General features: G+C 38.1%; 2 protein-coding genes and 2 long non-coding RNA genes across 5 annotated transcripts in view; 2 read left to right on the top strand and 2 right to left on the bottom strand.

The window, feature by feature from the left end:
* Positions 1–17,134: 17,134 nt before the first annotated feature.
* On the bottom strand, positions 17,135–19,383 carry LOC137029413 (E3 SUMO-protein ligase ZBED1-like). Its single transcript, XM_067399013.1, has 2 exons — positions 18,266–19,383; positions 17,135–17,942 (listed from the first exon to the last, which is right to left on the bottom strand). The coding sequence occupies exons 1-2, from the start codon at positions 19,333–19,335 to the stop codon at positions 17,270–17,272; spliced, it is 1,743 nt and encodes a 580-aa protein (XP_067255114.1). The 5' UTR covers positions 19,336–19,383; the 3' UTR covers positions 17,135–17,269.
* A 4,026-nt stretch (positions 19,384–23,409) lies between these two features.
* LOC137029412 (peptidyl-prolyl cis-trans isomerase-like) lies at positions 23,410–39,506 on the top strand. Its single transcript, XM_067399011.1, has 5 exons — positions 23,410–23,491; positions 38,595–38,625; positions 38,742–38,830; positions 38,905–39,077; positions 39,173–39,506. Exons 1-5 carry the CDS (start codon positions 23,423–23,425, stop codon positions 39,303–39,305), a joined length of 495 nt encoding a protein of 164 aa, XP_067255112.1. The 5' UTR covers positions 23,410–23,422; the 3' UTR covers positions 39,306–39,506.
* Positions 39,507–53,592: 14,086 nt separating this feature from the next.
* Positions 53,593–55,055, bottom strand: LOC137027532 (uncharacterized). Its single transcript, XR_010896048.1, has 4 exons — positions 54,893–55,055; positions 54,046–54,087; positions 53,888–53,970; positions 53,593–53,758 (listed from the first exon to the last, which is right to left on the bottom strand). It is a non-coding gene; the product is annotated as an uncharacterized lncRNA (long non-coding RNA).
* A 4,515-nt stretch (positions 55,056–59,570) lies between these two features.
* The window catches only part of LOC137029410 (uncharacterized), a 2,093-nt gene continuing 715 nt past the window's right edge, over positions 59,571–60,948 (top strand). For both annotated transcript variants that reach the window (XR_010896290.1, XR_010896289.1), the window contains exons 1-2: positions 59,571–60,149; positions 60,641–60,791. This is a non-coding gene — a long non-coding RNA (uncharacterized lncRNA). The remainder of the gene's footprint in view (positions 60,150–60,640; positions 60,792–60,948) is intronic.

Raw genomic sequence — 60,948 nt, 5'->3', positions numbered from 1 at the left:
AAGTCAGCCGCCGATCGGTCTGCGCAGAGCTGCATGAAGTCGAACAAGCCTAGATTCTATTGAATTTTAGCGGCTGCTGAGATGACGCAATGACTTTACCAATCAGCCATTGGCTCTTCTATTTAGAAGGCGCGAGCGCGATATCTACTTGCCATTGCGTTGCACAGTGCACTCTTTCTTCCATGCGTGAAATGAGCGAAAATCTCGGTTAATTGTCCATCTTTGTCGAGTTTTTCTCTACGGATGAACCAATTCAGAAAATAATTGAAGCTGGAATACAGATTACCGGAGAAGAGGCAAGGAAATTCAGCGGTAAGTAACCGAATCTTGATTTTTTTTTTTTTTCTGTTCATGCAATGCTACTGTTAGCTATTGATAACGATTACAAACATAACTTAAGCTATCATTAACTACACTAAGCACGTTATGGTTTGTTTCTGGTTGGGTTACGCACATATTTATTTTAGAGTTATTTTGTTCATTTAGTCAATTAAGCTGTGTAAAATGCTTCCACTTGCCATCGCCATTTAGCCCCTGCAGACTTGGGCAGTGCAAACCGTTTTTCCCGCTTCGCGCCGTCTGCTGTGGAATATCGAAATCTGCTCAAATTAAACGACATTTTTCAATTCAGCAACAAAATCTTACATGACCTGTCCGATAAATGTTCTTTCTTAATTAAAAATATTTTTTCAGGCTAGACTATCACGTCTTGCGTCTTTTGAAGCGTCTTGCATTTTTATGCTGACTTCACGTGGTAATTATGGTAAATATTGGTAACGTTAACTAGTTAAATTTTATTGGTCATGAACACAATCTTAAATTAAAAATTGAGTGCGATGAGCTGTTCTGCAACTAATTTTATTACTAGCACACCTGGCACATGTCTCTAAAGTGGAAATTTAACCCAGAACATGCACCACTTGTCAGTGACAGTGAAGTCAAAGCTGAAGAAGTTCGGCCATACAAAGCAGTCCAGATACACCAGTGCATCTTAAAGTTTGTCAAAAGCCAGCTAGTGTAGAATATGTTAGCCCACTGTTATATGCATAATTTATTTTTCAACTTTTAATCACTTTTGCGTTTCAAGTAGTGCAGAACAATGTAAGCAGATAATACAGACATTTTTTGCATACACTTTACGCTTTCACTGACTGAACGTTAGGTCTCATTGTTCATGCAGTTCAGTGTATTTTTTCATTTTTTTTTATCTAAAACGCCTTGTTCAATGAGTGTGCAGACTTTTCACATATCTCTGTCATTATCTGTCACAGTATAAGCATTATCTGTTTCTGTTGTTTTGACAAAGGAAACTGTATTGGGGAGGATTCAATGTCTGTTGAGGTCCATGTGAACATTCTACAAAGTGAGTATCGGAAGACTCATCCAGACATCTCGACTGTCAAAGACCGCCTGGCACGAACATTCTCCTGGAGACGTCAAGAAATCATGGAGGGAATTGTCTGTGGAGGATGTAGTCAGAAAGTACCCATACTTAAGAACGCCTGATGGAGTGAATATTGAAAACACCTGAATGTTACAAGGAAGCAATCTATTATGATTTTGGAAATTGTGAAATTGAAGACATGTCGATTGCTGTCACAGAAAATAAACATTTCTGAAAATATATCTGTAAAGGTTACAGTATAGAAACCTAACAGCATTTTATTAAATAAAATTGCTTTCAGTGATGCACTGAATGTTAATCATGTCTTCACATTCTATGGGTTTTTTTCTTTTTTTTTTTTTTTTTGACCGAATCATTTCAGAGAGAGCTTCACTAGACTTCTGCCAAATGTGCTGAAACTTGCCAAGGCAAAATCCCCCCTAGCAAAACAGTACACTGAAACAAGACCGGTTGCTCTGGCTGAAGATCTGCCAGGTAGAGATAGTCACTTTGTTAGTGAAACACAATATATGTCATTTGATTTACCACATTGCAAAATATGTGATTGCGAAAGTAGGATGTTTTTCTCAATTGCAGGAATTGACTTGAGGGCTGGGTGTATCCTCTTGCCATCCATCTTCAGAGAGGAGCTTGAACACTACATTACTATGAGAGCCCAGCCCTTAAGTCAATTCCTGAATGAAAAAAATATTCTACTTTCACAATCACATATTTTCAGTGTATGCAAATTACATATATTGTGAGTTTCACTAACAATCTTGCTTCCAAGATTAAACAACATATCTGACAAATCTGTATAGAAGACTTGCATTAAACAGACAGTTCACCCAAAAACTTAAAATTCTGTAATTTACTCGCCCTCATGTAGTTCCTAACCTATATGAATAAGATCTTGCTTCCATTGTCCTTTGATTCACATTTTCATGCATATCGTGTAAGAGTAGACGGTGACTGGATTTTACTCAAACCTGGAGATGAGTTGGATCACACATCGCTTGACACATACAGTTGATAATCTGTATGTTGGATTGAGACATTTTGTATAAATGCTTGCTGATCTTTGGCAAGGTCATATGAACAGGATGTTTAGTGTACAAGTATTAATAGAGAGAATTGTTGCCAAAAATTAAACTTGTCATTTACTCACCCCTAAAGAAAGACAAAAGTGTAAAAAAAAAAAAAAAAAGTCTAGAGGATATGTGTTAAAATGCTTGAGAGTTTAGTATTTAAAACTGATTAATGAACTGCTCATTGGGCACGATGCTCTCAGTTTTGTATTTACACTCTGAAGGAATTGTAACGCATTGAACATGTTCATTTGAAATATTTTTTTAACAGGTTTAATACAGAATATCCAGTATATGAATTACAATTGAGTTGCTAATGTTCTGTATTTTATACTCTTACAAGAATTGTTACATTATGTTTAAACGCTTGTAAAACATGCACTACCCATGTGTTCAGCACTTAACTGATTAATTAACTGTTCATTGACCATGATATTTCCCGTTGTGAAGGAATTTAAAAATTCTACATGTTAATTGAATATTGTTAATGTTGGGTACAGAATATCCAGTATGAGAGCTATAAAACTGAATTGAGAATGTTCTGTACTTTCTACTTAGAATTGTTACTTTTGTGATTAAAAATAAATTGTAAAAAAAAAAAAAATGCACCGCCTCTGTTTTGTATTTTAAACTGGTAACAAAATGCTCACAAAGCCTAATGCTTATGAAGGAATTGTCTCTTCAGTGTTTTTTTTTAATCTTTTTTTATATATACCTGAAGTACAGTATTGTTATTATTTTTGGATGAATCGGTTCAGCTGGATATTAGTGAAAGGCTCTGGTAGAATACCAGTATGTAGGCTACTTTTAAACCATAAACTTAAAGGATTAGTTCACTTTTAAATACACTTTTCCTGATAAATTTACTCACCCCCATGTCATCCAAGATGTTCATGTCTTTCTTTCATCAGTCGAAAAGAAATGAAGGATTCCAGGATTTTTCTCCTTATAGTGGACTTCATTGGGTACCAAACAGTTGAAGTCAAAATTAGTTTCATTGCAGCTTCAGATTGTTCTACACGATCCTAGATGAGAAATAAGGGTCTTATCTAGCGAATCGATCGGTCATTTTCGAAAAAAAATACAACCGTTTATGCTTTATAAACAAAATATCGCCTTGAACGTACTTTCCCGCTTCCGCATTCTTCATAACGCTTACGCTGAATGTTCTACGCCTTCCCTATTCCACTTACGGAACGAACGCGGCGCCAGTTTCGTTTTTTTCCGTAAGTAGAATAGGGAAGGTGTAGAACATTCAGCGTAAGCGTTATGAAGAATGCGGAAGCGGAAAGTACGTTCAAGGCGATATTTTGTTTATAAAGCATAAACGGTTGTATTTTTTCAGAAAATGACCGATCGATTCGCTAGATAAGACCCTTATTTCTCATCTGGGATCGTGTAGAACAATTTGAAGCTGCAATGAAACTGCATGTGAAATGTGAAATATGTACAAATATAGTATTATTATTGTCGCAGATGTGAACTTTCTCTTAACCCCATGATATATGAAAAAAGAACATTTGAAACACTATGACAAGAGCCTGGGGCGCTGTAAAGGGGGGGTAAACGATGACGATTCTCGGGGCCCATGACTAAGAGGGGGCCCAGAGAAGCCCCCAATAAAATTGTGGTGCTAAAAAAAATATTTGATAGTAAAAATTATTAACTTTAAATTATTCTATTTGCTGTTTCCTGGTGTCAAAAAATGTATTTGTTTAGGAAACACAAACGTCCGTGGGCCCCTCTCCCCCTCTCGATTATCATAAAATGGTTCAGTCCGCCCAAATTGTATCCAGTAACCAAGGCAACACAAACAGCTTGACTTCACTTATAGCGCCGGCCCGGCAGATTCAACTTGACAGAGGATGTGAAAATGCCTCAAAAATCTGGAAGTCAAGAGAAGTGAAAGAGGCAAAGGGTCGACAGTATGTTACCCAATATTTCACAAGAAAAGGTGGGTTTGTAAGTAGGCCTAAATTGTTAGTGGACCGCCGTGACAATGATCGTAGCCTACGGCACTTTTCTGTGCGTACGCACGCTTTGTACATGAGGCCCTAGGTCTCTACGGTAGCATTTTTCGATAAGTTAGCACGTTTCGATAGAGCAGGGTGCAGCGGGTGCACGGCTTTGCCTCACATGCAGCCGGTGTCGGCATCTTTGTACGAGGCGGCGCCCACTTTCAGCACCCTGCTGCGGTCCACGCTGTTGCACCTGTCTTGCAACAGCCCATGCTGTACAACAGAGTGAATTGAGTGCTTGAAAACAAAAGTCCACTAGATAGTGCGCAGCGCACACGCCGAACGCGTCTTTCTGCAGCTAAATACTTTCAAAGGCTCGCACGCGCGTCTGTGCGCGCGACAGAACCCGTGTACATGTTCAGAAAAATGAAGTATAATAGAAATAATGTTGTCAATAACTTTGTATAGTCTATCTATGTTAAATATACTGAAAATCGTTAAGAATCTTAATAAATGGACCATAAAATGGTCAATGCCATGTCTTAGCAATGATCTACTGTATTTGACCATTCGCTTTCTGAAAACTTATGCATGCAGTAATGTAAGAATTTTAAATGAGCCATATTAGTTTTCTGAAAAAACGACTACGTCTGCACATTTTAAGATACTGCACAAGATGTGAATAAATGTAACTCGTACACTCGTTGGTGTGGATACTCTTTATTCAGCGAAATAAAATGCACATAAAACGTGATGGAAAAATATTTAAAGAAGAAACTTGTAGTAAATTTATTAGGAATAAAACGTGCATTAAAAAAGACAGAATAATTAATTCATAACTGGAATAATCTTCGGACCGACTCATTGCATCTGAAATGATGCTATCATTCTGAAATTCCAAAGCAAGAGTCGAATCGGTCGAATTCAAACGTAGACTGTGTTGAAAAGCCGTTTTTATCATTCCTATAAATGTTTTTACCATTTCTGTCTGCATGTTAGTGATAATATCTTATTTATATTAAAGTCCTGGGACTCTTTCACATAAGACCCCCCCCCCCCCCCCCTTTAAAAAAAATTTGCAAAAATTTGCATATGGGCCCGGGGCTGACTTGCTACGCCACTGACAAGAGCTCATGTCAGACATGCGCTTCATTCCCCCGGTTCCCTTTCGAAAGGGAACTTCAACTCTGCGTTCAATCACGCTTTGGGGAACGTCACGACCCAGGTGTCTGAAAGCAACTATCCAATAACTCCAATCCTTATTGACCGGCGACAGCCTATGACGTCATATGGCGCGACCCGGAAGTATAAAAGGAGCGCCTGGCGAAACAGAAAACATCTAAACGTCCTTCGGTCCTGTTCTGTCTGATTACGACTATACCAACTCTGTAGGGTTTTTTTATATGCCTTACAAACGTTCAAGAGAGTGTGTTTATCCGTGTCCCCGGGTTTGACACTTATATTCACATTTTCTGGGCGTTTTTCTGTCTGGAGAGGAGCGCGCATACACAGTGCTTGAGGGCGCTGTCTGTGTTTGTCTGTTGTTTACTGTGAGCGTCTCCCTTTTCGGGACGCTCCGTTCTCGTTTGACACTCTTCCCGAGGGAAGAGGTGTCTGTATCTGTGCCTGATTATTCTGGCCCCGTTTGTGCTGAGGCAATACGGTGGCTGCGATCATAGGGCTCGCAGATGAGCTCGTTGGGAAGTTTGAGAAAGTTGTCTCTCTCTCGGCTTCCCTGCGGCTGACGGGGATGACTGGATGACGATGACGTTTCTGTTTGACGTCATCGCGTCCGGCGCGAGCGCTCCTCTGGCTGTTGTGTGTGTGCGGAGCTGCTGTGTGTTTGGGACGCGCTTTGAGATCGGGAGGGCACGGAAAAACCCCTAGCCGTCCAGATTTGTATCTGAACCCAGACAGACGGGAGGAGGAAGAAGCGAGAGTGAGGTGGGTGATCGATTGTAAACACTGTTGCGTTTGTAATCGATTCCCCAGCTACATAGGGCGATTTATATCTACCCTCTCCTCTTCTTCCACCTCCTGTGTGTGTGAGATTTTTTATATATATATATATATATATATATATATATATAAACATAATTCATGCTCAGATACTTTTTATGGTCAGACTGATGGCTGGGCCCATAGTGATTATTTATGTCAGCCCGCTGTTTCTGTTTGATAGTAAGAGGATCTTTTAGGCTTAAAAGATCCTTAGATTCCATCCATTTTATGTAAAATAGGAGCATTAGGAGTCTTCGGTCTTTGAGTTGAGGGGGGTCTATATTTTATGTGTTTAAAATAAGACCTTATTTTCCTGTATAGTTTTCTGGGCATGCAGTCAGAAAAAGTAAGGGGTTTTTGGGCAAACTGAAGTTGATAGGCTGGCTAGTGTGCAGGCCACAAAATGGCCGCCTCTTAGCCACCTGTTGTTTTAGAGTAGCTTCTCATCTGCTGTGTTCTAGGGTAGTTTGAGTTAGCACTCGTCACTTCAGTTATTATGCATGTTTAGGTCGGCCTTAATCGGCCGCCTGACATTGTTTGCTTGTGAGCTTCACTTTCTTTCTCTCTTTCATGAGATTTGAAGGTGAAGCCTTTGTAGGTGCAATTGTTGAGTTTAACAGCTAGGTTATAGATTGTTTTTAGACTTCCTGATGCTGTTATCTCAGGTGGTAGGCTCTTATCTTTGCGTAGATAAGTCATGCTGTGTGTGCAAGGCCCCACTTTCTAGAACTTTTATGCTAGGGAAAATGTGTTTTTTTTTTTTTTTTCCTCTGAGCCACTTGTTTCTTTAATCAAGTTTGAGTTGACGTTGCTGGGGTTTAGCATTCGTCCTCTATGGCTCAGTACAGATTTGAGAATCTGTATGGAGAGAATTATTTTCCTCTTTGAAAACAGCATATACATCAAAGCGCTGCATTTGCTTTGAAGTTCTAGACTTTTGCCCTACATTGTATGTGAGCTTACTTATGCTGCCACAGGTTAGCACCTGTTCCCGTAATAGCAGGCTTTTTCATGTAGCTGCTATTGGAGACACTGGTGACCTATATTCCCCATTAGTAGGTTTCAATGCTTCCCACAGGTTTGAAATATACTTGCGGTGGTAGCCGGGCGAAAAATCCTCCTATTACCCACGGCACAAAAATGGTCTACTACATGTGACAAACAAATAATGTGTGATTTTTAACAGTATTTTTATTTATTGAAATTAATTTTAATTGCATAGCATATTACATTTAATTACATACTAATATTATGCATTATTATGCATAATTACAGCATTTAAATGGTTCACCTTTTCCTATGTTCTCCTTGCTGTCATATAGTGTCTCTCTCAGTGAATGGGACACAGAGTTTACTAGTAAAATTTATAAAATTAATAATATATGTCAAATAATGTTCTCAAGTCTTTTCTTCCTGTGGGGAAGACTACAATAATTTACCATGAATTAAATGGAAATCAAATTAAATACAATTTATTGTGTAACCAAAATATCAATAATCCCAAAAGAAAAAAAAAAACTTAGCGTGTGACTTTTAATTATAAACAAGCCCGAAATACACCGGGACTCTTATTTTGAAATGTCTGTACTATTGCAGGCTGATCCTTTAGATTCTTACAATCGTCTAAAACATTTTATATAAAGGCCATGAAGTAAACTTGGTAATAATTCATCAACTTGAGTTCATTAGCAATCGCTTGGCATAAATCTGCGCTTTTCATTGATTGAGAATCACTTTGAAGCAGTCTGAAGCACTGTTGCGCGAGCCTGTAGAAAGCGCAACAGCGCCCCCTTGTGACTTTGCAAAATGCAGCGCCCGTGGGAATGTTAGAGAGTAAACTGTTCTGACGCACACATAACGAGCAGGTACGAAACGACTAGTTTATCGATCACGGATGGTTTTATCTTGCGGATATAAAAGTTTAAGAGGATAAAAATAATAAAAGCAAAAATGTGTCTCAAAATATACTTGGGCAGTCGTTATTATACGTGGGCGGCCCGCCCAAGTAAAGTCTATGTGTGGGAAGCACTGGGTTTATTGGTGTTACTGAGTGCATCACCTGTTGGATTGCATACTCAGGGTAGTATAGAACCACTTTTTGAGAAAAGCTGGTTTCTATTAACTCCCTTTTTTGGTGATCTTGTTAACAGCTATATTGCATATATCTTTGATTGTAGGCTCTTATGGTTAATTAGCCTCCTTCTAGTTAGCAATTGTTTTTCTAACAAGTGCTGTTAGCTGATCATAGTTTGCTCACATAGTTTACAGCATTTCACGAGCTGAAGCCACGTGTCATTAGAATGGTAGGCCCCAACAGGCCTCCTTTCTAGTTCACATGCTGGCACAGTTTGTGTTTTGTTCTGCAAACAAGGCTGAACGCCACTTGTCGCTGAGATTGTAGGCCCCACTAGGCCTCCTTTTTAGTTGATTTGTTGGCAGGATGCTTTGGAAAAACCTGACCACCTTAAAAAGGCCACTCCCCACCTCGACGGATAGGCCCTAATCAGGTCTGTTCACGTTGGGTGGCAGCGTTCTATGTATTTCTTCTGAGGAAGTTTCAATACTAAATACATGGCTTTTGGGTGGACTGGTTATGGCAGCTTAGCTTTTACTAAGGCAGGCCTCTTCTCGGCCTCCGGTGTAGCATTTGGAGTTCAGCTACGTATTCTTCTTGCTGTGAGAATTTATGGTGCTTTTCCGAGTACTTTGAGTGGCTAGCCCCTCAGGGTGTATGCTGTGGTTAAACCTTACTGAGGTTTGGTTTGAATTGCATCCGTCTCCCTGAGCCTGATCTTACGCTAGTTGAGCTAATAGCCACCTAGACGTCTAAGGTGGATCTATTCAAAGCTCCTAGAGATGGCCACTGGACTTATGCCATATGTCTAAAGGTTGCTAGGCCCTATGGGCCGCCTTTTTCAACATAGTGGTATATGTTGACGTGTATTTCTCTCTGAGAACCTGTATATACACTTCCGGTTGGCCAAGTGCCCAGATGATATTTAACCTCCTTGGTGTCGGTTATTTATCGTTCTTCGGTGCCTAAGAACACTGCCATGAGCTGATGCCCACGTGTCTGTTGAGGTGATAGGCCCTCACAGGCCTTCCTCGACTATGTGTTGGCGTATGTTGTACTCCTCTTGCTTGAAAGAGTAAAAAGGTGCTTTTACTGAGTGCACTGCTCGTTGGTTTGTGTTGGGTAGATTATCATGCGGGCGCTTTGCAGTCTCCTATGCTGCCGTTGAAGTTACCTGTCTGCTGCAGCAAGACAGGTGTTCAGGGTGGCCACTTCAGGCCACTTTCTGAATATACTTCTGTTTCACTTATAGCTACTATCATGCTGTAGGCTCCTCTTTGGCCTCCATGAGTATGTGCCCATTGCATGGTCTACCTGTTAGGTGAGCTTTGTACTTCCCTTCTGGGGTTATGTTGTAATAGTGCTTAGCTCCCTAAGCTGATCATGGTGGTAGGCCTTAATCAGGCCTCCTCCTAAGATTCAGCCCCAGGCTGGTTTGTGCTCCCCTGTATCAGGGTTCTCTAGCGCACAGCCTCCTCAGTGCGTTAATTAAGCACTGAGTAGATCCTAGGATGAGTGGATCTCCCCTCAATAGGAGGGTTCATAGCACTCAGCTGAGTTCTGCTCTCCAGGATGCCCGTCTCTACGTGTGGGTCTGAGTTGCTCCTGCCTTTCTGCAGTGACTCTTACCTGCTCTCTTCTATGAAGAATGCGTTATGGAGATTCTGTACTCAGACAGGGTTGGCCAAGACTAAGTTTGTCCTATGACAGACCAGGTCGGCCTCCCTGGTGGCGTTGGGGGTGACTTCGTTCCCCTCTAGTGACTGGACGGGGTTCCCTTCGGTTCCCTGGCCTCATTCCCTTAAAGAAACCACTTTGTCTGCGGAAAAGTTGGTCTCAGATGCCTCTAGCGGCCTTATTAGGCCTTTTCTCTCTCTGGAAGGCCTTCTGTAGGCTCAGCTTGGGCTGTTGGCCATAGGGAATGCTGTCACTGACAGCCTGGTGTGACCCGAGGGTGAGTTGCTAAGCGTTTCCTTCGAAACTGCTTGACGTTTGTCAGCCATATTATTTGGCATGCACTCTCCTCAAGCATGGCGGCGTGGGTACATCGTTCCCCAAAGCGTGATTGAACGCAGAGTTGAAGTTCCCTTTCGAAAGGGAACGTCTCAGGTTATGTATGTAACCATAGTTCCCTGAGAACCAGGGAACGAGACTCTGCGTTTCCTTGCCATGCTTCGGGCTGCCTACCTGCAGAACAGTCCCTCAAGACGATGGATGTCTTCTGTTTCTCCAGGCGCTCCTTTTATACTTCCGGGTCGCGCCATATGACGTCATAGGCTGTCGCCGGCCAATAAGGATTGGAGTTATTGGATAGTTGCTTTCAGACACCTGGGTCACGTGACGTTCCCCAAAGCGTGATTGAACGCAGAGTCTCGTTCCCTGGTTCTCAGGGAACTATGGTTACATACGTAACCTGAGATGTTTTCCATTCTGCGCTCGCTTTCTCGGCAGAGAAACGGTGGAGGGGAGATGAGTCTGCTGTTGATTCCTGTCTTGTCTGATTTTATTACTTATCATCGCTCTTTGGGCACCATTAGCGAAGTGCAGTTTGTATATTAACAATACAGGGAGCATCATGAGTAGACGGATGTGCTTTTGTTCTTTTTTTCGTTTGTTTGAAGTCATTTGTGTATCATACTGCGAGGATGATAATTGTTGTTTGATATCAATACCCTGTGTATTTTTCGGGTGAGACTGTGTCGGTAGGATTATTGAAAGTCTGTGAAGTCAACTCGTGTTCAAGGTGGAAGCTTCTAAATAGGGCTCTGCAATTTCGATAACAGTAGACTGGCCTTGCTGAATTATTAAGCAAATAAATAATATAGTAATATTTAAAATTAAAACCAAGAGAAAATTGAAATTGTTTGTGGAAAGTCCAGAAAGCATAAATTTAAATTGTGCACATTTTTAGGATTTATTGCATATAAAAAAATATAACATTGTGTTTAGCCACAAAGTGAGTATTTTGAGTGTTTTATATAATATATGAAGTTATATTGACCTGTTCTTTTGTGTATTGAAGTCCTTGCAAAGCACTAAAACCTAAAATGCTAAATAACTTTTTAAATTTCCTACATAACTCGATCTTGTCAGAGTGGGTGTCAAAGCAGAGCAGCACATCAGCAATTATTTTTGTATGTGGATGTCCGTCTTATAATGGAGATTGGATTGGATTGTAAAAAGGCTTACAAATTCAACTAATGGCTATTTGCCATATTTCCTCCAAGTCACTTTGATGAGGTGAAGTTAGTTTTGAACCAAATTCCTGTTCTGCTCTGTTCTGTCTCAGCTGTGTTAGATTGAGTGTGCTGCTATCTTCAAAGTATTGTTTTCCAAATTTTAGTGATACAATATGTACAACTGTATTTAGATAATTCTGCTGAGTAGTTTTTGTTTTGTTATTATTTTATGCATTGTCTCAGATAGGGTAAAGGGTAAAGAAAAATACTATATACATGAAAAAAATATAGTTTTTTTTTATATCCTGTTATTTGTCATCTGAAGATGTCTGAAATATGTATTCATAATCCCTGGTGGACAGCTTGAAATTTTATCTATTGTAGAGAATTTTAGTATGTGTTAATGGAAATAACTTTTGCATTGTGTTGAATGAGAACAAGATTGAGTGACTAAGTTAAAATTAAATTGATTTGAGTAAAGAAATAACATTTTTACCTTTGTTTTGTTCGATTTTGATGTATTTGTGAGGATTATTTATAATGTGTTCAGATAATTTAGAATAGTTTGCTCTTTTCTGCATTTTGCAAAGAAGAACTTGCTTGCTTTATTAAAATAAAAAACAGAACTGCTGTTGTCAATTGGATGAGACTCTTAAAATAAGTAAAAGCAGAGCATATTGCTCATGTTCGATTGTGATGACAATTTATGTGGGGTCAATTTGATTTATGCCATTCTCTGAGTGTACAATTTCCAGAACAAGCTGTCCCAACACAAACAAGAGCCAACCTCATGCTCCACCCGGTCCTCATTACAGACTGAGAGACCCAAGGTTCTGGATGAAGAAAGACACTAAAACTGCCAAACAGGCTCAACTGACTAACTGACCATACGAGTGGGGGGACATCCATCTCTTCCTCGTGCGTGGATGCAGGTACTGCCTATACTGTGATCGCTGCAGAAAATGCCTCAAAATTAGACTTGTCATCACAACTTACAAATTGGTAATAGTCTCATAGCAGTTCTTTCTTTTGTTAACCTACTGCATTTTTCTGTTAATAAGCACCAGTCCAACCCTTTATGAAATGGAAGTTAAGTTTCTGCTTGACTCACGTTCAGTTAAAACTGGGTTTAGACTTAGAGAATGTTGTGCAATGAAGAGAGTTTAGACACAGCTCTCAGGACAGACGTGTGTTACAGAGTTCTCTAAATAGAATATGGATGGTAGACATGATAATAGTCACTCCATCTTGGTTATTTATTAAAAGAAAAAAAAATCCCAAACTGTAAAATGATTATATCACAAATGCTGGCATCAGAGATTATGATTATGGTTAATCATGGATCCAAAATTATGAGATCTCCAGTTTTTTTTTTAATACAGCTCATGAGCAACTAAAAAAAAAAAAGGATACTTTTTTATTACATAGATGAATGATAAAATATATTTAAGAATGTTTTCCTCTTAACTGTGGCATGCCTAGGCTGAATCATTCCAAAAAAAAAAAAAAAAACCTGGACAGTGTTGAGCGGGGAATTCCACAGTGCCTGTTTCATAATTTCCAACATCGTCGAAAGAGTTTTATTCGATTTGACTTGGTGGTATTCTACCCTTAACAGTATATATGTTCCCCATTCAATTCACTGTTTGCAGATGCAGTGACCAAAAAAAAAAAAAAAAAAAAAAAAAAAAATTATACTCTGGCCAGAGACACAAAAGTGTGAAAGTGTGTGAGTGTGTGTGTGTGAGTAATGGTGCAGCAAAGAAAAATGCCATAAACGGCTGTATTAAAATTTTCTAAAATGGGCACATTATATGAATTATGCCTAATGAAATAATGGTCATGGATGAATTGTGGCTAATAATCCTGACCTGGTTATTGTGGCAGGATGAAACAATGCCATACCTGCACAGGAAATTTCTTGGGAAGGCAGAACAAGCAAACTCGTCCTGTTTACCACACACAACTTTTCTTTTCTTTCCAGCATGTCATGACGAGTTCCACTGAGTGGAACTGATTCTGTTCTAAATGTAATGTTTTGTGTTTGTTAACATGTTGAAGGTGGGATGAGTGTTTATATTATTGTGTAAAAATAAGAAATTATTTACTTATTTAATCAACAAAGAAAATAACATAACAATAAAATTAAATTATGTATGATATTGCCAAATGAGGGAATATCATGGGTTCAAGCCCTGAACAGCCCTGGATAACCCTCACACCAAATGAATTTTCACAGGTTTTGTCACCCCAAAGAGGACTGGACGGGGTGGTGTGTAAATATATGTTGTCTCTAACAAAACCATTTCAGGGTCTTCATTCACAGGTCAAAGCCGTGCTGTTGATTGCTGAAATTCATCCTACCACTCCGAGTGCTAATGTATTGTTAACCGTATGAAAAACGACAATATGAATTCTCTTCATTTGAACACAAAAGATATTTTGAAGAATGTTGGTAACCAGACATTTGATGGTAGCCACCGACTTCCATATTAGAAGGAAAAAAAAAAAATACAATGCAAGTCAATGGCTACCATCAACTGTCTGGTTACCAACATTCTTCAAAATATCTTTTGTGTTCAAATGAAGAAAGAATTCACGTAGGTTTGGAACAACATGAGGGTGAGTAAATGACAAGTTTAATTTTTGGCAACAATTCTCTCTATTAATACTTGTACACTAAACATCCTTTTCATATGACCTTGCCAAAGATCAGCAAGCATTTATACAAAATGTCTCAATCCAACATACAGGTTATCAAATGTGTCAAGTGATGTGTGATCCAACTCATCTCCAGGTTTGAGTAAAATCCAGTCACTGTCTACTCTTACACGATATGCATGAAAATGTGAATCAAAGGACAATGGAAGCAAGATCTTATTCATATAGGTTAGGAACTACATGAGGGCGAGTAAATTACAGAATTTTAAGTTTTTGGGTGAACTGTCTGTTTAATGCAAGTCTTCTATACAGATTTGTCAGATATGTTGTTTAATCTTGGAAGCAAGATTGTTAGTGAAACTCACAATATTTGTAATTTGCATACACTGAAAATATGTGATTGTGAAAGTAGAACATTTTTTTTCATTCAGGAATTGACTTAAGGGCTGGGTGTATCCTCTGTGACTATCTCTACCTGGCAGATCTTCAGCCAGAGCAACCTGTCTTGTTTCAGTGTATGTAAAAAATGTAAAAAACCCGTAGAATGTGAAGACATAATTAACATTCAGTGCATCACTGAAAGCAATTTTATTTAAGAAAATGCTGTTAGGTTTCTATACTGTAGCCTATATATATATATGCCCCCCATAATTGCCCCCCCGGGTACCGCTCCGTCGCTCTGTCTCGCGCACAGTTGAGCGCGGGCCTTATCGCCCGTGAGCGCGGAAAGACAGTCACAAAAAACGCGGCCACTATTCAGAGAGTGTGGATTTGGATAAAACAGTTTAACGCTTTGATGCCGTGCCTGAACACCGTTTATCCGTTCACAGTGGCATAGCCTATTTCGGACGGGGCACGCAGGGTTATTAAATTCTTCTTATTATTATGCTACTTTTATTATTAAAATAATATTGTAATTCATTTGCTCCGCAGTATCATAGCGCATATCACTGACTGTGAGTGAGGATAATAAAAGATTAGTTGGATACTCCTCATTTAAAAAACAATTAGTTTAACACGAAATATTTTCGTTTTTTTTTTCCTCACTATGGACCACAAGAGAAATATCAAGAAAATAAATTAACAGAATATATGCCGTTAACGCAGCGACAGATGGCAAAAGCTCAGTCAGTTTTTACTTTCAGTTTCTGTTGCAGCTGCGGCTCTGTATGGGCAGGTGGTAGACCCTCACCAAAATATTCATCCTAAAATATAGGCCTACCGCTATGTACACTGAATTAATAATAAATTATAAATGTGTTCAGCATTTTGCAACAAATATTTTTCAGATTTGAGTCGTAAAGTGAGCAGGATATATTAATGTAGCACATGGATTCGACAGGCATGTATTCATATTACTAAGGGGGGCAGCCGGTCTCAGGGCCCATCCCAGCTCTACAGCGCCACACAACTTTCCTATGTAAATCTGTGGTGTAAAATGGAACTGCAGCACCCTCTCATAGAGAGCCATTGTGGCAGATTTCTGGCTGCCCCGCTTATTTCCACGTTAAACATACCTCGCTCCAGACCAAGACGATATCAGTCACGCTTCAGATATGTGTCTGCATCAGGTCAGTAACTGTTTGGCATGTCTGTTCTTCCTATGTCGAGTAGCGTACCTTTAATTTAAACGTGCTCATGTTAATAGCTTTTATAGTAGTAGTTCTGTTGTTTATGTTTGTCTGAAAATATACATGACTTTTTCCTCACTCTAATTCCTACATAACTATTCTAAAACAAAATTCGGAAGCAGAAATACTACAATTCTATGATTCTGTGTGTTGTGTGTACTAAAGTCTGTCAATCATCATTAGAGCGCCACCCTCAGGCTGAATAACGCAAAGGCATTCGAATTCTACCAAAAGTGTGTCTGATGTGTTCAGCGATTAGAATATAAAGCTTTCAAAATGGTTATCATAAACTAGCGCTAAGACCTAGAATCTGCCCTACATATATTTATGGCAAGGACTTCACCTGCATAACTCTCACGCAAAGTTTGCACATTGTTTGTGTGATATCAACTGGCTTGCCTTCTTGGTTTAAAATGGTAATATTTTTTAAATTGCGACGTGACATTTTTCTTTGTTACCAGTTGCTCGCAAAATGACGGACACTGATTCAGATATCGTCCGCGTTATTTCCCGTGATAATAAAATTTAGTGAATTATTAAATAAATGAGTAGATAAATGAGTAGTATTAGTAAATAAAAGAACAAGCAACTTAAACTTCTGCGAATAATTTGCTGATGCAGGTACAAAAAAAGACGTTTACCTGCAAAACAAAAAAACAAAACAAAAAAATATTGCCCCCCCTAACTCGAGAGTCAAATGTCGCCCATGTGTGTGTGTGTGTGTATATATATATATATATATATATACATATATATATATTAGTGCTGTCAATCGATTAAAAAAAATTAACTAATTAATCGCACAATTTTTTTAAATTAATCGCGATTAATCGCAATTAAAAGACTGAAACTTTTTGGATATGTAAATGTAAAATGTAAATAATTAATGTAAACTCAAGACAAAGAAACTATTTAAATTCAAAATATGATTGTTTATTGGAATTTTTGTTTAACTTGTAACACAGATTTTCTCATGTAAACAACATACCTGCAATAAACCATCAATATCCTCCAAATTAACTGTTGGCTTGAAGGCCATATTTATTACAGAAATAAAAACACAGGCATGTAAGTGCCATTTGAATTTCAAAACAATCAATGCCAATAAAAAACAAAAATGATTTCCATGTTGAATTCTAAGTGGACTGCAAAAAAATTCCAAAGTATAGTCATTGCAAATATGGAAATTGGAAAATAATAATAATAAAGGAATGAATACAAACAATTGTACTCATTGTAACGTTGTATTGCTGAGAGTTGAGAACATTAATTATAAAGTAGAAACTATTTTGCTTAGTCCTCCTTTACATTCAGCCAGTTGCTGAGACAGACCAGTCTGTTGACATTATCAGGGGACAATGTGGCCCTTTTCTTTTGAATGATGTGACCTGAGAGTGAGAACAGTCTCTCACAAGGCACCGTTGTAGCAGGGGTTGACAGATACTTGCATGCTATTGGTGCCAGCCTTGCATGTGTTGCTTCTCTCTTTTTCCACCACTGTAGTGGACAACCCTCCATGTGCAATTTGGGCTCTGCTTTGTAGCGGTTAAGACACTGTTCTATGGACTCTTCCTCTTCATCTGACTCTGAATCAGAAGAAACCAGCAAGACGGAGATCCTTCTCTTCTTTGGTGGCTGTTGGTCTGTTGTCTCTTTAGACTCTTGTTTTCCAGGACTCTGTGCCATTAACAGCTTGCTTAGTGAAGCCCACACCTCATTCCTTTCATCTTTGGGAAGACACTTTAGGTCTTTAAACCTTGGGTCAATTGCAGTAGCGATCTTCAGCCATGTGAGATTAGTGCTGTCCTTCCTTTTAGATAGGTCTGAAGTAAAATCATTTTTGAATTTAACTACATAGGCTGGATCATCCTCTGTGGACTCCATAATTTTGAACAAGTGGCACAAGGCTGGCAATACCACTGAGCAGGAGATGTACTGCTCTCCTCCCAGCAGTTCAGTTACATATCTGCAATGGAAAGCACAAGATGTTGCTATTAAATGCAAAGAAACAAATTTTGTGCCAGTATGTAACATGTACACTTACACTCTCACACTCACTCATTCTCTCTCTCTCTCTCTCTCTCTCTCTCTCTCACACACACAAACACACACACACACACACAAACACACACACACACACACACACACACACACAATTGTATTTTATTTACATTACATTGTTCAACACCATATTTATTTCTTCTTCACCTTTTTAATAATGTAATAATGTCACACAGATTGGGGGATAGTGAAAACAGACAAGAGACGGAGAAAATAATATTAATCTACCTGCAAGGTTCAAGTAGTTCCTCCAGCTTTTGCAGTTTGGCGAGCTCCTGTGTAGTCAACATGGCAACATTGCTCTTTTGCTGAGCCAGGGTAGTGGTCAGTGGAGATTTGTTTCGCTGAATTCGCTTGACCATCTCTAGGGTAGAATTCCATCTAGTCGTAACGTCCTGAACGAGAGATTCTTGTTTCTGTCCACATGCAACTTGCTGTTCCATTAGTTCGTGAGCGTTGGATGGACTATGCTTAAAGTGCCCAACAATCTTGCGACATTTAGCTAGGACACTTTCAAATCCACTGCCGTGAATGGAAACTGTGACAGTTCGTTGCAAAATGTGGGCCGTGCAGGGCAGGTGTTCAAATGGAAGTAGTCTCGCGGCAGCAACCATATTACGAGCACTGTCAGTGCCAAGTGTGCTTAACTTGTCCTCGATTTCCCATTCTCTTGCCACATCGAGAAAATGATCCGCACATGCCTCAGCGTACTGTCGTTCCTCAGTTTTAGACACGGTTAGTGCGAATGAATGCAATTTCCATTCTTTATCAACGAAGTGCGCTGTGATGCCTAAGTAGTTGTCATTGCTCACAGAAGTCCAGTGGTCCCCTGTCAGTGCGATGTGTGTCGCTTGCTGTAACGTGTTCATCCTCCGTGCCTTCTCATCGTCATACAAAGTGTGTATTTTTGACATGATGGTTCCTCTTGAGGGCATATTGTATGAGGCGTCTCCGGATGCAGTTCTAATGATGTCCCGCAGTCCATCGTCATCTACTATGTTAATGGGTCGGCAGTTTTTAGCTATCCAAATAACCAAAGCATTCATTACCTTATCACTTACAGATCTTGTCATTTTACCACGAACGCACTCCTGCAATTTACATTGGCGAGGCCCCGTAGAGATGGTTTCGGTGGGGTGTTTTGCTTTTAAGTGATATGCCAAAGACGAATTACTTCTGTGGTAATTAAATTCGGCTTTGCAAAATGCACAGATTACTTTTGTTTTATCCACAGAACCATCCGGCAGAGTTTTATACTGAAACTTTCCGTCTAAAAGTCCTTCCTTGGTCTTATCCATATTTCTTTGCACGTTGAACACACATGGGCCACAACCGGAAATAAAAAAAACTGCAACCACGTTAATTGCGTTAATTTTTTTTAACGCGTTAAATATTTCAAATTAATCGCATGCGTTAACGCGCTAATTTTGACAGCACTAATATATATATATATATATATATATATATATATATATATATATATATATATATATATATATATATACATATACATGAGATGCAAAACAGATTGCAGATTTCCCGCCTACAAAAGTGCGTTTCAAAATAAAAGCCCTGTAGCGTTGTTCTAAAGCAGTGGTCGCCAACCCGTCGATCGCGATCGACCGGTCGATCTTTATCACTGTTCCAGTAGCTCGCGAAAACAACAGAAATATATTTCTCCAGTCTTTGTAATGTATTTTTTTTTTTTTTTTTTTTTTTGTTATTTTCGGGAGCTATTGGGACAGTAATAAAGGTAAATAGCCCACATCATGCCCGAGTCTGTAAACGGCCGTAAACAAGAGGCCAGAGACGCTGAAGACGGACGCAAAGAGGAGACAATTCTGTAGCAGGCAGAGCAGCTCACTGTTCACGATGCTCGAAATATAGGAAGAAAACATAAATATTGAATTAGGGGTGAAGGGTTATATGAATGCATCTCTAAAAGGAATTACTGTCTTCAGAATAAAATCCGAATAAAGTAGCTAATTATTAGCGCAGTTCAGCTTTGTTTACACAGCGGTAACCAAGGAAACACTAGGTGCGTCCCAATTCGCGTACTTATGCACTATTCTATGACGTTTTTAAGTATAAATAGTGCGAGTAGTGCGTTCACACTGAAAATTCCAAAAAGAAAAAGTACACTTTAAATACCCGGATGATGCACTAAATTAACAGAAAAAACGAAGTGTGGAATGTTGGACACTTCGTGCACTCAACTGTCGCAGTTTTAATTACGTAGTGGAGGGGAAGGGAGGATCGTACTCCGTTGTTAAATGACAAAATAACCTTATACAATTCACGCACTACATGGATGAGTGCATAGTGCACAAGTACATAGTGTATAAGTGCATAGTGTATAGTGCGTCATTTGGGACACAACTACTGTATCACTGCTGCTCCATAAGCGCCACCTGCTGTCAGAGAGTGAATTTGCGTCTCATTCAGCCTGCTGTTTTTGTTTCAAGCTTTTTTTGTGTAGCATATAATTTCACAAAGATAAAGTCAGACCATTGTGTTTTTGCTTTAAATCTTGAAATTAAATCTCAATTAATTCAAATAAAAAAACAACTGCTCATGCAATGTGATAGCATCTTTGTTTGGATTGTGATTAAAAAGCAGTGGTTCCCTCTAATTTGAAATGGCTATGTATTTTTGTTTATAATAATAATAATAAATATCTGCAACCAGTATGAGAATCGGCCAATTTGCTTGTAAAAATAAATAAATAAATCAGAATCTAAATTGGCCACGGAAAAAATACTAAATACAATCTGGGCTGTCTTTTTCTATCAAGTAGATCTTGTCTTTCATAAAGGTCGAGGTCAGGGATAATGGGCTTAAAAAGGTTGGTGACCACTGCTCTATTCGATACGTTGAAATCACAAAAAAATGCTCTCAGTTTCCTTAGCTTTTACATTGCATTTATTTGTTGTAGGCCTATATGTTTATGCACATTTATATTTATTAATTATTTCGTCTCATATCTTTCTAACTATTGTATTTTAGTATATGTATTGTTAACTACTTCAGTCCGGCCATGTCACTCGCTTTGACGCTTTCCCCGCGCGCGTAACGATCACTTCCGGTAAGCCACTTGCATCCAGTGAGAAAACCAAAATGTAATTTGAGGGCTCGTTATCCGTTTTTTTCCATTTTTAATTTGAGCACAAAATCGAAAAACGAGTCGTTTTCCGTTTTTTCATTTTGGATTTAAAAAGGAAAATAAAAAAAAAACTTTATTTTTTTTGTTTTTTGATTTTTGGTTTTATATAGAAAAATGAATGAACGAATGATACACGGATTCAGATCAAGTCCTACAGCCATATTCATTCCCAGGGCTTGTTCGAGATGCATCGGCGCTGTACAAGCCGATCGCAGAATGCGTTTGGAAAGCATGCGACTCATTATGCTTTCGTTGATGTCATACGCCGATCAGCCTGCCCTGCACACAGAGCCACAGTGCCGATGCATATCAAAGAGCTTAGAACATAGTGTATATTCTTTGTGCATATCGAACGTTCAGTTCACCATGCCAGACCTAATTAGGTTAATTCATCCAAAAGGATTAGCCAATTAGCGCCAAGCACCGCCCACTGCCTGTTGATTGGCATTTGTGAAATGGCCTCTATTATTATGAAAAGAATCTTTGGGAAAATCGTGCTTTGGAAATGCATGATTCTTCAAATAGGCGTCATTCGTAAAAAAAAAAAAAGAAAAAAAAAAAAAAAAAACAGCATATTATTAGGGAAACAGCTTTTTGAAAAAGCACATTTAATTTTGAAAAATTATATATTTGAACACAATAATAGTGTGTGAAAGAGGATATTGTGAAATATATTAATAAATGTTGTGTTTTCATGGAATTAAAAAATAGATACATTTATTTATTGATTTATTTAATAATTGAATTAATAATTAAATAAATTGATTATTTAATTATTTCAGAACATACTGTTCCATTAAATTGTTTTACTGAGTTCATTATTTATTTCATTATTTCATTTTGAGTAATTTGGTCCTCCATAAGTATGTTTTTTTTTAAGCATAGTTTTTTTTAATCTCACTTATAAACTTCCCTCTCCCCATCAATACAAAAATCAGCTGAGCTGACACATAATAGACAGTCAACAGAATCACAATGTATACATTCTCAGATATATATTCTAAAATAAGGATTTTTTTCTTTATTCCCAGGTGAAAAAATAGTGTTGTAATTTATACTACAGTAAAGTACTTGAATTAATTTGTTGTGGTAATTCTATAGTTGCTGTAATAATATAACAACTATAGTAATATAAACAAATTACTTAATAGCCTACTGTACTAAGTTTTCTACAACTGTAGGGTATATTATAGAGTTTAGTGTAGTAAAAACTATAGTTTATCAGTTCATGCAGTATGCTATAGCATTCATTAACAAAGTGTAGCAAATACTATACATTATACTACAATTTGCTACAGTATGGTTCAAAAACACTATATGGTTCAGCAAGCATAGCATAACCCCCGTATATTTTAAAATATCATTGCTTAGTGATAATTGGTTACAAGTGTTAGCTAGCCTGTTACTGAATTACATGACTGAAATATCAGCAGATAAGGTGGGATTTAGGGTAAACAAACTGCTGTATGCTACTTGCAATGGTCAAAAACGTATAGCCTAGCAACCCAGGTGAAAAACTACACTTCCTTAAAGTGCTCTATTTTCGCGAAGCTAATTTTATACTTAATAGATTGTTCTTAATTTTGTACTTCCATTGTATTTTTTAATAAAATTCTTCTTTAGTACTTCTTAAGAATATCTATAGCCTACTCAAGTGTGCTATTTTGAGACACCATGAATTAGAACTAAAATGTGATTTTAACATCTCTGTATTTGTAGTGTTATGGGGTTCAAGTACTACAAGTGGTAACTAGTGTCTCAAAATAGCACAGTTGAGTACACTAAGATGTTCTTAACATTATATTAAGAAGTACTAAAGAAGAATTTTTCGTATATTAAAGTACAAAATTAGTGTGTGAAAATAGAGCACTTTAAGTACATTATGGAAGTGTACTTTTTTCACCTGGGAATGCGCGTGTCCGTGGGTGTGGTAATGTGGGCTGGTGTGGTTACAGTGCCAGGGCTGACTTTTTGTCCCAGTCCGCCCCTGGCACTGAATCAAACGCACTCCCTCTGAGCGCTAATTCATCCGCGCCGCTTCTAATTGGCTAACGCGCACGTCACTCAGCGGTTCCACGGCTTCATAGGTTCCACTTGAAAAAAGGGTTTGCTGGCTGCTTCTATATAACCCGTTTTCGCACACATCCTACTTCCCGATGAGCTGCAGCATTTTGTAGGATTCATTCGGTGATCAGCTTCTAATACAAATAGTTTTTTTCATCATGGCCAACCCCAGAGTTTTTTTTGACATCACCATCAATGAAAAGGATGCCAGGAGGATTGTAATGGAGGTAGGTCACAAAAAGTGCCTGGATTGCGGTGGTTCATGTGCGTTCACATCACACCGTCTTTAAATCTAACGAATTTTTTCCGTATTTTTTTTTTTTTATAAAATGTGTGTAATCTGATCGAGTGTTTCAGAATCTTGAGATGGGCGGACGGGGAAGCAGTTTTTTCCCCTCGCCAAACTGCAACAATAGGTGTGTTCGACATCGGCTGCGGCTGGATGCAACCGATCGGCGAGATTAGCCGCGTGCAGGCGGGGAGGAGCTGAAAACGGAGACGTGAAGTCGGACACTAGGCTTGTTTGAGATGAGCAAATTCTGCGCAGAACCGATCAACGGTGATCACCGCGAGATGCATGCCGGTTAGAAATGTGTCCGAGGGTGGTCCGCCTTGCTCTGATGTCATGCTGACGTGTGTCAAAAACTTCTCGCGAGCGCGAGGCGTCCTCATCGGATTCTGCAGTCGAGCGCAGTTGCTCTCCACCGACTGCGCTGACCAAAAGCATGATGGGAAACGGCTTGCTGACGACACAGCTTAAAGCTTATTGGTTTAAACAACCGTGATGTATTGATCTGATTTAAAATGTTTGATTTTAAAACTCTAATGCCATGATTTTATGCGTATAAATTATGTGTGAATATTCCAAAAGTCTCTAACTGTGTGATCTTTCTATGGGTTATATGATTGTTATCATATTTATAAAAATATATAAAAACATGTCTGTAATTAAAATAAAAATTATTGATACACACATTCTTCGAATGGAAATAGGCCTAAATAACAAGTACTTTGGGTGTCTTGTTCATTATGTTTATTTTCATATAAAAGCAACAGAATGTAAATTACATCCAGTTTATCAGCAACACAGCGCACAAGTGTGAATCCCGCGATATCCGCCTTAATCTCTCAGGTGTCTGATGCACTACGAGAAAGGAGAATTGTCCGTCTTGCCTGCACTTTTTTCACTCCTCCCCTCACTGCAGCCGCCTACTCTCGGCTGAACTTCAGGCGAGGGCGAGGCTAGGCGCATCTCAAACAAGCCTACTTTCTGCTTCTCGTAGTGACGCTCGCGCTGCGTTTGCATCGGTTTGCATACTTTATCACAGCTGAAGTGAAATAAATGCAATATTTGACATACACTTATGTTTCAGAGACCTTTTCATTCAAAACATTATGTATACTGCTTACAGCGTCTGTTTTTACAAGAATAAAGTTCAACATATCGGTCTTTGCGGCGCTGCATCAAGTCGAACAAGCCTAGTGTTTCTTCTTGCCGTTAATCAGATTTCAGGAAAAGTTCGCTCCAGCTGCAAAACACCTTTGTACTACCATTGGTCCGTGACGATAACGTAACAGGAGGTGTGCGCCGAGGCTCCGCCTTCTCTCGAGTGAGCGCGTCTCTGACTCATTTGATCTGTAGAGTTTGCTGAGGAAAGAGCTCCGCAGGTGAAAACATGAACACACAGGATAGCCGCTTTATAGTACAAAATGAAGTTGTGCTTCTGATGAAATGAGGCACTAACATTGTTTTTCATGTTTGATACTGTAAAACTGCTTGATTTTAAGCAATCTATTGAATAAAGTGCTATATGAAGACCTGAGGTGACTGGAGTGCTAATTTGCAGAGCTCATTAACATACCGATGTTGTTATGATCAGATGCTTTTCTTATGCTTAATAATAAATGCTTGCTGTTTTCTCATTTTTGTTGTGTTTATTTTGTTACTGAGAAGAAAGTGTACAGCACACAGGGGCATAGCACCAAATTTTGGGCCCTGGGTACAAACCATCTTGCTGGCCCCCCGTACCAAATACCATAGTGATACCAATGGGTGGGGTATTGCATTTTTATCATGAAAAAACACTTAAAATGAAAACAAAATAAGCCACACTCTGATTAATATATTTTTGTTTTATTGTCAAAAGTACTACTACTTACTGAGATGACAAAAGGTCTAGCAGGTCCAAACCTGAACTAAATCAAATATACTGTAAAGACGTTCTGAACAATGACCATACCAAATGCTTATTTCCTCTTAACACTTAATTACTAATAAAACAGGCAATTCCGCTAAAAGCTCCTTGTCTCACTGTCAGGGCCGGATTAACATAAGGGCTAGGTGGGGCTGAAGCCCCAGGGCCCGCGGGTAGAGGGGGCCCGTGATTGGCTGGAGGAAATGAGATTGACAAGTCATAGGTGTTTGATTTGTGTCTAATAAAATAACAAGAAAAAATGATTGGAAAATGTGCCTGACTGATAAATCATCGTCCAATCAAAATCACTTTACAATTCGTGCCATGACATCGGGAAACGCCTCTTTGCGTTATGCTATCTCATGTAGACTAGAAATTTGGCCTTTATTGCTTTTTCAGCCTCGCTGGTGTTCAAATGATTAAAAAAGTGGTGCGCAAAAAAGGAAAAATAAGCTTGAAAGGGAGAAAAAGGGATGCTAATCTTACAGCAAAAATACCAAAACTAACTTCTTCGGTTCACATAAAACATCCGAGCCAGTGGAAGACCCCGCGCGCAGCGGCAGCTCACAATTATCTTCACCCACCGACACCGTCGCCGATCTGTGTGCTTTAGACGTTGAAAAAGGTGAGATAGCAGCTGCAGCAAGTTATTATTCTTATAACGAGTTAAGCCCTATTCGGATAGTAATTGTTTCTCATGAAAACGTAAGGTGTTTTCAACATTTACAGTTTACGAGTCGATTGATTTTATTGCCGTTTGAATTCACAATGTCAGTGTTTTTCTCCCATCATCATCATCACCCGTGTAAAAAGCCTGAATTAACTTTCCTACTGTTTTTTTGACGAACACCAATGTCGAGTGACTTGTCTCCACTATCTGCCTTTGAAGCACATTCTATCAGTTGCAGTTCTGGTGCCTCCATCCGTACAACTCGACCTCGACACATTCACATCACACGTTAACACAGCGGTAGAGTTACTCACGGGACACTGCACAAAAGTTCTTTATTTGCATGTGCTTTAAAGCCCTGCCAGTTAAACATGTCATTCGTGTGCTGTTCTATGCGCTTTTTCTGACCCCATACACCCGAAGCGTGCACACAAACTTAAGCCTGTCAAACAGCACCTGACTACTGGACTTCTTTCGCGTCAAGGTTTACATAAACACAGTTGGTTATGTCTGAAGTGAGTTGAGAAAATTGTCCCTTGTCCCTAAAGGGATAGTTCACCCCAAAAATTAAAATCCTGTCATCATACTCACTTTCAAGTTGTTTTAAACCTGAATGAGTTTCTTTCTTCTGTTGAACACAAAATAAACTATTTTGAAGAATGTGGGTAACCAAACAGTTGCTGGTCCCCATTCATTTCCATAGTAGGAAAAAAAAATATATAATGTGGAAATCACTGGGGACCATCAACTGTTTGGTTACCCACATTCTTCAAAATAGTTTATTTTGTGTTAATAAGAAGAAAGAATTATTGTGTCAGCAATATATGCAATACAATTTCAAAATATGTTAAATATTTTATGTTAAATATATTTTAAAATATGTAAAATAGCATGGAATATTTAGTGTGCTTGTGCTTATATAAAATGATTTGATAAAATGAAATTTGTAAAAATATAAAAATAATAACAATAAAAAACAAATTCTTGTGGTACAAGACACTGTGGCTTGGCAATCATATGAAAGGGGGCCCTTGGTGTTGCTATAGCCCCAGGGCCCAATGTGTTCTTAATCCGGGCCTGCTCACTGTCACTGCTTTCACCTGGCCATGATGAGGGGCCTGCTGCTGCAGGGTCTGAAACTGAAATATATGGCTTCAAATGGTTGCTAAAATATCCTTTATTGTCACAATACCTTTTTTAAAGTGTAGGCTAAGTACAAGTTAATTGCTGATTATTTGTCTGTTTAAAATAAATGCAGACTATAGAATCACAGGGTACACTAACCGCCAAACTAGACATTCAGTCTTTGAATTACGTTTTAAAATAAGTCATTTTCAATCATTAAGATGTGCATTAAACTGAGAACAATCCTGTACTTAATGTAAGAGCGTGCGCGAGCTAATTTGCATAACAATGCGATAAAATAGGCGCTAACGATCTGTGTTTTCGCGGGTGTTAGATTTTGACAATGGAGGGAAATATACAGTGTTTTCATGTAAACTTCTGACTCAGGGGAGAACTGCAGCAGAAGAGGAGACAAGCTGCGCAGCTGCCTGGAGTGGCAGTGTGTTGAGCTCCCAGCTCCGCCTACGTCTGCTTCTCACTACGGTGCAGGCCCGTTGTTTCTTTTGCGCTTTAGTTGAGCTATAATAAAGTAATTATGCAGCGCGCGCCGGCGCATTTGCTCGAGCAATTCTTGGGTTCACGCTTCGAGCACAGTAGGCTATAGCCCAGTGGCGAGGCTACAGAAGGGCCAGGGCGGCACTGGCCCACCCAGATTGATGGCTGACCCACCCAATCAAAGGTGCCAGAATATTTCATTTTATTTCCAGACACTACTTTGGTCTGGAAATAGTCATATCTGTTGTGAAAGCCTATATATAATTTGAAAAATGTATTATTAAAAATACATAATGTGTTTTTATTTTGCGCCGGTAAACTCAGCTTTCCAGAGTCGCGACAGCAGCTGTTTCTATGCGGCGCGCGTCACCGTCCATGAGTTGCGCTTATAATAGACTATGTGTGCCGGTTTGTTTCATTTCTACTGTGATTAGCCTATTTATTCTACAGTAACAATTTATTCTATGGTAACATAGTCACCTATGTTTAAAAAAATTAAAAATTGAAGTGATGACAATGAAATTAAATCGAGCTTTGGTTCAGTATTGTGTCCTAGCATCCCCCACACCATTATGACGGTAACTCTCCAAACAAGCAAATGGCCCCCCATATTTTTCCCGATGTGATCCGTCAGCTCCAGTCCACTAATGTGGAGCGGTTAAGGCCCGGGTATGCTTCATTTCCCACGTTCCCCTCCGTCTCGCGCACAGTTAAGAGCGCAAGTCTTTCAGATTCTCCTTTGCCCATAAGCACGGAAAGACGCGTTCGGCGTATGAACACGCGCACCATCCATGGTCATAAAAATTAGTCTGCGTGGAGAGTCAAAGCTAGTCCACAGTCTAGTAAACGTTTCTTGCTTGCGCCGACTGAAAACACATGAGAAACATAATGAGAAACATCATGAGACAGTAGAGACTCGGCATGTGGATAAAAAAGTTAGGCTAATCGATTTGATGCTGTGCCCGAACACCGCGTTAATCCTTTCACAGTGGCATATAGCGGACGGGGATGCGGGGCTATTAAATTATTTTTCTTATTATCATGCTACTTTTATTATTAAATTAATATTGCAATTCTTTTGCCCCGCTATATCATAGCGCATCACCGCATAACCGACGCGCTGCGAGGACAATAAAATATTAGTAAGATAGCATACTCCTCAACAACTTGTTTAACACGAAATACTAATCAGTTCACGAAAAATACTATTTTTTCTCACTATGGGCCACAAGAGAAATAATAAGAAAATAAACTAGATTCATCTCTCATTGTCTCTAAGAGATTTGCGCCGTTATTGCAGCGGCAGATGCCAAAAGCTCAGTCAGTTTTTACTTTCGGTTTCTGTAGCAAATTAATTGACTGGCGTTTGAGATCACCCGCATAACTCTCACGCAAAGTCTGCACATCATTTGTGTGATATCCACTAGCTCGCCTTCATGGTTTAAAATGGAAATAATTACAATATGGCGACGTGGCATTTTTCTTTATCACCGGTTGCTTGCAAAATGATGGACACTGATTCACATATCGTCCACGTCATTTCCCGTGATAATAAAATTAAGTCAATTATTATATATATATATATATATATATATATATATATATATATATATATATATATATATATATATATACATATTAGACAAAAATAGAGGTCCACCCTATTTCATCAAGGTCCACCCACTTGAAGATTTCTGGCCTCGCCACTGCTATAGCCTAACGGCTGATTGGAGTTTTACTGACATAGCCTGACAACATCTCATCTGACCGCAGTTCACTGTTGAAGCTACCTTTTCCGCGCTCGTTTGACTTGCGCCTGGCGCTGAGGCGAAGTCGGAATGCGCGTCTGGTCTGAAAAGTGTCCTGTTTGTTGTGGTCGTAAAGAGACAGTTCTATATAAACGCAGCGTTTTACTTGGCAATGTGTTTATGCTCTGTTGGTGGTTTGTGGAGTAGCATCACCTGAGGGGGATTAGACAAATGCTGAATTAGAGACGGTAAAAGTGAGTGGGTCCAATATCATTGGTCTTAAAAAGTGGGTGGGTCTTGTCCCACCCACATACAATGGTTCCGACCAGGGACGTGCACAGGAATTTTGAGGGGCAGTTGCTCTGTCCTATAAAAAAGGGCACTCCCCTACTCCCCGGGCTATATGAAGGACTGAGAATAACATGAGATGCGGAAGAAATAGTCCTACCCACAATAGCGATTAAGTACACAAACCGAACAACGAACGAAACCCTTTAAATATATCATCAGATCGATGTCTTGAGGTGTGGTAACCGTGGTAAGCGGAATAATTGACTCCGCTTCGAGTCGTGACCGAATCACCACCTCAGGTGTGCATTATTTTTCTAATAATTCAACAGCCCGTCGTCAATTATTCCTTACTTGAATCACAGCTTAAATAGTGTTTTGACATCGACAACCCAAGTGCATTTTACCTCAAATTTGCGTCTAGTTAACTTTCTAAAGTAACAATAGCTTCTCGGGTCGACATTAACACACTGACAAAATTATATTCAGAAATAAAAATATTTTTATACCACTTTTTAATGTGTGATTGTGTAAAGGTTTTCACGAGATACCAACCTTTCGCGAACTTGCTTCCAACACTCGTTCTCATGGAGGCGCGGTGTGCACGGAGGGGAGGGGCTGTGCGCGCGCGAGTATGTGAGAGAGATGCGTGAATGAGAGACGCAGGGAAATCAACGTTTGCTCTATGAAAGACATTGACAAAGACGAAAACTAAGGACATTTAATCTATAATTTTATTTTAGTTAGTTTTGCCAAACACACATTACAGTTTTGGTTAGTTATCGTTTTTTTTGTAATGCCTCGTTTTTATTTTTATTTCAGTTAACGACGATGTTTTTTCCCACCTAGTTTTCGTTTTTTCGTTCGTTTTCGTTAACGATTATAACCTTACTCACCTTTCCGACAACGTTAAGTCCTCTCATCCGACAACCGCGACAATCTCTTTCTAGTGCCGCTCATGCAGGCTCAGCTCAGGTGCCGGTCGCGTGCAGCGCTGCAGCCACGTAAACAGAGTTTGCCCTTCCCCTACTGACTTTCACTTTCGGACGGGTGCCCGAATATGTAAGTGAATGAGGCTTTGCGATTTTTTTATTTTATTTTATTTTTTTATTTTATTTTTTTTTATCTAGGCCTACGTGAAATTCTGCATCCATTGTACAATTTTTTATTTATTTTTTTCCACCTCGGAAGGACAACGTGAGTCGAGAAGGGCATATGGGCAGTTGCCCGGGCAACCTGAGCAACCCCCCTGTGCACGTCCCTGGTTCCGACGCCCATGATTCACAGGCAGATTTGCTTTATGTATTTCCCCGGCGTCAAATCAGGCACATACAAATGTCAAGAAACATGACTCCAGGCTGCATGTCTGTATTCATGGATTAGGTTTATTTGACAAGTTGTAAGAAACACTTTCGAGTCCAACCTTTAGTGTAATTCGTTTGTTTTTACTCGCGTTTTCGCAGTTTCCCCTATTAAATCTAGTCATGCAGCAGGTTCTTTTGCCACTCAGTCCAGCTGAGGCCGGGAGCGCGCTTTCAGCGGGAAAGTGACGTCGATGGCTATGATGCATATCTTCGTTGACAGAAATGTTGAAATTTAATATTTATTATACACATTTTTACAGCATTGGAAAACGTTAAGAATGTTTGTGTTTGTCCTCCTACAGAAACCATTTTCATACATTTTTGAAAAAGCTCCAGGGAGCCACTAGGGGAGCGCTAAAGAGCCGCATGCGGCCGACCTCCGACCTAGAAATATTGTTTGCTCGCTATGTAGGGTGTGATACTATAAAGTATTGGTATATTATTCAAATAGAGTACGAACATAAATGTATGCTGTTCTACCTGGAGTAGATATTTATGTCAAAACAATGTCAATGCTCGATGATGCATTTGGAGCTCACCTTTCTTTTCAAAAAAATGAGTGAGCAACTGCTTGCCCTCATTTGCCTTTCTCTCTTTAATCTTCTTTTCTTTTCGTTTTTGTTTTTGAGCCCCTGATTTTCCTTTCTTAAGGAAAGACATGACTCTTCCCCTGTCTTCCTAGTTCATATCACGGCTAACTGCAGCTCCTGTCTCATTAACTGATTCACCGCAGGTCCGCAGCAGAAGCACCATTTACATTGATTCGAGAGGGGTGGTGGGGCCCTACACAGCATGAAAATGACTTTTTTTTTATACCAAACCAGTGCCTAACTACAAGTTTAGTTTTGCACAGGAACTTTTTTATTTGTACATAAATGCTATACAAATGTTAGTGCATGTATATGTATATATAGAAAACTGACTTCAGACGCGAATTCGCGTCATGGGAGGGGCTTTCATCTCTTTCTGCACAGATCCTCTGAATAAACACATAATCTCGTCAGTTGGAAACCTGTAGCGGCAATTTAACTCGGTTATGCCGGCCGACTTTTGCTAGCTAGAAGGTGGGCTAGTATCAACGGCTAAAATCATGCAAAAAGTTGTACAACTAACCAGATTGTCCGATTTCTTCGCTTATTCTCTTCCAGGCAAGGTCCTTTTTATTCCTGTCTCGATAAAAAAAATATAATGACACATCATAGAGCTCAGGGTGGCCACACACAGCTACATCTTTGTATGGTCTCCACCACTGATCACATCATCAGTGGCGTAGCAAGTCAGCCCCGGGCCCATATGCAAATTTTTGCAAATTTTTTTTAAAGGGGGGGGGGGGGGGGGGTCTTATGTGAAAGAGTCCCAGGACTTTAATATAAATAAGATATTATCACTAACATGCAGACAGAAATGGTAAAAACATTTATAGGAATGATAAAAACGGCTTTTCAACACAGTCTACGTTTGAATTCGACCGATTCGACTCTTGCTTTGGAATTTCAGAATGATAGCATCATTTCAGATGCAATGAGTCGGTCCGAAGATTATTCCAGTTATGAATTAATTATTCTGTCTTTTTTAATGCACGTTTTATTCCTAATAAATTTACTACAAGTTTCTTCTTTAAATATTTTTCCATCACGTTTTATGTGCATTTTATTTCGCTGAATAAAGAGTATCCACACCAACGAGTGTACGAGTTACATTTATTCACATCTTGTGCAGTATCTTAAAATGTGCAGACATAGTCGTTTTTTCAGAAAACCAATATGGCTCATTTAAAATTCTTACATTACTGCATGTATAAGTTTTCAGAAAGCGAATGGTCAAATACAGTAGATCATTGCTAAGACATGGCATTGACCATTTTATGGTCCATTTATTAAGATTCTTAACGATTTTCAGTATATTTAACATAGATAGACTATACAAAGTTATTGACAACATTATTTCTATTATACTTCATTTTTCTGAACATGTACACGGGTTCTGTCGCGCGCACAGACGCGCGTGCGAGCCTTTGAAAGTATTTAGCTGCAGAAAGACGCGTTCGGCGTGTGCGCTGCGCACTATCTAGTGGACTTTTGTTTTCAAGCACTCAATTCACTCTGTTGTACAGCATGGGCTGTTGCAAGACAGGTGCAACAGCGTGGACCGCAGCAGGGTGCTGAAAGTGGGCGCCGCCTCGTACAAAGATGCCGACACCGGCTGCATGTGAGGCAAAGCCGTGCACCCGCTGCACCCTGCTCTATCGAAACGTGCTAACTTATCGAAAAATGCTACCGTAGAGACCTAGGGCCTCATGTACAAAGCGTGCGTACGCACAGAAAAGTGCCGTAGGCTACGATCATTGTCACGGCGGTCCACTAACAATTTAGGCCTACTTACAAACCCACCTTTTCTTGTGAAATATTGGGTAACATACTGTCGACCCTTTGCCTCTTTCACTTCTCTTGACTTCCAGATTTTTGAGGCATTTTCACATCCTCTGTCAAGTTGAATCTGCCGGGCCGGCGCTATAAGTGAAGTCAAGCTGTTTGTGTTGCCTTGGTTACTGGATACAATTTGGGAGGACTGAACCATTTTATGATAATCGAGAGGGGGAGAGGGGCCCACGGACGTTTGTGTTTCCTAAACAAATACATTTTTTGACACCAGGAAACAGCAAATAGAATAATTTAAAGTTAATAATTTTTACTATCAAATATTTTTTTTAGCACCACAATTTTATTGGGGGCTTCTCTGGGCCCCATCTTAGTCATGGGCCCCGAGAATCGTCATCGTTTACCCCCCCTTTACAGCGCCCCAGCACATCATAAACATGTTACTACCAAAGCAGAGTCCCTGATTGGTTAACGCACCGCGAATTTACGCCAAAGTTCAGATTTTTCAACTTGGGCGTTTTGGGCGTCAGACGCTCAATTCGCGCGTCAGCCGCGTGAACGCTCAATTCGCGCCGCGCCATTCGCGCGTCAACGGCCGATTCGCGCCGCGCTAGACGCTTGATTCGGTGTGAACGCAGCATAAGAACAGCAGAAAATGAGCTGTGCTGCTGTCATTGACAGGAGACTGAAAGCAGAGCGCACATGACGGAGTTTTCGATGATTACAGGCCAGGGACGTGCACAGATATTTTGGGGGGCAGGGGCTCAAGTGGAAAAAGGGCACTTATAATTATTTATTTAATAAAATAATAAACCCTTAAATATATTTAGACAACTCTGACTTCCTTACCAATTTATTTTAATTCCCTGACACTCGCAATTGTTTTATTCTTGATTTCTACAAAATAATCAGTTCACACAGAGACCATGTTCTTCTTTAGTACTGACTAGGTTTATCACAAGAGCAGACGACAGCAAAGGAAATTATGCCACAATGTGCATGTTTTCTACTAGCCTACTATTTTCAAGAAGCTATATATTTAGAATAAATGACTGTACCAAGGAGAGGGCATAGTTTCACTAATAATTTGTTTATTTTACACAAATCAATAAATCATTTAATTCTTTTGGTGTTATTGGAATACTTCTTTCATGTAGTGGACAATTTTAAGATTTTGGTCCATTTTTGCTTCCATTTCTTTTACTCTAATGGAAAGAAAACTTAACCCTAACCCTACACATTTAGATGGTGTTTGTTTTAAGCCTACTACCATCCGTCTGTTTGCATCTGTAGATTTCTTCTAAATTAACCAAAACAAGCTAATCTGCATATTTAAACACATCAAGAGTTTCTTCCCCTGAAATGTTATAAATACATTATATATTATAACTAATGCCTGCAGAAGGCACCAAAAGCCTGCTGATATTTGTTGTTACACAGCACAGCACAGCACAGCACGACCAAATCCACGATCAAAGCCAACCACCAAAAGTAAAAATATATATTATTAGTTAAATAATATTTGGCCACTTTTTTTCTTTTGATAGAAATTCTACAGCCACTTTTATCGATGTAATCTCCTCTGTAAGCATAGATTTAGGAATAACATTATGTAATGCTGTATTATGATTTTTTAATAGTTTTAATAAATCATGCATCCTTAGAAAACTGTCTAATTATGCGGTTCATGGATGCTCCTCTTCTGGTATTGACAGCCCTACAGATATCATTACCATGGTTCAAAACGCAATGCATAGGACATTAAAATAATTGAAATTATAATATGACATAAATTACATTAGTATCAAATCAGGCAGATGCGTTGCTATTAACGCTGCGTAAACTCACCCTTAAATAGTTTTAAAATAGTTTCTCAAATTTCAAATGTCTGTGAACATACATAGGCTACCTGAAAGGAATGCACGGGATGGATCCATCTAGGTTTTTTTTTTTCGCATCTCATCGCCAAACAGCCAGCAGCAAACGCGAGATGTGCGGGAATGAATGGCGTGTCGCAGAGGGAGGGCAACTGAACTCGACAAAGCCAACCTGATATATAGTATTTATTATTATCATTATTATTATTATTATTTTATTCAGTAAATATATTTTTGACAGGGAGGCTGTGCGCAAACAGGAATATTTATTCATTTATTAAAATAAAAAAAAAAGCACCCCAGAAAAAAGGGCACTTTCTCTTGAGGAAGAAAAAGGGCAGGGGGCTTAAGCCCCCTTTTATGTCTATGTGTGCAGGAGCCTGTTACAGACGCAGTCTGCGCAGCTGCACGCGTTTTTTTCCCCCCAATACAGACGCCATTTTCACCATTTTTTTCAAAACCCAAGATGCCATTTTGAAAAGCAGGGGTGAATGCTGTCTAGCAAAACTTGTTCACCAGAACTGAATATTTACATTTAATTATTATAATGACTCTTTAAAATGTGCTCAGACTTGACTAATAAACGATTCCCATACGTTTTGATAAATGGTACTGCAGAAATGTCAATAAACACACTCTATGCAGTATCAGTACACATGTCTCGCGCGTTCTTGTCAATGTTGCCAGAGAAACGCGGAAGTCATGGAATTCTAACCTGCTCTCATCTTAAACGTCTTTTTCCCGCTATTGTTGTGTTCTAAAAGTTATGGTCTAAAAATGACTGTTACCTAATTTTAAAATAGAAATAAGTAATAGAAATAACAAAACTGCAAAGCCTTTAATCCTTTATTTGCTTATCACGACGCAGATATACTCTATGTAATATTATTTAGATAATGTTTGTCTCAGTATTTGATTTGCTATGATTTTCATGGTTGTCTCTCATCTCAAAATTTTGCATTAAAGAAAGGTTATCCCTCGTATTATCTTTGGGGTCTATTTGACACCACGCAATGTTTAACGCCTCTAAAAATATGGTTGACATTTTTTTTTTGCTTCATATTTGATGACTTTTAATGGGGACAACTAGGTAAACATAAATTTGTCACAATGACATATTTTCAGTGTCCACACAGTCCTATACACATCGGTGATCCTTGGGGTCAATTTGACCCCAGGCTCATTTATCTGTATAAAACATATTAGAAATATAAAAATTTTACACATATTTGTTTTGGAAAACAGTGAGGTCATTATAAAATGCAATTTTATAATCTACAAACAACTTTCATCTGCTTTAGGGCTCTAATCTATTATAACCATACCTGAAGTATTGCGAGAAACACTGTCATCACTGTCTTAATTCTCACAAAAACATAGATGAGGAGAATCCTAATTTTGAGACATCCTGCTCAAAATGAAATTCTTAGTGTTTTCTCTTCTGTTGTCTCTCAACCACAAGGAGGTACATTACCTTTCAAAAAAGGCCATTTATAATGGTCCCGCCCCCCACTTGAATGATAGGGTAAAGTAGCAGTGGGTTGTAGTCGCAGAAACCCTCATTAGATGAACTACTTGTTAAAAGTTTGCTGCTTCAGTTGTGGTGTTGATCAGATGCATTTTACATACAGTATTTACAGTACATACAGTAAATGCTTCATTGGCAAAAATGTCATTGTGTTCTTGCGTCTTCAATGGTTACCTCTAAAGAAAGACATGTACCCATCATCACTTTGCAGCAATTTCTTTGCATGTGAGGCCATTTTGATGCAAAGCATCTGAAAGAACCATTTTCTGGATCATCAAGAACTTCAGAACATCCCAGAGTGTCCAGCAAGCGGCAGGATGACCACCTCCTGAAGAGTCAATCCTGAACCATGTGCAGAGCTCAATATTGGCAGCAGGTGTGCATCTATAGGCACAGTGAGGTCAAGACTTTTGGACAGTGGCTTGGTGAAGAAGGGCAGCAAAGAAGCCACTTTTCTCCAAGAAAAACATCAAGGACAGACTAGAATTCTGTACAGCAAGTACAGCAAGGATTGGACAGCAGAAGACTGAAAGAAGTTATTTTTTCTGATGAAGCCCCCGTCCGACTGTTTGAGACATCTGGAAAATGATTAGTCCAGGGAATTAAAAGGTGAACGCTACCATGATGAGTCTTGTGTCATGCCAACAGTGAAGCATCCTGAGACCACCCATGAGTGGGGCAGTCCCAAGGGAGGGTCAAATTGACCCCAATACTGCATGTTATTACCCTTGATGGCAAATATTATTATATTATATTATATTATATTATATTATACTTAGATCATTATAAAATGCAATTTTATAATCTTCAAACAACTTTCATCTGCTTTGGGGCCCTAACCTATCATAACCATACCTGTAGTATTACATCATAATAGTGTAGGGGGAGGTGGGAATCTTAATAGTATGTAATATAATAAAATAAAGCCATTAATATATGAATATGCCTTTTTTTTTCATTTTTGTGGTTTTATTTAAAGAGCTATATAAGTAGTCAATGAAGAAACATAAAGTACCTGATACATAAACCTTTGAAAATAAAATCATATTCTGGAGGTTTTTAATTGCTGGGGTCAAATTGACCCCAGTGTAGAAAAAATGTTGCTGGATTTTGAGGGTAATAGGAGGGAGGGATAGTTCACCGAAAAAAAAAATGGTCATTTACTCGCCCTCAAGTTGTTCCAAATCTATATAATTTTCTTTGTTCTGTTGAACACAAAGGAAGATATTTTGAATAATGTGTTAAACTGAACAGTTTTGGGGCACCATTGACTTCCATAGTAGTTTTTTCCTACTATGGAAGTCAATGGTGCCCCAAAGTGGCCTGGTTACAAACTTTTCAAAATATCGTTTTTTGTATTCAACAGAACAAAGAAATTTATACAGATTTGGAACAACTTGAGGGCTAGTAAATGATAGAATTTAAATTTTTGGGTGAACTATCCCTTTAAGAAATGCAGAGAAAACATGGAAAGAAGTTATATAGGTTTTTTATACATTACATGCACTTAAATATAATATGTATAGAACACACATTATTAGCAAGTGAGATGCAATTTTTTTTTTTTAAATATTTGATAACACCCAATGATTTTTACACACATACTTTGCATATAAGCAGCTTAATTTCTATTTCTTATTTTCCCCCCTTCTATTTAAATAGCTGAGAGCTGATGTTGTTCCCAAAACTGCTGGTAAGCTTTTTTCCATATTAAATTTGTTTCTTATAAATAATAATAATAATAATAATAATAATAATGTGTAGACATTCTCTTTCTCGTTATATTTTAATATCTCAATATCTACACAGAGAACTTCCGTGCTTTGTGCACCGGTGAGAAGGGTTTTGGCTACAAGGGCTCCAGATTTCACCGCATCATCCCAGAGTTCATGTGCCAGGTAATCACTGAAGCCCGTGATGTCATAGGATGTTGTGGTTGACATCACGCTGATGTCATGCTTTTGTCATGCAGGGTGGCGACTTCACCAACCATAACGGAACTGGTGGAAAGTCCATCTACGGCAAAACGTTTGCGGATGAGAACTTCACCCTGAAGCATGTAGGGCCAGGAACCCTGACCATGGCCAACACTGGACCGAACACCAACGGATCCCAGTTCTTCATCTGCACTAATAGAACCACTTGGTAAACTGCAGCTTTTTATTTATTTATTTATTTATTTTTAATTTGTATTTACATTTGGTGATGATAGTGCCTAAATATGGTTTCTCCATGAACAGGCTCGATGGCAAACACGTTGTGTTCGGGAAAGTGGTAGATGGAATGGATGTGGTGAAGGCTATGGAGACTAATGGAAGCTGCAGCGGGAAGTGCACTGCCAAGATCGTGATCGCTGATTGTGGCCAACTTTAATTGTCGCTTACACCTCCTTCCCATCCCAACCATGCACATTCCTTACTATATAGATTTCTTTTTTTCAGTGGCGGCTGGTCCTAAAATTTTTTGGGGGGGCACAAAAAAAAAGAAAAGAAAAAAGAATTAGAGATGCAGAATAGGCTAATTGTTATGTAATGTATGTAATAATGTGATATAATGTACAACAAAAAATCATCTCTATTTTTGGGCTGAATGGCGATGTATAATCTTGGTATTTTGTATATTTTTCTATTTGAACTATATAAAAAAAATCTGTATTTAATTAAAAAAACAAACAAACAAAAAAAATCACATTCTGCCCAATATTTTCCTACAAACAATGTTCATGTTTAAGGCTCTGAAAACAAACATGAATGTAACCATGTAGTCTATGTTATATTATGTGCAAAAAAGGGGGTCAAATAACATTAGGCCTACATTCTAAAATTGTAACTACAATCTAAAAACAAAATAATGCTTTTTAAAGCAGAAGTTACATTCACTAAACTAAAAATGAAAATAAAAAAAAGCACAGACTATTATTAGTCTATTTTGATTACACTACAATAGTCACTGTCCATGCTGTATCTGCCCCAGTTGTTTTAAACATGGTTTTAAACAGCAAGCACGGAAAGCAAAATAAGGCATTAGTAGAAACGCACCCACATAGCCAGGCCTTTTTGGTGTACCAACGTGAAGAGTAGCTTCGCGTGTACGTCTTCCCCTTTTCGCTTGTCTGCTGTCTGATTAAGAGGTCAGGCTGATCTGGACCCAGTTCTTTTACCTTCAGTTTTTCTGCCAAAGTTGTCTTGGCGGGCATTGGAGTAGAGATTTTACAGAGTTTTCGTGTCCGGAACTAATTACACCTGAGTCCGCCATTGTCACATTGTCACATAACATTAATTGAAAATCACGCCACTTCTGGCCAAGCCCTCATTTGAGCAGTTTGGGGGCGACAAAAAAATCGCCCATTGCAGATAAGAATTGAGGACGCTGATTGGCTAAATTTTATGTCACATCTTGAATATATTTATATATAGAGAATACGAACCGACGTCACGCCTCGTTGCATGCCGGGGCGGCGCCACCATTTTGACAGGATCGCCCTCTATTACTCGTACTGAAATTAATACGGATTCTTGCTTACCTTTTGTTTTGTTTCTGCCATTAAGTGGAACGTTAAAATTTTTAATGGTATCGTTTGCAGGGAATAGAAGCTATTTTATCGCATCGCACGATCATTTTATTTATTTATTTTCACTGAAGTTTTGTAGAATTTAATTTACAATGTTGATCTGTTTACCGTGTCGCACGCTGGACGCTCACCGCGTGCTTCAGCCATCGTATGAATATCCAAATAAATTCATGTGATCAACACACTGAGAAAGTCGATTCATTTATTTGTTTGAAACGTTTAAATGATTCTTAAACGAGCATATTGAGGAGGCATACAACTGTTGTCATTGTAATTCCCCTTTTCCACGATTACAGATGAGGAGAATCAGAGATTATGGGTCAAATTCAGCAGACAGACGGACACGAACACAATGTATTTTTATATTTATTTTAACAAATGACAACCACACTAAGCAATTTCCTACCTTTATAAAACCGTTATGAAGAAAATGCTTGCATTTTAACTGATACTTAAAGTTTATATTTTGGTCTCATCCGTTTTTCTGCATGTGCTTAATTTGTAAATAGAATTTGGTATCTTTAATATCAGTCTAAGTGCATTAAGCGTTTTGGGCTCATTTGCGTATCTCCACACAGTATGCTTTAATAAATATGTACAGAATTGTTTGTTTGTCACATGAAGCATTTTTCTTGTTAAGCATTTGAATGTCCCCGTCAAGTTCTGCTTATTCACGAGCGCAGTGAGAGTCAGACTTGCAAAGGTAATGTTAATTATTAAACCAAACGAAATCAAAACACTTAGCAATGTCATTATTTTATTGAGTGATAAGCAGTGGGTTTAATCAGTGCCACTAATAATAGATTTGCCATCCGGCGTCTTCTCGTCATCTCCTCGACCTGCTTCCCTTGGTGTTTTTACACGTAGAAAAGGCGAAAAAACATTTTTCACTGTCTTGTTTTCTCTCAGAACGATGATCTGAGTTACTATCACAATTATCGATGCAGCATTAATGACATACAATGGTGACATTTTTCACAATCATAACAGAAAACAAATTACTGCACTAAACTCAATAACGGAAAGGCTGCGCGATACTGTCAAGATGGCGGATAAACACCCAGCAAACACAATAACGTTGTAAAAACGTTTTTTTCACGTTGTGAAAAGGTCGTGATAACGTTTTAATCGGACGTATTTAATACGACAGATGTCGGGTTTTTTTTACGTTATAAATACGTTTTTTCACAACATTGCAGAAAAGTCTTTATAACGTTTTTATCACGTCTGAATGTCTCCTTGCAACGTTTTAAAAACGTACTTGACACGTCCAAACTAGTACTTCATATGCTGCCATCAAAATGTTTTTTTTTAGTGTTATCTTTCCAGATAAAATGACTAAAACCATATAAAACAAATATATAAAACATAAATGTATAATAAGATAAATACATTAAGTGGTGTATTTTATATTTCTTTATAATTCATCATAAGCTATTATGTCAGTTTACAACATTTCTGTAAATCTGAATATTCAGCAGAACTTTTTTTACATTGCACTACCTTACCTGTAGAGCAGACCTCTGGTTGTTGTCCATTGTATAAGCCTACATTAACATATATGTAGGCCTAATAATTTATACTACACACAAATTTTGTCACTCATATTTATTCACAAAATGTAAAAAAAGTAACATGATATGGAAAAAAAGGTAAATATGTAAATAAATAAAACACATGAAAATTATGCCATTACTGGCAAATTTAAATATGGGGTCATTAACAAATTCCAAGAAATTTCAGAGGACAGATGTTTTTACAGAAGAAAAAAACATTTAATTTGTAAATTGTAAAGTATTTCATTTTAAATAGATACAAATTATTTTATTGCGATTATAATAATTATATTTTAATCACTTGTTTGCAGTAAAACTAATGCTTATATTTTAAGGATTTTTTTCAACACAAATTACAAATATATAGGCATCGGAACTTAAATAATATATATTAAATAAGAAGTTTATTGTTCAATAAATACCTGATTTTGAGAAACTATGTTAGCGATTTCTCGATTTTTCAGCGCTTTCATTGCAGGTTACATTGTTATGCCAGTAGGTGGCAGCTAGGAGCTGTCTTAATGACATAGTAAACCCAAAAATGAAAATTATGTCAATATTATTACTCACCCTTGTGCTGTTCTACAATATTAAGACCCAATACTAATATTAGTAGGCCCGCTGTACTGTTTTTAAACGTTTTAGTACCTCTCTGGGCACTGAAAGTGTAAATTAAAGGATTAGTTCACTTTCTGAATGACAATGTCCTGATAATTTAGTCACCCCATGTCATCCAAGATGTTCATGTCTTTCTTTCGTCAGTCGAAAAGAAATGAAGGTTTTTGATGAAAACATTCCAGGATTATTCTCCTTATAGTGGTCTTCAATGGATCCCAGATGGTTGAAAGTCAAAATTACAGTTTCAGTGCAGCTTAAAAGGGCTTTAAATGATACCAGACAAGGAATAAGAATCTTATCTAGTGAAACGATCAGTCATTTTCGAAAAAAAAAAAAAAAAAAACTGTATATGATTTATAAACACAAATGATCGCCTTGCGAGTGCTCCTGTGTTGTGTATGCTTCAAAAAGCTTACGCTGTATGTCCTACGCCTTCCCTATTCAACTTACGGAACGAACCCGGCACCAGTTCAGTTTTTTTCCGTACGTAGAATAGGGAAGGCATTGGATATACAGCATTAGAAGAATACGGAACATGAAAGCACTCGCAAGGCGATCATTTCTGTTTATAAAGCATATGCAGTTGTATTTTTAAAAAAACGGCTGATCGTTTTGCTTGATAAGACCCTTATTCCTTGTCTGGTATCACTGAAAGCCTTTTAAGTTGCACTGAAACTGTAATTTTGACCTTCAATCGTCTGGAGTCCACTGAAGTCCACTATAAGGAGAATAATCCTGGAATGTTTTCATCAAAAACCTTCATTTCTTTTTGACTAAAGAAAGAAAGACATGAACATCTTGGATGACATGGGGTGAGTAAATTATCAGGACATTGTCATTCAAAAAGTGAACTAATCCTTTAACTTGCTGGCAATGGAGGCCTCACTGAACCATCAGATTTCAGCAAAAATATCTTAATTTGTGTTCCGAAGATCAACGAAGGTCTAACGGGTGTAGACTGACACAAGGGTTAGTAATTAATGATATTATTTTCATTTTTGGTTGAACTAACCCTTTAATTGCTGATCCAAACAGTTATAATGCTGAATTCTGTAACCCACTAAATTATGTGACCCTAGTAGGTTATAAGGTGTAGGTTATGGAAATTTATCATGGTTTTACCATGATTAAAAGCAAAAAAATATAGTCATTGTAGTAATTCCATGGTTACCACAAATGAACCATGGTTCTGCTAGAAAAACAGTTTTAACTATGGTATTTGTGTGATTATACAAATGGTAATCAATACGTCAAAAAAACAACAACAACAAAAAAAAAAAAACAACAACAAGATTTTACTATAGTAAAACCATGGTTAATTATCAAAAGGGTAGGATTAGGGTTAGGTTTAGTCAGATTAGGTCAATGCAGTGCCTATAGTCATATGATTTGGTAGGTCACAGAATTCGACACAACACCAGAAAGAAAGAATGTTATAAACATTTGTCTGCATGCACCCAATTCTGAAGCGAATAATAATATGCTAGTATACAGCAATCCATATGAGAAGTCTGGTGTTGAAGGTGGATCTGGAACTGACTTCTGTCCAGGTTGTCACAGCATCTCGTCTTCACAAACTGCCCTGAAATGCAATTCACACACCAACAATGATTGTTATTAATATAATGTGAGGCTCTTACATTCACAATGCTCAGTACTTTTTTTATTATCATCTGTCTCATTTTGAATTATGTTGGACCTTACTGTAGGTTGCTAACTCTATACCAAGTGTCCTCAATGCAGAGTTAAACAAGATGGCCATAGAGGACTCAAAAAATATTTGATGAATTTTTTGAATACTTGATAAACTTTTGATCAAACTTTAACATGGAAGAATCTAGGAACATAAACAAGTTGTCACAGGGCCAACAAAATGTAGTATTCAATGTCAGGTTTATAAAAAAAAAAAAAAAAAAAAAAAAAAAAAAAATAGAATAGAGGTGAAATGCAGAAATGAGAAAGAATAATATACAGAACATATATATGTGTGTATATATATGTGTATATATATATACATATATATGTATATATAGGCTATGTGTGTTTGTCTGAGTGTGTGTGTGTGTGTGTGTGTGTGTGTGTGTGTAAAAAAATTCTTAAGATGCCAGCATTTACATTTGTAGCTTTACTTATTTAGTATTCCTCATACAATGTCACTTAATTATGTTTGGACGCAATAAATATAAATTATTCATATATCTGACGCTCCTGAAATCACAGTGCAATTTTAATCAATATTTATTTACCATGAAATATCAAAACATGTTTGAAATAACGTTAGTTTCACCCCATTTTCACGCTCCATATAAGTGACGTCACCGATTAACAGTACACCGCATACTTTTAAGTTATATTTTCTAATCATCCATTGACAAATTGCCAGAAAATCATTTACAAAACTATCAAAACCTCTAATCTACACATAAAATGTGATTAAAAGCCCAAACTTTCATAAATAAGAGTTTAAGTCAAGTTAGTCTACCTCTTAAAGTTAGCCTAACGGTTGAGATTCTAACGATCTTTTTCCAAAGACAACAAACCTTTTCTATGAAGAAAATATTCAACAGAAGCTTGTCAATTACATGTATGAACGTGTCAAGAACAGTTGTATGTATTATTTGTGTAATTTTAGGCACTAAACTTACCTGAAAGCAGTGAAAATAACAGTGACAGACGGTCGTGCTCTTGCTTGACACTTGTCAGTTGGTTGAGTTGCCGCCTGGTTGCCGCCCCGTTTCCATGGTGACTCCAATCCGATTGCTCACGGGACTCGAAATGTTAAATGCGCACGCCAATTAAACATGTCAAAAGTTAAGCAGCTATCGTTTACATTACAGCGTTAAAACAATAGGCTACTGATGGAGTCAAGGGCGTAGATTTGGTTTCAACATTGGGGGGGTTGAGCGTTGGTATGCTGCCTGTTTTTTGTTTTTTTTTATTAAAAAAAAAAATCTGTTTTATGTGTAGCGTTATTGGATAATTTATTTCTTCTCTATCTATCTATCTATCTATCTATCTATCTATCTATCTATCTATCTATCTATCTATCTATCTATCTATCTATCTATCTATCATAACTTTATGGAATATAACTATTCATCAAATTCTAACATAACGGAGTGATTCTAAAAATAAATAAATTATGTTATATATTGAAACCGCCAGTAGGTGGCAGCGATTCGACGTTTTAATGAGTGAGCTACTTAAATCGTTCATTCAGCCAATTCATTCAAAAATCAGATTAATTAAGGAAGAAAACAAACACCGATTTGAATACTTTTGTCACTGATAAGACGCTATTGAAAAATGAAGTAACAAAATAGATGGCTGTTTTAGTAATTGGTTACAGTTACACTGATAGTTATGGCTAAATTGCAATGGATTAGCTAGCTAAAATATATGTGGAGTGTACTTAACTATTACAATGTTTTCATACCTCCTTCTCAGTACATGCTTTATTCTTTTTAACGTCCCTCTTTGAACAGAAGTTTAATATAGTCGGCTGGGCAGCGGTTCTCTTCTTTTTTGGTGCTACCCGCTCTCATTCATTCAAACAGTAGAGCGCCACTGGCGTTGTTTTGGTGAAAATGCGATGCGCATTGGTTGGGCGTTACCAATCGGTTCATGAATGGAGGGGGTATTTTTTTTACTAATTTATTATGACAAACTCATATTTGATTAGAAACAAAATTATTGTTACAAAATAAATTAATTATACATATTTTGTATAGATCTACTGTGATTTTCATGATGAAATATTGGGGGGGTTGTAACTGATGGATTTGAATATGGGGGGTTTATATAATATAATATAATAGCTTTAGAATACTTAAGTTTTCTTTTTCTTTTTTTTCTTTTTGACTAAAGAAAACATATGTTTTATATACCAGAAATGATCAACGTGGTGTACAAATAAAAGTAGGCTATAGGCTATTGCACAACAAATGATAATAAAAAAACAGAATGTATGTGTTTTGGCCCTAGCATAGTCTTTGTTTTGACATGGTTGTATTTTGGTACTGTCATGACGTTTTTTAAACGTCGTATTCCAACGTGCAGATTACGTTATTTTAACACCTGAATAAAACGTCTCCCAAAAGTTGCAATTTGGTATAGTTTCGTTTTCGTAGTAGACAAACGTGATATTAACGTTTTTTTGACTACTTAAAGAAAACATACCAGCTTGGTATTTTCACAACGTTTTTAAAACGTTTTATTTTGGTTACATTATTTTTTTATTTTAAAAAACGTTTTTAAAACGTTTTTAAAACGTTGTACTACAACATTACCTAATTGCAACCAAAATACAACGTTGTGAAAAGTTGTAAAAACGTTTTGTGTTTGCTGGGCAAAGAAGTTACCCAGAACTCAATGCGGCGTGACGTCAGATTTGTATTCTCTATAGACCTTATTTACCAGAGAAACAAGCGCGCCGCCATCTTTATAAAATTGTCTTTGAACTTCCGTTTTGCGGTAGCTCTGTACATTTCTATGGCATCGCTGTCAAAGAATAATTAGTTGGTTAAGTGGATTTACTTGTTGTAGAGTTAATGAAAGTTATCATGAGCATTGTTATGTTTAAAGCAGATGTCTTAACAAATGTCAGTAGGTCGGGAAGATTTTAAAACGAGCAGTTCATTCATAAATGTAATATCGCTGTGGAAATACAAACCGGAAGTCAAAAGACAACGAGCGCAACGCTGAAAAGGGGCGGAGCTACATAAGGTCTATTGAATAGGCATTTGACTAAATTCTACAAAGACCCGCCTCCTTTGGGCGATTTCTCGATTGCCCCTCAGCTGAAATTGAGTGGTGCACACAGAGAGGACATATGGTGATTGTGAAAAAAAAATATTTTCCACAGATGATTTTCTAATATATTACATCATACAAATATACATTTAAATAATTTATATGATTATAATTTTGCGTGTGTGGTTCAGGGAGGGCGGCTCCCTAGCACCCTCTATTGGCCAGCCGCCACTGCTTTTTTTATTGCCATTCCTGAATGAGATGCTAATTCCATGTGTCATGGTCCTGTTTTATGTATTCCGATGGTCCCCAGGACATCATTTGTTAAACATGGATTAAAGATGGATCAAGATTCCTTTCAACAGATTTTTGTATTTCTTTCTTTCTTTCCTTGACAGCTCAGATCATTTATTCCTGAGGAAACCTGATGTCTTTCATTTCTCATTGTGCTGTTATGTTCATGTAATATAGAAGTCATTCATAAGGAGCCCATTAAAGTCTTTTTTGGTTCCAAAATGGCAGCTTGCTGCTGCAGTTCTTTCTGTTGACCAGCAGGCGGTGCCCTGTTCACTTTACTAGTGAAGTGGTTAAAACTAAATCCATAAAAATAAAAAAAACTTTACTTGAATGTTTAATTTTCATTGGCATACTAAAATAACAACAAAAAATAAACTAATGAATTACTAAAAATAAGAAACATTAAAACTGTATAAACGAAATTGACAAACACAAAATGATTAAAACATAATATATATATATATATATATATATATATATATATATATATATATATATATATATATATATATATACAATAATAAAAGTTATTTCAGTAAAGCAATGATGCTTAAATAAAAATGGTTTTGCTTTTAAGGAACATGAATTTCTTTACTGTAGTGATGGGAGAAACGAAGCTTTTCAAATTGCACTATAACTAAAAAATAATAAGAAATTAATCAAAACTGTATAAACATAAAAATGACTAAAACATTGAAAAAATATATCTATAAAACAGTAATAAAAGCTATCTCAATATTGCAATCACGCTAAAATAAAAATAATGGTTTTGCTTTAAAGTGAACATGAACACCGGTACTGATGGGAGAAACGAAGCTTTTCAAAGCTTCGAATCAATTGAACCAATTGCTTCGCAAAATGATTCACTGTTTCGAAGCGTTCGAAACACCACTGGTCAAATACACGGTGTAAATACAACAAAACTCATGCCAAACGTGCATAAAACAGCTTTTACAGATCCATTGCAAATGTTTGATTTAAAGTATGATCCATCAGATGCAGTTAATTAATCTCATACCATTAAATATTAAGTGCCTGTATAATATGCATTCTTTTATCAATTTTCACGGCTTGTTTTGTTCTATGGATGGGTCAGCAAAACAGATACTATTAACTACTATTTTTCTTTTTAATTATATAAATACCTCATTAAAACGTCTACAAATGTATAAAACTCATCAGGAATCAGGTAATAGACAGACACTTGTTCAATGATTCGCCGCTGGGGGGCGATATCAGTGAATCCGCATGATTCATGGCTTCACAGAAATCGCGCCTCACATTTCGGAGGTTGCATTTGAAGGCTGCATACGTCATCAAGAATGTCTTATTTCAGAACAGTAACCATAATAAAAATTGACTGTTATTCCTCATGAGGGGTAAAATACTGTAATTTCTTACTTTGCATTAGTGATGGGAAGTTCGGATCATTTTACCGACTCGGACTTTTGAGTCTCGTTCAACAAAATGAACGAATCTTTTTTCGAGTCATTTCGTTCATTTTGCAGTCCCATGCTAAACCAATGCAGTCTGAGCCGGTAAGAGAATTGATTAGTTCATTTCATGAGTCTTTCGGGTTTTTGAGTCGTTCCTTAAACACGTGACAGACCCATACACTAAACCAATGCATTCTGAGCCGGAAAGAGAACTGATTAGTTCATTTCATGAGTCATTCGGGTTTTGAGTCGTTCCTTAATCACGTGACAGACCCATACGCTATTTCTGACATTTCTGTCACTGTTTTCATTACTGAGGATCTGTGGTGTGTTATTATAAATAAATAAAGCCCTGTTATAAATAAAATATTGATTAATTTATCTTTTTGACTGTCTATCTGTAAATAAACACTAGGCTATATAATAATATAATAATTCAAGCCTACAATACAAAGTATTTATAGCCTAGTTTGTTCATTTTTACTCCAATTTTGAGTTTGCTGTTATAATAATTGCTTTTCCTAGGCAGACTTGACATATTGGTCTAATATATGTATAAGAAGATTGCTCAAAAAGGACACAATGACATAAATTAAAAGCAAATAACATTTTGAATTTGAATTATTAATGTTAGTTTAAAACATCAAGGTTATGATAACTTCAGCTTTAACAGTTGTAACACAAACTCAAACAAAACTGGAGAGGTAACGTTATTTCCTAATAAATATAATGTGCTTGGGTCACACAGCATAGCGTATGGGTCTGTCACGTGATTAAGGAACGACTCAAAACCCGAAAGACTCATGAAATGAACTAATCAATTCTCTTTCCGCCTCAGAATGCATTGGCTTAGTGTATGGGTCTGTCACGTGTTTAAGGAACGACTCAAAAACCCGAAAGACTGAATCATCAGGTGAACTACTACTAGCAGTACAGAACCTGTAGAATATTGCACATGCACGACTGAACGAATCACCCCCCGAGACGACTCGTTCTTCCCGAGTCACATTAAAGATTCGTTCAAAATGAACGAATCGTTCAAGAACGACACATCACTACTTTGCATCTAACGGTCACTTTTCTTAAATGAGACTGCCGATGACGTATGCAGCCTTCAAACTTACCTCCGGAGGATGCAGCCTTCGAAATTAAACACAGATTGACATCACTTTGTAGGCCAAAACGCGGAAACGAGTTAACATTTTAGCACTTCTGGTTTCATAGTGCTGAAGCCAAAGTCAATAGGTTTTTTTAAATTGGATTTTGGTTAAATGGAAATAAGGTCTGTAGTAAACACAAGCTCAAGACACCACGTTTTATCCTATGACATAAAATACATCAGTATTAACCCACTTGTGATTTTTTTAAAAACCGTTATGTGTCTTGAAAAAGGCGGTTTGCTAACAAGTGGCTAATGGGACTACATGCTACATAGGCACTCAGGGAGATTTAACGTCATCACAACGAAAACGCAAGTTCAGTCCGCTTTTATAGCCTCATTATGCTTACCTTCGCAAAGACCCGCCCCCCTTAGTTACTGTTGCTATGTCCGACAAGCCATGGTGCTGTCATGCCACACAGAGTGAAAAATACATCGCGGAGCAAAGAGGATACTGACAATACGTCGACAGACAAGACAGAGCAGGTTACTTATGATATTAAACAAAGTCCCAGCTTTCAAACTGTGTCATTTTTTAAGAAATTCGAACAATAAAAACTGTTTTGTGGCTCTTTAATGTGTCGTGACAGATTGCTGTAGCGCCTCAGCTCAAGCAGCTCATGAACATTTCATCTCTTCCTACTAGTTCATTTATAGCATCAAATAAACATGAATGAACATGAGAAGGAATGTTGTTTAAAATGCGGAAAGACGTAAATACACACCATTTTTCAAGTTCAAGTCCACCGATGTTAATCTTCTAACTCTGGACTGCTTTGTTGGACAAAATGGCGGATTCGACGTTATGATTGGTTAAATCGCTTGTCAGTCAAACTCCCAGCGAAGGGTCAGTTGTGCACTTACAGTGGGTACGGAAAGTATTCGGACCCCCTTAAATTTTTTACTCTTTGTTATATTGCAGCCATTTGCTAAAATCATTTAAGTTCATTTTTTTTCCTCATTAATGTACACACAGCACCCCATATTGACAGAAAAACACAATTATTGACATTTTTGCAGATTTATTAAAAAAGAAAAACTGAAATATCACATGGTCCTAAGTATTCAGACCCTTTGCTGTGACACTCATATATTTAACTCAGGTGCTGTCCATTTCTTCTGATCATCCTTGAGATGGTTCTACACCTTCATTTGAGTCCAGCTGTGTTTGATTATACTGATTGGACTTGATTAGGAAAGCCACACACCTGTCTATATAAGACCTTACAGCTCACAGTGCATGTCAGAGCAAATGAGAATCATGAGGTCAAAGGAACTGCCTGAAGAGCTCAGAGACAGAATTGTGGCAAGGCACAGATCTGGCCAAGGTTACAAAAAAATTTCTGCTGCACTTAAGGTTCCTAAGAGCACAGTGGCCTCCATAATCCTTAAATGGAAGACGTTTGGGACAACCAGAACCCTTCCTAGAGCTGGCCGTCCGGCCAAACTGAGCTATCGGGGGAGAAGAGCCTTGGTGAGAGAGGTAAAGAAGAACCCAAAGATCACTGTGGCTGAGCTCCAGAGATGCAGTCGGGAGATGGGAGAAAGTTGTAGAAAGTCAACCATCACTGCAGCCCTCCACCAGTCGGGGCTTTATGGCAGAGTGGCCCGACGGAAGCCTCTCCTCAGTGCAAGACACATGAAAGCCGTATGGAGTTTGCCAAGATGGTGAGAAATAAGATTCTCTGGTCTGATGAGACCAAGATAGAACTTTTTGGCCTTAATTCTAAGCGGTATGTGTGGAGAAAACCAGGCACTGCTCATCACCTGTCCAATACAGTCCCAACAGTGAAGCATGGTGGTGGCAGCATCATGCTGTGGGGGTGTTTTTCAGCTACAGGGACAGGACGACTGGTTGCAATCGAGGGAAAGATGAATGCGGCCAAGTACAGGGATATCCTGGACGAAAACCTTCTCCAGAGTGCTCAGGACCTCAGACTGGGCCGAAGGTTTACCTTCCAACAAGACAATGACCCTAAGCACACAGCTAAAATAACGAAGGAGTGGCTTCACAACAACTCTGTGACTGTTCTTGAATGGCCCAGCCAGAGCCCTGACTTAAACCCAATTGAGCATCTCTGGAGAGACCTAAAAATGGCTGTCCATCAATGTTTACAGAACTGGAGATGATCTGCAGGGAGGAATGGCAGAAGATCCCTAAATCCAGGTGTGAAAAACTTGTTGCATCTTTCCCAAAAAGACTCATGGCTGTATTAGATCAAAAGGGTGCTTCTACTAAATACTGAGCAAAGGGTCTGAATACTTAGGACCATGCGATATTTCAGTTTTTCTTTTTTAATAAATCTGCAAAATGTCAACAATTCTGTGTTTTTCTGTCAATATGGGGTGCTGTGTGTACATTAATGAGGAAAAAAATCAACTTAAATGATTTTAGCAAATGGCTGCAATATAACAGAGTGAAAAATTTAAGGGGGTCTGAATACTTTCCGTACCCACTGTATACTATTCTTACTCAAACTTTCTGGGGAAAATGTTTTTATATAAAAACTGAAAGAGTTGTCGGAAGCTTTATTGGTGGTGAAGTTCAACTTGTGGGACTGTGGTGTAGTTCGCTTACACCCTTTAGCTTTTTACTTCTGGCGACTGCATTTAGGCTTCAAAATTCATAAAAGTAGTGTTCATCTGTGAAAATTATATGGATGGACAAAACGTGCAAGTATTATAAAATTTGTTGATCACAGAGCTTGTTTTTTTTTTTCTTCACGATAATCCAAAAGCTTATGGAAAAATCCTATTGGGATTTTGTCGACGGAACCAGTGTGATGTTAACTATTGGCCGACAAAGTGACATCATACCTGCACCATTCTATTTCGTAACAGTTATGACGTAACAAAGTTAGAAACACGTTCCGAACCACTGATTCGTAACAGAAGCTTTGTAAAGGTTTCAATGCTTCACTAAGCAGTTTCAAAAGCGCCCACCACTACCTTAAATTCCAGCCATGAAATGTTAAAGTGTAACCTATTTAAATTACTATGAACTGCATAGGCCCAGCAATATGCAAAGTATTAAAATATATTTGATTTCAAATTAGCTTTGTATTTCTGTCCCTCCAACTTTATGCAAATACCTAATTTTCCATAATAATACAGGACACCAAAGAAAGAAACTCACAATATTTATTGTGTAAACATTCTGCAAACATTTTTAACCACATATACAAAAACATGATGTTTTACAACAGCAGTGCTTTTAAATAAAGGCCATTTGCTTGAACTCTAGGAGATTTCTAGGTAAAAATGTTGTCCGTATAGCATTGTAAGTGTCCGTAACCAGGTGTTTGGCAGAAAGGGAGGCTTAAAGCAACTCATCCAGCAAGTTTCCCGGGCTGTGTGTTTGTCCCAAAGCAGCGCTGATGGGGTTGTCGTTACACATGGGACATGAACATCTCACCTCCAGCCACTTCACCAGACACCTGGTAAGACAAAACATCTGAACCGCTATTCTGAAACTAGTCTGGCTGTTACAGTTCGGAGGCCCAGGCTGTGTTGAGCCTCTTTTCTTCAATGCCATTAACATGATAAAAGGCAGCAGAGGGATTTACTTCTTGTGAAAGGAGTGTTGGCATGGTAACACTCCAAGCTCATCTTTTGTCCTGAAGTCCTCCAAACAGACGGCACATGTTAACTGAGAAACACGAGAGGGAAAGTCGGAAGAGTTTCAAAACTTTCCAAATAGTCAAAAAGACAGAAAAGGTTTTACCCCATGTGTGTGTAACCGTGTTGTTTCATCTTTAAATACGACCTGTAATGTAAAACAAAGTACATTTGTCTTTTGTTTTAAATGATAGTGCAACAAAAAGTATTTAGACACTTAAAAATGTCTGAATGTAATTGCATCAAATAAAAAAATCACAGCAAGTGTCATTTATTTGAAACAGCACAAAGAATACATTTGACAAAGAGAAGTTTGTAAATGAGGTCAAAAAGTAGGCTATTGAGTGGATGATGATTAAGGTGACGGTTTAAGATCAATTCCATGACTTTTCCAGGTCTAGAAACCTTTTAAAATTCCCTCATATCCAGATTTTCCAAGACCATGAGAATTGTATATAATCCAAATAATTGTGTGTGGTATTTTCACACATTTCTTTTCAATTTCAGCATGTTTGCGCAAGAGAGAATTCTGGTTCTTAGGGTGCATTGACACGACAACAATAAACTAAAAACAGAAAAGTTTTTCATTTGCATTTTTCACATACAGACAAAACGATCCCCGTTCACATGGATCCACAAAAATGACTAAAAAAAGCTGTATTTTGCTGCCTGGTCAGTAGTTGGCAATGTCACTTTGTAAAGAAACACTACACACCTATAGACTGAACATGAAATACGCATGCGCATGACATCTCTTTTTCACAAATTCATGTTTTTGTTGTTTGCACGGAGATGATAACGGTATTGTTTTCAAAAACTTGCATTTGGGGCTGTTTACTCGACACCATTTTCAACTAAAAACAGAAACCTTTTATGCATTTTGGCCATTCATTTTTGGGGCCTTAAAACAAACTTTTGAAAATGGGTCCAAGTTACTAAGTTAATGTACTAACTTTTGTACATGGATGTCTCAGTGACAACTCATCTTTTTTCACAGTTAAGAGGAACTTCAGTAGCGGTACCATCCCAGGAACTCCCGGCCTTAACGGCGAGGATGGCGTGGAACAGACGGCCATCAAGGTCTCGCTCAAGTGTCCGATCACCTTCCGGCGCATCCAGCTTCCTGCCAGGGGCCACGACTGCAGACATATACAGGTGAGGAGGCCCACTAACTTAAGTTTGAATCACATGACACCATAAAGTGAGTTTCTGTGATAAATAACGTCTTTGTTTGTCCATAGTGCTTTGACCTGGAATCGTACCTGCTGTCATGTGATGTGATGGTGTATTGATTCAACACTGTTGCTTTAAATCTGAGCGAAGAGAAGCACCTGGGGGTGTGTCTTAAAAAAGGAATGTTCGGGGTCATGATGTGGACTGGGTGATGCATTGCTAGTTGTTAATAAAGAAGTGTTCATCTGCAGGAATTGCCTTTTTGCGGTCATTTTACACCTACAGCTCAACTGTGAGAGAGGAACTTGGCGTTGTCCTGTGTAAGTAAGAACTGTGTTCTTCTCCTTTGCTTCCTGTCTTCATGCCATTTTTGTTATTTTAAAACTAAGAAAATGATTAGGGATGCACGATATATCCATACCGTAGCAGTTATTTGCCGATATTACAGATTTTCGGGAATAGATGACACTGGATTTATAATTGTGTATGCATACCTTTGTCACCTTTATCATCATACAAAACTCACTAAAAGTTATTAAAAACTCTAAATTTAATAACAGTGCTAAATCTAATCTTTAACAAATCTCAGAATGAATATCCTTTTTTTTTGTACTATATATTATAAAGTTTTTTTTTTTTATGATTTGAGTTTTTATTAGTTTTTATGTTATATTTAATTGTTATATTTATCTGGACAAAATATTATAGAACTTTAATATTTATTTTAACAAATATTTATTAATATTATTGTATTTATAATAATTAGGATATGATTTAATTAATCTAAAAAAACAAGAAATATTTTACTTAAATATTATTATTATTATTATTATTATTGGCCATAACATGAAAATAGTTATTGGCTTATTGGCCTGTATAATACTAAAAATGGGATTCACATGGTATATAGCTGACATATTGTTCTTTGCAGTAATGTAACCTCTGTAGCATCTAAACTGTGATTGGACAATACAGATATCCTAAATTATACTACTATCAGTTGTAATCTTCCAGTCCATGGACCGTACATGGACTGTTCACTGACCACGTGACATGTGTTGCACACAAAAATGGCAAAAACTGGGTGAAATGAGCATTTCCAAGGAAGCCGCATTTTCCAGAATTTTGTGAGGTTCATGGCATTAGTATCACCAGTATTGTCCAGCTGTGCTCCATCAAAGGTGGTCAGTTGATTTATGTGGTGGTCAGACACCCACTTCCTGTCTAATTTTAAACTTCTTTGCCAAAATAAGCTGCGGTTTGTTCTTAATTTTTAGTTTTTAACTTCTTTCTCCTTGTGTTTAGTTCGGACTATGAGGAGATCACCATTGATCTGGTGTGTAGCTGGAAGCCAGTCCTGGTGAAACCAGACCTGCACATTAAAGAGGACCCAGACGGCCCTGCCCTGAAACGCACCCTGAGCCCTAGTCATATGATCTTGCCCAGCGTCATGGAGATGATTGTATCCCTGCGTTCCATTCGGAAGGGCTCATCCCTATGCCCTAATCCCTTCAAAGGGTTTACCCTCCGGAGTGAGAGCTTCGAAGGGATGAAGGGTGTAGGGGTAAAAAAAAAAAAACTCTTCTTTTGGAACGCACTTCTGCGTCATCTTAACGAGACAATCAAAGAGGAGTAAATTGTGCAAGCTGCGCCATTTGTTTAGCGTTAGTTTATTTATTTATTTATTTATTTACTTATTTTAGTTTTATCACATGTAGGCTATATTGTGTCTATGTATTTTAAACATTTGAATGGACTGAAAAAGGGAGCTGTAAAGTATTTTTGTTGAAGTACAATGTCGTTTTGACCATAATAATGTACCAAATCTAACTCGTATAAATATTACAGTAGTATAGAAAAATACAATATATACATTTATAGGTAAAATTGAACTCCTAACCTCCTGTACCCATTCTGTGACGTCAAATAACTTCCCTGTGCAAAGCACGAAGATGGGCCCGAAGTGTCCATCAGTTGTACCCTTCGAAATCCTTCATTCCGAAGGGCCCTTTGAAGTGGCCAGTTTTGAGCACTTCGGTTTGGAACGACCCTTCAACATGGCGGCCATGATTATTTTAACTCCAAAGTGCCCTTCGGAGTGCGATATATCCTGTTTGGAACGCACTGCAGCTCTGGGCCTGACCTCCTTGACCTACCAGTCTCTGCCACAAGGTGGCAGCAGCAGCACACCTGATTAACTCAGCCAAGGTAGTTGTCTCATCTGATTGTAAAGGCCTCAAAGGGACCACAAAAGCATTTATGTGCTTATGAAAATGTTTCAGTAAGCATCTTATTAGTGAATACTCTGCTTTGGAGTTATAATAGATTTAGATGAAGTACATTTTGACCTCCAGTTGATTTATTGTTGCATATCTTTCAAGTGGCTCAGGATACTCTAACCAACCAGGCTTTTCAGACTTTCCCAATGCCCCCGGCACACCGACCCTTGGGGAGTTTGCCTCCGGGCCACCCCACTGTCATACCAACCTGACCTGCCGAGTGGGCTCCTTACTCCTGAAAAACCTGTGGGACACCCGATGTCAGGACAGGTGGGTTTGCCTGTAAATATAATTTTACCACAAGGGATTGATAAAGTCTGTCTATCCGTCTTTCAGTCCTTCTGTCTGTCTGTCTATCTGTCTGTCTGTTTGTCTATCTATCTGTCTAGCTATCCATCTGTCTGTCTGTTTGTCTGTCCATCTATTAGAGGTCGAACAATTGATCGGTTTTATCAGATAATTGGCACTGATAACTGATTGCTGGAACAACTGGCAAAAATCCATACCGATATTTTTTTGTTGGTTGCGTCTGTTGCTGGAGTGGTTGAGAATGGTCCGCTGTCATTATACAGTATGAGAGCGACCTCTAGAGGCAAAATAAAAACTATCACAGAGGCTTCGTGGAGTTTGTTTTGACAAAATAGAGGATGGATAAGTCCTATTGGCTGAATTAGAAGAACAACATATATTTGTTATAAGTTGAATTTATGTTCATAAAAAAGATGACACAGAGTGTGACATCATATCACAACCGTTGCAGTGTCCGTAGACATTTCACATGCTCAAAATCTAGTGTGATCATGGCTTAACTCTAAGTTTAAACCATTCCACAGATTTTCCCCCCGAAATCAGTGCAAAAATATTCCATTCAGGCCTTGTGATTACTTGAAAGGTTCACTGATTCAGATTTTCATTGCAGCAAACAGTTAAAATAGGAATATATTATAGAAAAATAACCACCCATTTCTGCTTTCAAATCAGAAAATTAGAATCTAATTTAATCCTGCGATAATGCAGACCTGCTTTTAACTAGTTTATAGGCAGGGCCTAAAAACCAACACTTGTGGGTAAAAATCGGTGTTGGGGAGTATATGAAACTGTCAGTCGCCAGTTGGCCTGTAACGTTATGAATTCTAGCAATGCAATGTAGTGAGAACGTGAACAACGCTCAGGACAGTTGACGGGTCAGTGCTGCATTTTCACTAAAGTTTAAGCCTTGCCCATTGGAATATATTTAAGTGGAAGATGATGCAAAAGGGAATTCGCTGTGTGGGTGTGAGAAAAACACACCATTTTTGTATGCCCCTTTAAATGCAAATGATGTGCTGCTCCCGGCCTGCTCCCCAAAAGAGGGCGGAGCTTTAACAGCTCGTGCTTCGGTTGTTTAACAACAACAAAGCTGGAGAATCTCACGCAGCCAAAATGAGGATTGTCAGTAACGGTGTTCAGCCTTACATTGTTCAAACGTCAGACACTGATGGAGAGACTCAGGAAGAAGTTACAACTTTTAGAATGAAACGGGACGTTTCTGAATGGTTAGTGGATAAATTTATGTAGTTGCTGTGGAGTTGATTCAACTAGCATGTGCCGTCATGTTAATCTTTTGTGCAAATCCAGCATTGAATTGACCCTCGTTTGTGAAGCAGTCCGGTGTAAATGATGACATGGCAACAACACTCTACTACAACAACTACGCAGTTCTTGTTGTGTTCTCAGGGGCGGGGTTTATGTAAATTTTAGTGATGTCACCAACCCAGGAAGAAGCTCATTGTAGTCCCTACCAGCCGTTAGTCCATGCTCAAACAGCAACTCTACACACTAAAGTTAAAAAAAGTGAAATCATAATGAACCACCCCTTTAAAGTGACAACAGTCTAATAAACCTGCTGCTGTCTGTGCCTCTATTGTTAATCAAACAACAAAAGACATAGAGAAAATGAATTTTTACTTATATCTAAAATGTTTGTGTCATAACTGCCTGTTTTAGCAAAAATAGTTTCATTTCTGGTAAATTTTCTTAAGTCACCGGCCATTGGCGAGTGTGGCAAAACAGTTTTAGGTCCTAACTATGTTGTATTTATCATTACGATTATAAACTGAGAGTTTTGAGTGTCCTTGGTATTTCCATAGGCCGATTCTTAACCCCAGACTTCCCTTTTTGTTTTCCAGCTTCTCCCAGAGCTGACGAACCCAGATGAGCTGCTGTCCTACTTGGGTCCTCCCGACCTTCCCAACAACAGTAATGATGACCTGCTCTCTCTGTTCGAGCTCATACATCATACATCAGCCGCGCATCACCGTCCAGCAGACAGTCTCCCTAATCCCGCACACTCCCGGCTCGTCCAGGGGAGGTTTGGGAAACGTAACAGATATCCGATTGCGTCTTTGCACTGTTTCCTCCTGAGACTGGAATGCAGTGACTCATGGGAAGTTGCAACGAAGATCTTTTTTTTTCTTTTTCCTCCTGTGACAATGTTATTGCTCGTCTGCTTCTCTGAACTCTGTCGAGATTTTATTGTGAATTTCAGTTTAAAAGAATATGAAATCATTTGTAGAAAGATGCCTCATCTCACATCAAGACTCGTGTGGTGTAAATAACAGCTAATTTTAGGAGATGGGTCTGTCTGCGGACTGCAAGAGGGGGGCATAACAAGAAAGGGGCGTAACTTGTTGAGGGGGCGTAACTTGAAGTTGTCCAAATCACACAGAACCACGTGAGATGTCAAAACGGCAAGATGGTTGCTCGTAATGAGACAACGGTAAGAATATTTTCCAGAGGTAACTTTTTGAAATTGAAGTGTATAAATCATTTTAATACAGTAGTAAGGTATATTGGTATTGTTTCTGAAGTTGAATATCTATCAAAGTTTAACCTTTCTCTCTTATTGTTGTTAAGTAAGCATTTTATTTTAGGTTCTGGCGGGTTAACAACTATTGGCGGGCATAAATAAGCTAGCTAGCCCGCTGAAAATCGTAACGTTGCTTGTAGATTAAATTAGTTTAGCATTAGCTGTACGTTAATGAAATAATATTAGTGGTTGGTTGAACTGAGGTTTACAATGTGCTGTATTAATTAACATTAGGGTAACGTTAAGCCCTATCTGTAACATTCTATTTGTAACGTTATTTTTTCCTTTAGAGAACATGACTCTATTTGGAAAATGTTATTATTATTATTATATTTTTTTTTTTAATGTTTGAGGAAAAAATAAAATATGTATTAAAAAAATCTTAATTTATTTGCTTCCAGCTTCATCCAACAGTTTGTAGGGAAGGTATATTAAAAAATCCAATTTCTGAAGGCCCATACTACAAATGCCAGTTCTGCAGCAAAATGGAAGAGTATGCATATGTTGTGGCACATATGCAAACCCACAAGAAGACAGCTGTTAAACACGGAGGTATTTATGTTTCAATAAATGTTCCAGATCTTGTAAAATTTACAAATTGTCCACTAGTAATGATAAGCTTTTTATTCCAACGTTAATTTGTGTACACGTTTAATTTTGAACATTACCATAAGAATAAAGTAGGTATGTATGAGTAAATTGTAAAACT

The sequence above is a fragment of the Chanodichthys erythropterus genome, chromosome 10 (assembly GCF_024489055.1).
Source record: "Chanodichthys erythropterus isolate Z2021 chromosome 10, ASM2448905v1, whole genome shotgun sequence".
NCBI lineage: Eukaryota > Metazoa > Chordata > Actinopteri > Cypriniformes > Xenocyprididae > Chanodichthys > Chanodichthys erythropterus.
The sequence above is the reverse complement of the archived record's forward strand: the minus strand, read 5'-3'. Positions and strand labels throughout refer to the sequence as shown.

Bases quoted from the DNA above. Each gene is read 5' to 3' on its own strand.
- LOC137029412 (XM_067399011.1), top strand. From the start codon at position 23,423: ATGGCCAACCCCAGAGTTTTTTTTGACATCACCATCAATGAAAAGGAT. The intron at 23,492-38,594 runs GTAGGTCACAAA...CTATTTAAATAG, and splicing joins CCAGGAGGATTGTAATGGAG to CTGAGAGCTGATGTTGTTCC. The intron at 39,078-39,172 runs GTAAACTGCAGC...CTCCATGAACAG, and splicing joins TGCACTAATAGAACCACTTG to GCTCGATGGCAAACACGTTG.
- LOC137029413 (XM_067399013.1), bottom strand. From the start codon at position 19,335: ATGGATAAGACCAAGGAAGGACTTTTAGACGGAAAGTTTCAGTATAAA. The intron at 17,943-18,265 runs GTAGATTAATAT...TTTCCATTGCAG, and splicing joins GAACTACTTGAACCTTGCAG to ATATGTAACTGAACTGCTGG.